The sequence below is a fragment of the Larus michahellis genome, chromosome 1 (genome assembly GCF_964199755.1).
Source record: "Larus michahellis chromosome 1, bLarMic1.1, whole genome shotgun sequence".
NCBI classification, from domain to species: Eukaryota; Metazoa; Chordata; class Aves; order Charadriiformes; family Laridae; genus Larus; species Larus michahellis.
The window spans coordinates 46,055,144-46,127,232 of record NC_133896.1 but is presented as its reverse complement, the minus strand read 5'-3'; positions in this window follow the sequence as shown (position 1 = coordinate 46,127,232).

Here is a 72,089-nt window from a genome sequence, read left to right as displayed (position 1 = left end):
AGTGTTTCAGTATGCGTTCACTTTTTGGGGTCTGTTTGACTTGTAAAGAGTTACTACTCTGTAAAGCTTTGAGCACCTTTAAAAGTAATCTGGACAATGTATGTAGAATACGTATGTTAATTTATTTACTCCTCTCCTCTCTGCAAGAATATCAACTTTATGTTGACTGCTTTGTCGCTTTGTCAAAATACAGTTCTGCAAGGTGACCCCTTTCTGTGTGATATTATGTTTCTAAGATTCTAAATAGACCTTTCGGTCTATTTAGGATCTGCAAGCTTCTCAGTGCTTCTATCAGTCTGATCACCACTGTCACTATACTCTGAAGTAGATTTCCTTAGGGCATGAAATAGCACTCTATAGGCTTTATGTCTTTGGAAATGTTTTCAATGTCTGATTGAAATAAAAATAAAGAAAACATGAGCATTTCCCTTTCCTCATAGCCTTTTGGTCTTTGGGAGGAAGCTGCAAGGATGATTTAGCCAGGCTGAAGTTCATTTATAGACTGAATCTGCAGAAAATCATTAAAAATGGAACTGAGTCATATGTATCTGGGCAGTTACTGCATTATTTGTTCTGTGTACTCTCTCTTCCGTGATGTTTACCTGTCTGCTTTCAACAATCCTGATTTCAACATGTTCTTTATGTTCTGTATTTCCTTCCATCTTTTCTCCTGTTCCTTATCTTTCCATTTAGCACACTTTTCCTTGACATACTTTTACTGATAATTTTTAAACATCCAAATATGTCTTTTCCAAATTACAGAAATAAACAACCCTATATAAACCACCAATTCCATTGTCACTCTGACTGTTTTCCAACCCAGTCTCCCTTGTGTCTGATTTTCTGTTAAACTATAAAGGGTTAGGACTCTATAGTTTTGTATTCACAGGATCCTTGTGCAACTTGTTAGATCATTAATCACTGCCATAACAACAAACAAGGAAGCTGTCAGACACAAATGACTATGAAAATGGACTTTTTATTTTGTTTTGTTTATTTCCAAGACTTATATGTGGGCTTTGTAAAGTTAGTGTGATTTTCTAGTGAAAATGAAATGGATTAACTTGCTTACATCAGTTTCATTTCAAGCATATGCATGCCAACATTCATTTGTTACATAGAGACGCTATATCCATTAGAGTTCTCTGTGACTTCTATGTTGAAAAGACATAGAAAATGGTCAGGAAAAATCTCTCTAAATCAGTGACTGAAAGTAACGGTGCAGCAATTATGTGCAGCATTTTTTTTATATTTGCAAGATGCTTAAAACTCAAGTTCAATTCCTTACAACATACTTGCTATTCATAGAGTAGTATGAAGTCATAATTTTCAGGGTGCAAAATGCATGCAAACTGCTTATTAAATGCTTGCTTTAGTTCTCCACTTGCTGTTAGCAGGCTCTGTGGTAGGGCAGGTTTCCTAAGTCACATGGTAGTCATTTTGTTGCCTGCCTGCCTGAACTACATCACCAATAACTCGAAATAATGCACAAATAGAAAGATGATGGCATGCATTTACGACAGCATAAGTCTTGATGAACATTTGAAAGTTCATGAACACATTCACAAATACCTGACTGTTGCCTGAACATAAATAATGGAAAACACCATGAAGAACTGCATCAGAATTATGGTCTGCAGTTCCTCAATTTGATTTTTCATTTGTTTATCAACTCTACTGTATTATATTGACTTAAGAATGTATGAGCATAGGAACTTTTTCATGGCTCTATTTTCAACCCTGTGGAAATCAAGTAGTGATGCAGTAACCTCTAAAACTAATAGTGCAAGTCATGCTTCTTCTGTGGTCTCTATAAAATTCTAGTAAACCAGCAAGTAGCAGAAATGTCTGCATTGTACGTAAAAGTTTTTATGGTCTTTGATTTGCAAAATATTACAATGTAGGTTTATAAATGCAATTTAATTGACTTTCTAAGCAAAAGTATGGAGACATTCCAATCTGTTCACCAATGATAGTTCAAAGGGTTCTGTAATCAGAATGATACTCTATTAGCATGCCATGAACTCCCAAGCAACTAAACCACAGGGACAGTACGGAGAAGTAGTATAAGCTGCCAAACAAATAGGAGAGTGCTTGACATATATTTAAAAGTTCATTTGGTCTTTAAGGTTAATTTGAAAAACTTCCGCTCCTCAGTGTACAAGTATGATACAGAAATCAGCAACGAGGTCCAGTCTAAAAGACAGTACATCAGAAGCAGAATACTGCTGATTTGATCTGTTTAATGGAGAAATGCCTTAGAGAAATATTAGGTGAACTTAGGGGGATCTATATGATGAATGTGATTTTCTTTTTTCTTTCCTCTGGGGAGCAACAAATTCTGAAAAACAATTGTGTGCAGAAGAATCTTCCTACAAATTAAGAATACTGCGAGTTGAATTTTCTTACCAAAAAAATACCTCTAACTCAAATTAGGGGCTGTCAGTGTCAAGTTCAAGACTGAGAAGAGAAATCCATCCAGGCAGACTTTGTGTGAGGCAAAGTGAGTTAGTGGAAAGCGTGTGAGTTAGTACCTTAAGCCATGTCTTGAGGCATCCCATGATGTCTTTTCTCAGTTATGCTAGGTTTCAATCTATTTGTATCCAAAAATATATTTTTCCGTCTGATGTTATAACACCAAAAAAGACACAAAATAATCAATTATGGTTGAATTTATCCAGATTCTTACAATGCACTCTGAAGTAATTTACGGTCAGCTTTGAGAATTAGCTCTTTTAAAGAGTGTGTTTCTATTTCAGTCAGAAAAGATTCTGCTATCAGTTTCAATGGGATTATGGCACTGCATACAGAGTAATTCTAGTGACAAATGGATATAAACTGCAATATGATCATTTAATGTTTGGAATATTTTCACTGAGGTACTTTCTAATAATCTTTAGTTGCTGCAAGAATTCAGGCAAGAGAAGACCCCATCCCCAAATGCTGGGTCGAATTGCACTTTATATCTTGCTATCTACTGTCACAAGAACAAATAGCAAAAAGTCAGAAAAAAGTAGTAAGTTAAAGGCAGCATCAATGGCAATTTAGATAGTAGGAAACTATTTAGTTGTAAGCCAAAAGAGGCTTTTCTCAGTAACCCGAATCTTATTGACCTTTTGGATCTAGGTAACGTGCGCTGAAGTAACTTCGAATTTTATTATTCTGGAAACACACAGGTTGGCTTTTGCCAATAACAACTGGAAAAGAATTTACTTGCTTTTGGAAGCAATCTTGGCTGTCTTCTTATTCATTACAAAAACGGGCCTCTGATCCTTGACTGGACCTCTGGGCTCTACTACAGCGCAAATAATAAAATAATGGTCTACACGGCACTGAACTTTCTTCATCTAAAAGGATCAGTGCATTAGTGTGCATTGTACCCCACTCCCCTTCTCTCTCCCCTCACTCAAGAAGAAGCTATTCAAGCTAAGCAAAGCAGTTTTTAAATGCAAGGAAAAAAATTCAATACCTTCATAAAATATATATCACACCAGGGAATTCCCTCAGCTCCTCTTCTCACCTCATTTACTTTGGATGTACTGGGAAAGGCAGACATCCAACTTCACGCAATTTTGCTGAAGTGAGGCATATCAGATATTTGCACAAGGCGGGTAAAGAAAAAGAAGAGAAATAGTTAAAAATTTATCCGCAACTTATTGGGATGGATTTAACTACCTAGTTTCAAATGTCAGTCAAGTCAGTCTTTTTCTGCTTTTCACTAATGTTATAAGGGTTCCAGATAAATTTAGTTTAAGTTGAGAGGATAAAAAAGATTCTCCTGTTCTCTTTTGGATACATGACTGAAAGGAAAGAAGACAATGAAAGAGAAGGAGAGAGGATTTTATGCATCACACCAAACATTTCAAATCTTAAAAACAAAACTACAAAAAACCCTCCTCCCACACCAACCTTTCACCAGGTAAAGCAAGATAAATGTGTTCCACTATAGGGTACTATTGTCTGTGGAGAGAACTTCATGTTACCTCACCTAAGAACCAGGAATGAGATTCCTGAAGTTACATGTACCAAATAATTTTGTGTAAACTAAATATTGCTTACCAAACCAACCATTTATGCAGATAGCTGGTCAATTAACTAAATGCAAACATTTTTGCCCCTTTCTTAGATACCAAACTATTATTGAAAGAAGAGGTTTCTACAGTCATTCAGTTCCTTCCTTGGTAGGCTGTAATTTTTCATTGATTAAGAATGAAACATATTGGAAAATGAGGGGGAACCAATAATGAAATAGCTGATACAGAAGACTTCATTTTATCGTAATTAAATCAAAACTAAGACTTTTTGAAACATTCAGATTACATAGAATTATTATCTCTTCTTCATTCCCTCATGTAAGAAAATCAAATCTGTGGCATCTATTTCACTATGATCTCTTTTGCCTCTTCTGTATTTTGTATATATATATATATAAAAAATGGATTTGAGAAGTCCCACAGCATGCATGATTTAATTATAACAGGCAGCCTTGAAAAGCTATTGCAGACCTGAGGCTCCATTATATAGCTATTACTAGAAAACATTCTGAACTGAAATTTCAATGATCTAAACAAAAAATAAATTGGTAGATTTTCTTTACAATTTTAAATTTTATTCCCTTACTTTCAGCTAAAGAAAACATAATGAAAGTAGTTGTTTTCCGTTCCTTACTCTGCCATAAACATTTCTTCTTGGCATCAGCTGATCAGCAGCATAACCCTCTTTAGGCCTTTTCAGTGACTTCACAAACTTTTGTTTCTACTGTTCATTTTACTGCCCTATTTATTAGGCTTCAAGTAGCATTCTCAGAAAAGCCTTTTCAAATAACCCTGTTTTGTCCGAAGTCCAAATGAGAGCACAAGATTCTTCTAATTCCAGAAGCAGGTGTGACAAAACTAGTCAAAATATTCTTGAAAATCCTTAGTATTTTTAGTCAGGTTTATTAAGTTATTTTAACTTAAACCTAACAAAATTGTATGTTATTTGTCTCCATAAAGTTAAGTACCATAAAAATGATAATAACTATTTCTGGGAGAAATTCTGCATTATGTGGAATATGATTATAGCAGATAATTGTAGGTTTTCTCACTCTTAAAAAGCTGCTAACAGAATATTTTAAATGCTTGAAGCATTCTTTCTGAAAAGGACAAGAAACATTGACTTACCATTTTCTCGTGTCGTTTCATTACATGTGTAACGTGACAGAATTGACAGATTATTCAGACTGTACTTAAAATTTGGTAAAAAAAATAAGAAAAATATATCATAAAAGTGAAATATTTAGTCATCATGTATTGTTTAAAATGTTCTAGGAATATCCATGGTAGTTCATATTCAGTGGAGCATGTTTTTCTAACCCAGCCATCGTTAGTTTATGCACTTTCATAGGGTTTACATATGGACGACACTGCATCAACCTCTGCTGAGCTGACTTCTTGTGTTATAGAAAACAAACCTAAGTGTAACTGAAATATCAAACAAGAAAATACAAATTTGGGGAAAAAAAAAGTAAAAAAAGAAAAAAAACAACAACAATAAAACCCAATCAACTTACCAACCACAAAGCCTTGCAATTTTTTCAGCTTGGCTGTGACACGAATCTGATTTTGATCTTACAGTCTCACCTACGTTCAATGAGTAGGATGGTTAGGGAGTCTTGATATCTTCCTGAGGCTTATTAACTTTTACTGCTCTGTGTTAAGATATGTATTTATTAATGTGATAGGGGTGGTTCTGTCCCCAGAGTTGTTAATCTTGAGAACACCACAAAGTTGCTTCTAGATGATTAAATCATCTTCTTTCTCTATTCTCAAGGGTTTATTCCCATTTCTTTGGCCAGTGCTGGTACTAGCATTGTTTAGGAGCCAAGATTCTTCTCAAGTCTGTGTTAGATACTTTTATAATACATACATTATAGCCTGAACTACAGTGAAGAAGACATTCACTGGGAAATAAAATGGCGCCATGAAATTAACTTCTATTTCGTCACGTCAGAGTTGATCCTCCTTTCTCTGCTTGCTACGTTATGAGAGAGAAGCATTTGGTATGGATTAGGCTTTTCAGGTGGCCTGGAAGAAACAATCTCCTGAATAGATTCTAATTTTTCTTTCCTAGTGCTTAGTCTGTATGCTAAGTGGTTTTAAAAATTATAATGTTACATGTCTTTAATAGGTAAAACTATTGAAGATTTTCTGTGTTAGAATTAGAAAGATTGTTTAAATTGAGGTTTAATGCTCTGGTGGCGATGTGTCTGAAGCCTCAGAAAAAAGTTTAGACCCTTGTAGTAGCCTAAGAGAATTTTCTAAACATTTCACGACCATGAAAGCTGAAAAAAAAGATGTCTGAACAAGAAAAAAAATGTAATCCTACTGGGTAAATGTGTAACATCTTGATTTTGTTTCAGGCATTGAAGGAATATATGTTCTTGCAAGGTTTTTTTCAATACAAAAGGTTCTGCTTTGTACAGAAAAAAAAAATTTTCCTGTCACAGTGTGTCAAATCTCTCATTGGCTTATCTTAATCAATTTAACAAAAATGCTTCAAAGAGAACTAAGAAACATTTTCATTAAAGAAAATTAGCATTTGTCAATAACATACTATTTATCTGGCCAGTTAAGTTTGGAAAACTCCAAACACTGCAGCCATCGCACCAAGAAATAACACTTAGCACATCTTTGGTACAAATGACCTCAGGGAAAGTAGGTGAGGAGGCTGGGGAAAGAAATCTTTATGCTTCTAAAGTATCTCTTCTGTTTAGGGATGGGCAAAGTCTTTGTGGGCTGAGTTAAAATTTGAAACTAGAGGAATAAGACCGAATTATCTCTGACACAGGTTCCCTAACAACTGTCATTCTCTCTGTCATGTAACCTCTCCCTCTTGAGATTCTTCTTTGTAGGATGAATTTTTTTAAAAATCCTTAATTATCTTACAAAATTGTTCATAATGCTTGTTGAAAGTGTATGAATGATGAACAGGAAAATTATCTATGCTTCAACTGTTATTATAGTTCTTTTATTTTAGTATCCCTATTTCCCCAATGTATTTTGTTAAGTGTATCACATTCCTGCAGTTTTTGGTTTATCAGAGAGAAACACTTTTTTGTCTTTAGTGGAAGAAGTCTGTACACCTTTCTGCAGAGCTGGGGCTGCCCCTATGCATTTCAGACACCAATGTCAAGTGCTCAGTCTAGGCAAGAGTTTTGTGAAGCCTCTCCATGCTTGTGATTGATATCGTTAAAGCCCAGTTGTGTACCACAGGGTTTGTAGGAAATACTATTGCCACAGTGTAGGAAATATCCCTGCTAGATGTCATAGGAGAGGAAGGTGACTTTATTTAAAATAAAATCTGAAACAAACCTGTTACGGTCACTCTCTCCCTGTCTGATACGCACAAGCACCAGGCTGTGCACAGTCCGAGAGGCCTGTCCAGCAATCAGGCTTATCCAGATGTGAAGTCCAGGAATCATTGTGATGACACGTTGGAAAAGGGACATGAACTGTCAAGTCCTCCTCATGTCTCCTGGGTTTCTCCTAGGTTGGTGACTGCATGCAGGTGACACATATGCCTTTTTCTGCTGGGATCCTGATGATGGATGGTGGGTGGCTGATCTGGGAGCCATTAACAGAGGCCATTCAGAGAGCCCTGTCCCATCCCTTCTGATGCCTCTGCATGCAGACATCCCCACTCACTCTTCATTCATGCCAATCTTAGCCTTTCTGTTACAATTCTCTACAGGTTCACAGAATCAGTGAAATATCAATAAGCAACGTGACTTAAACCATTTTTCAGAAAATGTATTCCAGTTTTCCTTATTATACTATAACACGCTTTTTGGCAAATATGCTTCTATGGTTCTGTTTTAAATTACTTAAGGAAAATTATTGGTGAATATACATAAGTCATACTTCTAGAATGTAGAACTACAGATGTGGAACAGAGTATCTGAATAAGAAGCAGCAAACCTGCGAGACTTATTTTCCCCTTGAGACAAACCTGTTATTTCTAAACAGAATCACTCACATACAGCTGAGTGCAGGCCAATTTAAATTATTTTTGCAAGGAGATTTTATTTTGCCTGTATCTGAACAATTTCAGTCCCTGTGTGGCTGTTTCCTTGAAAGTTTTGCTGCTTCTTAGGAAATGGAATACAATATATCAGATCTCAGCATCATGGAAATTAATGTCTTTAAAAAGGTGGAAAGGCTATGGAATAATATTAGCTATCACCTCTGGTTAGCAACATTTTGATCTGCAGGATTTCGTTTGTGCAAAACCCCAAACTTCTCTGGAGTAAACCCATGCAGAAAAAAAATCCCTCCCCTCCGCCCAACATCTGAAGGAATAGCTTCTATTAGAAAGAAACACCTCTGGGGAAATATTCTTTAGAGGATTTAGCTCTTACTTTCAAATCTGTAGCTCCTCAGATGAGATTTGTGTAATTGTAGGAAATATTCAAAGAGCTTGCAGGGCTCAGTAGCAGCTGGGTCAACATCTACTTGATTTCCTCTGGCCTATTGATGAAATAGTCTCCCACTGAATAAAACGTTTCCTTAACTCAGGTTTTCCTACATTCTGAGTAATGATTCATTCTTTCTGAGAAAGAAAAAGAGTAGCAGGTTAAAATAAAATTCTCACACACTTTCTCTCTCTTTTATTTCTGGTGTGTGTGTGTGTGTGTTTGTTACTGTCTTGACATAATCTGTCTACCTTAGAATCATATAATTGTCAGGGTTGGAAGGGACCTTAAAGATCATCTAGTTCCAACCCCCCTGCCATGGCCAGGGACACCTCCCACAAGATCAGGTTGCTCAGAGCCCCATCCAGCCTGGCCTTAAAAACTTCCAGGGATGGGGCTTCCACCACCTCTCTGGGCAACCTGTTCCAGTGTCTCACCATCCTCATGGTGAAGAACTTCTTCCTAATATCCAATCTGAATAGACCCATCCCTAGTTTCTGCCATTCCATAACCACAATTCAAGTTCTGAAAATTGTCACCAGAGCCAAAGCAAATAGAAAGAAAATCACACTTTTAAAATTATTTTTTTTAATCAATCCCCCTCCCCAGGTGTAGCTGGAAAAGGAAACTCAGTTGTTCTCTTTAATGTAGCTTTTTCAAATATGGGATTGAATACTTTCTCACTATCTAACACACCTGAAGGAAGTTCTGCCTTTTCTGCCTGAGAGGACTCCAACTCCTACCCCCTGGGATAGTCTTATGGCCACAATACCATGGATAAAGGGGGACTGCTTCTCTTTTTATTGAATCTCTTCCACTATGCATCAAAAATCTGTACTTCACTAGAACAGAGAGAAGGGACAAAAATAAGCAAGAGTGCATATACGAGTGGTTGGGGATTGGCCTCTCAGCTCGAGGGGAACTTTCCAGCATGATTCAGGGACTGTGCATTTTCCATTAAATGGTGATTGGAAAAAGCCACAGAAATATTGCTTCAAACAGGATCCGGGGTTTGTAGGGGAGTAGGTGAATGTCCCAAAGAAAGACCTATCAGATCTCCAGTTATTCTAAGCAGAAAGGAATAATTCCAGCAGAGAACTCACACTTGCTCTGCTTCCTGTCCTGTACAGCCTCTAGTACAGAGCTGAGGGAAACCTGGGAAACAGATATGAGCTCACGCTCCCTTAGTCTGGGGCAAACGCTTGCTATGCACTCTACCACTGGGTAAAACAAAGCACCAGTGGGACCAGTAGCTTCTCCTTCAGAGGTCTTGTGAAAACTAGTTATTGCTTCGAGTATGCCAGCCATCCCGGGCAGGCTGGCTTTCAGGCACTGAGAGGGGCTAAATAGAAGGAAAAAACCTGAAGTACCTGGAGTGTCTCTAGGATTAGGTGGTAACTGAGTGAGAACTTTGGATCTTACCATTTGTACATAAGCACAAGGGGAGTCAAGTGGGAATTCTCCAACTCCTCCTGCATATGTATCCTGGCTGTTTTAAATGTTAACTCTGACTCACACGACTACACCTGTAACATTTTACGAGGCACTTTTTTTTTTTTTTTCCCCTGCTGCTGGGAGTTAATGGATTTTCAGGATCAGAAATTGGTAATGAGCAAAGAGCTCTCTCTGCAGAAACATGTGACAAAAGTGCAGCCTTCTCAGATTCAGCCTTTAAGCTGAAATTGCCAATAAATTTCAGCTGAAAGTGCAGACTGCTGGCTGTGGGGATGGTAGTTTATATAATACGGATTTGTCATCAAGAGCACTAATCCTACTTCCCAAATACAATGCATAGTTGCCAGCTGGTAAACAAACTGTGCTATTTTAAGTGCAATTTGAAAGATTACCATTCATTGTAAGGCTATGTCTGAGATGGTGTTAAGTCAATTTCCCTCTTAAAATATTGTCATCATATTACACAGACTTTGGACTGAATAGTTAACACCTTTGTTCTGTTTTACTTATTTATCAATGTCACCTGCCAAGCAATGCTAAAGTGAATTGGGTAATGATCCCATCTTGCATATTTCATGTATTGACTGATCAATACTTGGATGGATTTTAAACTTGGTGCATTAAAACAAAACTGACAACAGCAAAATCTGGCTTCGCTCATTTTAAAAGGGCAGTTAAAACATCCTTTAAGAAGGAAGAAGCTTGGGAACAATAGGACATGCTTCTCCATTACATACTGATTTCTAGCAAAAAAGTGAAAGGCAATAAGAGGAAAATGATATTGCTGAGACACATAAAAATTCATAGCAATCTTTACAGAAAGAATTTATATTAGTAATTTTCGGTGTCTCTGAAATGTCTTTCTTTCGGGAACTGGGGGTGGACAGGGTTGAAAATATAGGTGTGTATCATATTGATGTGTCAATCATAGTTAACAAGCACTGTTGGGAGGTAATCTTTTTCAATCAGTCTCTTGCAGGCTGCGAGACAGCATTTATTACTGTGCAAATGAACCCACCAGCTGGTTTTTGCAGGAGGTGACATGGGTTAAAAAGCTTGTTAAATGGGTCACCGAGGGAGTGTAAGCATCTCTAAAGGTTAAGATGGGTAGTCGGACACTAAAAATATCCTGTGTGGGATCTTTTCTTGAAGAACAACATTGGAAGGATAGAGGAGAAAACCTTTTTTTTTCTCAAAAATTAGTTTTGAGTATGTTGGGTTCTCTGAGGAATATGAAAAAGTATGTTTTAACATATTTTTGTATGCTCTGCTAAATCTGCCTAATGTATGTTCTGCCTAAATCCATGGGAAGACACACATTGCACCTTAGCTATTTCCACAAGGTTATAACTAACAAGCTATGTCAAGGGAAATAAAGGGCTCAGTGATGGTAGTATGATAAATTTAAAAAGCGGACAGGCGTATGTGCTTGCTACATGTGAAGAAAGGTTTGTGATAAGCTCTCCCTCTCTTCCTCCATTTCTCCTTCCCTCCCTTTCTTGTTTCTTTCCTTACATGGTTGAATATTGTTAATTTCTCAACAGTTCCCGAGTGTGTTTCTAAGCAAATATCCTACCTGTTCTCTGGCTGCCTCATGCAGATGCATGCTCTATTGCACTATTGACCCTAAAATCTAACTCTCAGGAAGGAATAGTGCCTGCTTTGAAACTGCCTTTTTCCTTTGAAGACAAGCTTTCTCTCCTCAGTGTGCCTGCTCGATGTGCTAACCTCGAAGCTTTTTATGATATATCAACTTAAGAAAGAGCAGGTATCTTTATTGGCCTTCTTTTCCTGGGAAAGCCACGAAACAGAGATAATTATCACATCGTTTTATGCTTTGGCCAGTATAGCTTCTTGTGCTTGCCAAACCATTGCAATCAATATGGTTGAATATAATCCCAGCATAATTCTACTGGCAAAATATTTAAGTGTTGTCTGGTAAAAGCTAAGCACTAGTTCCCCATTACATGGCTATTACACTTTGGGAAGACAGGAAAAAGAGAAGAAATAATGAGTTTCCCTGTACCTTACACAAGATAAATAAAGAGAAGGCAGACTGCTCTGCCTAAATCCATGGGAAGACACACATTGCACCTTAACTATTTCCACAAGGTTATAACTAACCAGCTATGTCAAGGGATATAAAGGGCTCAGTGACGGTAGTATGACAAATTTAAAAAGCGGACCAGCTTATGTGCTTGCTACATGTGAAGAAAGGTTGATTTTTTCAAATTACAACTGAAAAGTTTGCTCACTTACGTTTATGTTTGGCATTAGCACTAGGCTCCTGCCTCCTTCAGGCTGGTTATCAAAAGCCAGTAGTGTGTATTAGTTCCCTATGTTCTATCCTCCAGGAAAACTCTGTTTCAGAAACTCAGTGGGATTTTGTATTCCCATCCACAAGGCTGGGCTGGACCATTGTCAGAGCTGAAAGCAATGCTATGTTGCATAGCCAAGTCTGAAAATATGAAAGTTTCAATCAATGTATTGGTTGTTAATGCTAGTTGTTTCTTTATTGTATTTCCATAAGGACAGACCTGTTCTCTCCGTAGACTAGCTGCTTGTTAGCTTTCCTATTGAATTATATAAATAGAGTGAGGTGTAAACGGACATATTCCAGAGCTACTTTGGGTAAGTGGGATTTTGTTTTTCTCTAAGACATTCATGTTTCTGTTCAAAACATGCAAAACCACGCAATTTTCCATGAGTTAATTTCAATGTAAAAATCACCTTTTCTCCAAAGGTTGTGGATTCCTACAAGAATTTTCTGATCTTTCCCGTGGGAGCATCCTCACTGTATTCAAGTGATAATGCTGTGAGGTTTAGAAACTGAAATAAAAAGCAGTAAAATTATTAGAATACTTAATTTTCTAGGCATTCACATAAGTAGGAGGAATAGAGCCTAGGGCTCTAACTTGCTTAACTCTCCTGTGGTTTTGTGTAGTACTCTTTCCACCAAATTAAAACATTAAAGTTTTGACTAGAGTAGGCTGGGAAGTGGTTTTCCCTTCTTACAAAACTCGCTGAAATTTTAAAAAAGCATGAGCTGTACATCAGAATAGTCTTCTAGTCGATCACTGACATTGCAATTGATAGAGAGATTTTTTTTTTAGTTTGCAAATCAGTACTTTAATAGCTCAGTTATAAGTTTCAGCCCCGTAACTACTCTAGGTTCATCCTAGTTGTCTACAATAAATTCATAGTGGATCCTGAAATGCCTACTGTGAATGCCTTAACCATTTGGTAATAAGATCGCTTTCACCGGTCTAATCAATAATCAGGAGTGAATTTTCAATGGGGAACATAAAATAACAGCATAAGCAAGCAGATAAATGGTTTGACTGTTCATGTATATGGTAGGCAAGGCAGAGTTAAATTCTATATATTTCCTAGGTTACAAAACAAACATGAGGCTGTCATTCAGAATACAAATTACACTATATATGTTAACAGTGAATCTCTTAATTTCCATGAACATTCACTGAAAAACAGATGTTCCAATCAAAAAAATAATAATCATACTTGGAATAAATATTTTCTGATTAAAGTTATCAGCCAGCTCAAACTGAAATAATTTTAAAAATACTTCACCTGTTTTTTTGGGTTAGCCATCAGTACAAGCGAAAAAAACCCCTGTGTCTCATAAATGATCTGCCAATGCTTTCAACTTTCTAATGACTCTCACTGGAATAAAGTGCCTTTAAAATGTCTTAGTTAATACTACGCTCTAGCTTCCTTTAAATGAAATTTGTTTCTATTGTTGAAAGTTGCTAAACTAGTACCTAAATATTTCCATCAATGTAATTTGGTAGAAAAGTATTTATCAAATGAACTCACCTTCTTTTGATTAGAGTCCTAAGAAAATATTTTTGTTTCAACCAGGAAAAAATATAATTATTTTCCAATCTTTCACTCTTCTTCTTTGCAGCACATGCAAACTTATCTCAGCAAAGGATTTTAGTGAATGCAAATTGACGGGTAGGAATGCTTATTAGTTAAAGAAAAAATAGACAAAATGAAATTCTCATGTAATTTGAAAAGAAATTGGGATTTATCTCACCTAGTTTTAGATTTCTACATTTTATTTTGAAGTTAAGTTTGATTAAATGTGGGCATCTACTTCAGGATGAGATTCATTGCACTGTAGATTCAGTTGGGTACACTGACAGCATCTCCATAGACTGTACAAAATATCTAAAAGGACAATTTCAGATGTAGAAATATTCATGTGAGAAACCCACAATAAGTCAGATAAATCCTAGTGCTTGTCTGTGATGTAAATGATCTATTTCAAGGCTGAATACCCAAGTCTTGCACTACAGTCAATGACGTGATAAAGGTACTGTGAGTCATCTTGTTTTCTCCAAAACTTGACATCCAAAGCTCATCACATGAATGGTGTTCTAAAGGTTTTACACTGCAGATCCCTACATTTGATCGAATTATTCTTATGTCTGAGCAACTATAATAAGAAATTAATTTATATATAATAAACTTAATAATGTTTAAATTTAATGATGTAAATTAAATAATGAATTGATATAAATTATATCGATGAGGTGAATCACAGGCAAAAAGGTGTGAGAGGTGGTATTTTGGTGAAATCCCAAGACAACCCTCAATTGTCATCCTATTGCACTTGCTTAGGTGGCTCCCCCCTAATCCAAATGTAGTAAGTACAGGTAATCCAAATGGTGGCTGTTTATGCTGCTTCCCTCTCTTTGTCAGCTGAGGTCCTGTTAGATTTTTCTTGTAAATAAAATTACCAATAAATTATATTCACTTGAAAGCGTTGTCTGACTGCCTAATGCCTAATTTCAAAATCACTGTTGCAGAACCGTGGATCAAGGTGCATGGTACTTAACATATAAACTTAAAATCAGTGTTAATTGGTACAATTAATGTGTCTATGCCTAAGACTACAAAAAGATTCTCTAGGGATTATCTAAACTGCAGAAACTGCTGTTATAGTGGAGTCTACTACCAACATAGACAAAGCATCAGATGACAAAAGGATTTTTCTTTCATCTTCTCATCATTGTCACCATCAACAACATAAATTATTCTAGTAAAACTTCTTTTCTGTTGACGTAACTGAGTCCACTTCATGGATATTATTGGCATAGTGATGTACCACATATTTTTGCCTGCAGTACTTTCTACCTTGCACATCTGCAAATATAACACAAAAGGTTGCTAGCCATTACCCAGTCTTGTGAGGGCCAAGTTATGGCTCATGCATCACTAGAACCTTTTTGTTTTTATGAGGGGCACGTAAAGATGAAAGTGAGAGAACAGATACTTCTGTAGTTCCTAATAAACCTTATGTTCAAATCGCCCAATCATTCTTCTCACAGTCCTCATTCTTTCACATTTACTGGACAACAGAAATGAAGAAACATTAAAAAGTGCTGGATAATGGCCCTTTTAACTTCTTATATTATAAAACCCTCTGATGAAAGTTCAAGGGAAGACTATTTCATCACTAACCACACATTTTAATGTCAAACCTCTGAAATACTCTGCAAAGGACATATGGAAAATTAGACCACACAAAATAAGCTTTTCCAGTGAAAAATCTCAGTGTTCAGACACATGTTCAAAATTCTAAATAGGCATAGGCCCTGCCATGACAAGAACCATGCATCCTATTAATTGTGCATTTTGTGCAGATGTTAAAGACTTATGTTCCAAAATAAAACAAAAGAAAGAAAAGACTAGAAAATATAAAGGAAATTAAACAGCATTAATCTTTATTTTTTCTAGTAAATGGACTGTGGAATATTGCTATTTTTAAAGTAATTTCTAATATCCATCATGCATTGATTCCATTGTGGCCCTTTTATGAGATGAAAGAGCAAGAAAATATTTTAAAGAAGAATTATTGCATCTAGTAAAATAATTATAGAGTCAGAGCAAAAAACCAAAGTGATTAATTGATTATAGAAAAATCCTAAGTGAAAAAGAATAGAACTTTAATATGTAACAAGTTAACAAAATACCAAAATCCTTAAAGATTTCATGCAGAGAAAAAAATAAAAACAAACATTTTATAAGTTTGCCTCTGCCTGAAAGGTTGGCTAGAGCAAAAAGAGAAAAGTAGAGGCTTAAAATAGTAAGCAGGTGAAAAAGGCAAGCACTTTTACATCTAAACAGAGATTTGGTGAAACAGTAAAAATTGCAGGGAATCAGCTCCTTTTTCTATTGGTGATTCTAAATCTCAGCCTATTGGAATGTCTCTTTTTAACTAAGAGACTAAAATTCAACTCATTCCTATGATCTCTTACTGTAGCTGTTGCTGGCAGAACAATGGAACTGTGGTCAAAGTTATATGACTGATGTCATTCTGGTGTAAAAAATGAAAACCGCTTTTCATTTCCAAGAGAAACTTCCAAGAGGAAAGATTACAGAATCGAATTAAGTTTTCTTTCTTTCTCTTAGCTTCTTTTCATCTCATTCTTTTGTTTGTACAGATTAGGCAGCTGTTGCTGTTTTTCTCACCGCCATAAAGATGTAAGGTATTCTTGTTTTATATTTTGACACCAATAATAACAATTTTCATATACATACGTGTGTGTGTGTGTATGTATAGCGTGCTGCTGATATATTACTGTATTAAAATGAGCATAAGCAAGAGAACAAAGATACTAAAGAAGCAAAATTATCATTCAGTATTCATTAACGCTTAAGACAGTTAACTCCATAGTTACCTGTGCAACCTTACCTGTACAACCATAACTTGAATCTCTTAATTTAAGTCATATTTCTTTGCATTATAGTAAAATCTTTACTTACATTCATAGCTCACGTTTTCTGTTGCTGAAGCCATAATGACCTCCTGAAATTAAGAGGAAGAATTTTATATTTATTCCTATTTGGTACCTTCTGTCCTGGAATGGACCTTTAGAAAAACATAAATGCTGTCTTTGGGAATTCAGCTGTCAAATTCTACCCATTTATATTGAAAATGTGAGAAAAATGCAATTTTCAGAGATATGCAATTGATCCAAATTTTAGTTTATTTTCACTAGGAGAGCATTTATTATGACTGGAGTTCAAATTCATGCTTTGAAACAGAGACATGGTACAGTATCTTCACAAAATAATTGTATTGACTTTTTCAGTAAGGGCAAAACAATAAATTCTTCTTCTCTAATCTTATTCTCAGAAACATCTGAAATGTTTTAAGTGATGTTTTCAAAGATGTTTCAGCCTGAGGCACAATCATTCTGCATGGAATTATCAACTTGAGTGGTTCAAGTTCAGCAAAGCAGATTAAAACAGTGTTTTAGGGGAAGGGTTGGTTAATATTAAACATAGACGATGTTAGTCATGACTCTGACCTCATGTGAAAAAAAGATACATAATTCTAATATTTTAATTCCTTTAGCATTTATCTCCTCTTCCAAAGGATAGTTTAGCGTTAGCTTGAAGCTGAATCCAGCTTACATAACAGTGTATGTGCACTGCCAAGGTAATGTTTTCTTCCTATTGTACTTAACCCTGAATTTTGACAATAACTAGGCAATTAATGTTAATGTCAGATAGACCTAAAGAAATCAGAAATTAAGCTGTATATTGCCTACAGCACTTAGTCATTATCTTGATGAGTCTTGTCAGTCTCATTCAGCAACGTGACAGCTTGATTTGTTCCTCTTCGTTATCTGAATTCTGAAAATATTCAACATAAAATTAAGGTAACTAAAAAGAGAAGATGGAAACACAAGGAGCTTTAACTGCTAAGAAATTAACCCCTGTATGAAAGACTAAATCAAAGTTAAATCTAGGATTTAGCTGTTCTATAATGACAAGCCCAGTTACAATATAATTCTGTAAAGTACAGAGATGAAAATGCTTAATAATTCAGAGGCTCGGTTTCACCCAGCATATGATCTGAGTCTGACTGCATTTATATACCCATACAAGCTACACTGGAGGATGAAGCACAGCTATAATATTTTTCTCTCTCTTCTGTGCTTCACAAACTGCTGCTTGATCCATTCTTCTTTCCATTCTTAATTTTCTCAAGCAGGCAGTACTGTTGCAAGGGCAAAGCTTGCCCTCAAATATTTACCAGGCTGGCTGTGGAGGCTGTATATCTTCATGGTATGCCCGTCTACTGTGATGTTCTTCTCTGACATAGGAATAGCCAGAGAGCTGCCCAGCCCCATGTATACCGATGCTAACCCTGTTCTGTTACATTCTGAACAGAGGCAAAAATTTTGGCTACAATAATAGGCAGAAATTAAATAAGTTTTTATTTATTTTAAGAATCATCTGATAAATTGGCTCATAAAATGTCTTTTGATGGAAGGTGACCTTTCAACTAGGCAAAAAGTGTATGTCATGTTTGTGTAACTGAGGGAGAAGAAAGAAGTCTTATGCGGGAAATTAAGACCTGTTTAGAAAAAAATCCGTGTAATAAAAATGCCTCTTATTCATTCAAAACTATAATAACAAAAGCCTACTTCTTGGACAACAGCTTGATTAGGAAGTTTTACTCTTGTTTCTCATGACAGCTATAGTTGTCCATACATACTCTCCTTCCTTGGTATGCTGGCTTTTACCGATAATTAACATTTGTACTAAACATCACGTCTGGAGATGTCTGTGGCAGTCTGCAGCAGTTCAGCAAACACAGCAACTGTGTGGTGGGAGGTACAGTCCAGTCAGGAAACATAATCTACAGAAAGAAATCGTAGAAAATGACAAAAGTATACTTCGCACACAGCACAACACTAGCATATCATGGAAACTGCCCACAGGGAATATCTAGCTAGAAATCTTCAGGGCTTTTTTCCCCAGAAGTCCAATGCTGCAATTCAAAATATCGTGGACTCAAAGAGAAGTCACACAGTCATTTTAATAAATATCTTTTATCTGAACAAGTTACATACAGTCTCCAGTTTGGACTGTTGCTAGGATATCTCAGTGAAACCTGAAACAGTTTTCTTGCTGTTTCGCTTTAGGCCATTCTCTTTCTCAGGGCCCTGAGTGCAGCAGGATCTAACTGCCCTGAACTATTTTACTTTGTACTCATCCTCTGCAACCTCATAACAGTCCTCTTGAGGATTTAGCTGACCCTGTTCAAAGTTTGGTCTGATGTGGCGCAGCCATATAACCTTGGATCGGACTGCTGGGAAAACAAAGAAGTAGTGACAAGAGATGAGATGAGCTTCCCCTTGCTTGGATGATGATTTGCGCCCTTAGTTCGTGCCCAGGGACAGCTGTGCCTGTGCCTTGCCCTTCCCTGGACCTGACTTGTCCTTGCTGAGCTGGCTCCCTGGCTTGACCTGGGACCTGCATCTTCACTACAGACCTGCCTGGCCAGCTGGGCTGTGGCCAGCCCTGGTCTTCGTCACCAGACCTACTCTGCTCTGCTTGTTCGGGTATGGTGGGATTGTGTCCCTTGTCAGGGAGGCCTTGCTGTCACCCTCGGCTCCTCTTCCTTCTGGAGGCTCCCCTTCCTTATTTGATGGATGTAAAATATATTATTTGCATAAAAAGTTATTTCATACAGCATGTACTATATGAAAATTAATATACCACTTCTACTTGCTGTTTTCTGTTTCATTGCTAAAAAAAATCCCCAAATCTTTTTGATTTAGTATATTGAGCTCTGCCCAGAATTATAATTTTAATTTTTAGTTTAATTTCAGAAAAAATAATATTAATTTTTGAGTATAAAAGAAATTAGGAGTGAATGATGACATAAACATTTACTGGGTGTAGGTACATCTTCAAGTTTTCTTGTCCAAATATTCATGAATTTAGCAAGACTTTTGGAGGTTGTGATGATTTGAGGCTTTTGGATCTAAGTGTGGATGCTTTCCACCAGCAAATGTATAAGCACATTAACTTGGTGTGCTTAGTTTAGCTGAGAAAAAATTTGTATTCTTTACGTGTACACAACAATGTATAGACATATGAAAACTGATACCTCTATAACATCTTTATTATTTAATTGTGCCAGTCACATATTGTTTTTTACCTATGTCATTCAGCCAGGATTAAATTGTCTGTAAGAATTCCTGCCATTTATATATACTATGGCATGAACTAAAGGTCAATGAGGGGTTCACACGCCCTGAAACAGTGTGCTATTTTGTTATCTTAGGTTAAAAATATGTAACACAATTGCTTTGAATAATTATTTTCCCTACAATTGGCATAGCAAACAGCTTATTATCCTCTTTTGTAAGTGAAGATTTCCCCAGATATCTTAAAAGAAAGGTAAATTAAATGAGCTTAGACACATCTTTATATTATTTTATAAAATATCCTGAAGTGTTTTTATAGTAAAGGCGTATATTCTAAGGTACGATAGAAAGACATCTAAACTACAATTTTCATAATAAATTAACAACACGTTCTGAATGTTTGCCATTTTTTTTTATTGATTGTTCACACATTTAAACATCACAAATGAGAGTAATTTGACATGCATTTTTTGACATATATTTTTTGAACAAAATCTTGCTCTTCCTAAAGTCTCTTGCTGATGTCAGTAGGCAGGTTTTGGTTCTGTATAGACTTGTCAAAGTTACCATTCTGCATTACATTGAACAGAAAGAGCTTACGTCTCATTTTTACAAAGTGGTTGTGCACAAACAAGTATTTATGACTTCAGATTGAACAAATTCCATCCACACAAACAAGTAGGTATGTATGTCCATTTATTTGACTTGCTTACATGAGTACACAGATATGTTTTTGGCACAGAGGTGACTAAGCTGCAAATCTGTAACTGGAAATCCTTAATTTCCATGTCTTTAGTCTTCTCCCTATTTCTGTTCTGGGCTGTTCCATGTGATCAGGCAGAAACCACCAAAATAGGGAGCTTTTTTATCACCCCATCTTTATTTACGTGAAAGCTAAAGGATATTGCAAAGTAGATTTTCTTTGCGTATTGTCTTTGCATCCTTTTTGCTACTTGAAGTGTTTGGCAGCTGGAGTCTGACATAGTATCTTCAAAGAAAAAGAAGACAAAAATAGTAAAACTGATTATTCCCCTGTGAATTTTCTATTGTGTCTTATGATGTATCTGATAATTTCTAAAGGGAGTTTGCTGCACAGCCTTTTGCAAGAAACTTATTAGTGTTATCATAGCTGTTATGCTTCATGCTTGTGTTCATTTGACACATCTGTACATTTCATAAAAATCTCCATTGATTTGTGTATCCATATTCTGTAAGTGATGATAAATAGCTACTAGAGCCAATTAAAAAGCAGTGTTGATCAATCATTCCTGTGAAATCCAATATGCTCTCTCATCACCTGCGGTCACTTTATGATCTTCTATCATCAAGACTCGTAGGTGGTTATTCTGTTTGCATTAAGTGGAGGAAAAGGATGCAATAAAATTGTAGGCACTAAAAAGCCAAAAGACAATCAGGTACCCAAGTCCAAAGAAGAAACCAGATGTTGCTCAGCAAGGTAAATATTTTAACTATGGAATACAAAATGTAATGGGTGGGGTAGGGAAAAGAACTTCCATATTTTTCAGTCATTCTATTTTTATAGCTCATTATATTCTCAGTGGCCAAATGTGACTATATATGGATATCCTTATTATCCTAAATGATCACTAGTGCCTTCTTGGCAGCCTCTAGTTCGGTGGTTGCACATCAGTAGGAAAACCTCCTGAAATGTGCTACCAAAGAACAGATCAAGGCAGACTGCTCCTGAAGAAGCTGACATAGACACCCAAAAAATGGAAAAAGAAAAAGGCAATTTTTTTTTTTTTATTTTCAGTGTGTACAGTACTAATAGTGATTGACTTTTGGCAAATTTACCCTCTAAGTAAATGCAGATGAGACACACTGTCTACACTGGGCACGGCAGGTTAGTTGTGGGGAGGACTACTCTCCTAGCTGCGGTTATTTACTATGCCATTAAATTCTACCCATATTTGTACTCCATTAGAAGTTGGCATACAGGAGAACCAGATGGTGATTAGCTTAAATCAGAATAATTTTAATAGTGTTGTGATGGTTTTTACAACACTGAAAATATTTGTCGAATGTGGAAACTGTGTTTCATGATATTGGAATCAATGGGAGGTAGGTATGTAAAATATCTCCTATTGGGATACATTTCTTTTGTGATTCAAAACTCTGGCAGCTGTTCAAATGCATCTCTCTGCAGATACACAGGCCCTAAATGGGGATTTTCTCTTAGAGAGTAATAATGTTTGGCACTTATTCCTCACCATCTACAGGGATGAACATCTCTCTTGAAAAACGTCTCAATTTTTCAGCGAACCATCTTTTATTCTTTATTTCTTGAGGATTTCCAGTTTCTCATGCCTCCTTAGCAGGGAACTGACCTCTTCTAACCATAAAGGTATTTTTCAGTCATTTCCCTTAATTATTCAGGAGTTTTGATACTTTTACTATTGGGAATCCACAGGGTGTGTGCTCATTTTCCCCTGAAAATTGTATTTGTCTGGAATAAGTGTAGTGACTAAGACTGTGACCACATTTAAACTAGAAACACTTGCCAGTGTGGCAATACTGGTTAGGGACCTGACTCTTACAAAATGTTTTCCTGGAAGAAACTGCATATTCATTAGGATATTTATATCACAAAAATGGCTTCTGCTACTATAGCTTTCTTCATCTAAGGAGCTAGAATAAATAATATCAGCAAATCTGATCTTCTCACAGTATAAATTACACCTACACCAGAAAGACGTGCTCGAGTACCCTCAAATTTTGTTATAGTTTTTGGAATTCTGTGGGTTTTCATTATTGATATCTTCGTATATAATCAGCAAAGCAGAGGAATAAATCAGTTACACAATGAGTAACAAATTATCTGTGCTTCAGTAGCACACAAAGGAAAACTTGGTTTGAGTCTACTAGGATGATTGTATAACTCTGTAGTTCTTTATAGCAGTAGTTCTAATTATATAAAAGCCAGATTTTCTTCAATACTCCCCACTGGTGTATTATTACATGCATGTATCAACAGCTTGCACTGAAGATGAATCAGGATAATCAGAACAGGCATCCCACCAGATTGACTTATTGGAACATTACCGCATCTGACTGAGGCCTCACAAGGATTTATATCTCAAAGGTAACAAGGAGGCAGCCAAATAGAGATTGTATTTAGCTAAGGAACAAATGCCATGTTTGTGCCTGATTGCCCCCAGAGTGTATTTCTGTTTCTGAGCCTCTGACATACTGGAAATAATGAAAAAAGGCTGAAAGTCATTGTAAGGAATCTACTTTGTTTAAAATACGTAATATTGCAATGTTTAGTTTTGCAATAACAGTACTAATTCCTCAGTATAAATCTTTTGTAAACCATATTGCTTACACTAAAAAAGGACAACAGAAAAATGTACTACAGTTTTAGTTATTTAAACTGCTATGCTAATAGCGAGTATCTGCTATTAGTCATCCTGTGAATTCAGCCTGGCTGAACAAGTACAATTTAATTATTCTTTAAAACTTATACTGGGGGCCTATTGAAATATTTCATTCCAAGTCTTCAGATATGCTTTTTAATAGATTCCTTTCCTTATGTTTCATTATTACAAGCATTTTTGCGTATGCTAATATTCATTTTTAGAATTGAGTCTTGTAGAACTGAAGTAAAAGGCCTGGAGCAGTTCCTGGTTGCTGCTCCTGCTCATGACCTAAGAGGACAAATTACATTCTGCTACAGCCTGCTTTGCTCCTGCAGGGGAGACATTCCTTTTTCGTGGTATGCCAAAGCAATATAACAGAAAAAAAGGCTTAATCAGAGGGTTCAACCATTCCAGTGCAAGCTTCCAACTGCTTCACGCAACTCCATGGATTGCGAGGGACTTGGCAACATTTTTCTAAGGTTGTGCCTACCCCAGCAGGTGCAGGGTGATCTGAGATCATTCTGCCTGGATTACTGAAGGAAATGCAGAAATGAGTATGTGTGTACCTCCCTGGTAACTGGAAAGAGTCAGCTGTGGCTGAATGACTCTAGGTAGATGAGTAGTATAGCTGCCTTGCAAAGGCAGGATGGTTTAACTCAGATGCCTTTTCTTCAAATGAAACCGTATTGTTTCTAGATCTGAATTTAGTTCCAGAAGGAGCTGCTCTGTGCCATATAGGCTTGTCAGTCACATCTCTTCTAGCTCAGGAGTTGCTGATCTTTATTATTTTTTTTCAGCATAGATACACTCGGCAAGGAATCATGAGTATTTTCCACTTTTCTCCCTCTCAAGCCTAGCTTAAACTTCTGTCAAATACCCTTGTTTCTTTAGAAATGCTGAGCTTTTCAACGCACAGGCATGCACACAGGCATTTACACATCTGCCTACTTGGAGTAAACACATGCTTCATTCAATTTTGAACACCAGCAGACACTTCCTTTCATATTTTGTCACCCTAGTTTAAGTTTCCTCCATGTGTTGTACAGGAGAGGTACTGAGATCATGACAGGCACAGAAGGGAGAGAGTGGTATAGAATGACCCTTGTAACAATATCTCTCTTGCTCTCATAGTAATATAGGCTATTTACTATTATGTAATTACTTTGCAACCGCTGTGTCACAGAATAACATCTGAAGAATTCATAGCTACCTTTTTTTATCAGTTCATCAAGACATTAACAGGGAGTATGAATAAACTTTTATTCGTGTAATCTCTTTACAAGGGATTATTAAAATGGATTATAATTTTATAGTATCTCTGAAGAAATCCCTTCCGATGAGCTGGTAAGAAATTAGAAGTGAAAGAGTATGATTAAGATAGGAAGGAAAGAGTTAAGTTATTACTTGCAAAAATAGCTGTTTGTAAAATTTTGTATACATGAAAGCACATTCCTTTCATAGACAGAGGATTTGGTTTTATTCTCTATCCAGTCATTTTCAATAGCTTCTTCTTTTAAAAATAATTTGGTAAAATCTTCATATGGATTCCTTTTTTTTTTTTACAATGAAGCCTTCAACAGCATAACAAATTGGCAAGTAGGGTTTAAATGTAATCCTTGACAGAAGTATTGGAAATTTACAGAAGCTCAGCAGAATGGTGAAAACAAAATAAACAGAAAATGTACTTCAAAACAGCCAGGAGCTGACGAGGAGAATTAAGGGCTGTAAAAAAAAAAAAAAAAAAAACGATATCATTAAAGTTGTTTGGACTTTATTCATCAAAAGAAAAAAAAAAAAAAAGAAAATGGAAGGAACCAAAACTATTGTTTTTCATTACGTTTTTAATTCTTCTTGACTCTTTTCCAGGCAGCAGAAAATTCTTACCCTTTGCAAATTAAATTCATTGGTGAGTAGATGTCAGTAATGAGGCTGGACCAGCCAAGGAGGTCTGTTTCAGGCTGTTGTGTCCTGAAACATACATGTTTCCTCCTTCAGACTACGTTACCTGCTCCCTGCTTTGCCACATTTGATGAAATGGCATAGATCCAAAATGAGGAAGAATATCCCTCTGTGTGAAGCAAATTATATGCCAGGGTAGTGAGAGGCAGTTTCTTTCAAAATTATCCCTTTCGCTTTTGAGTGTTCTAGAATCATCTTTTTAATGAAGGATCATCTTGATGAGCTTTCTTCACAATGAAAGTGAAGGCTCAAAAAAGAGAGTATGCTGCATTAACCCCCTTGGAAGTTTACTGCTTAAATGCGTGCTCTGTCCTTCAACAGAAGTTCATGAACAGATGCTCCCAATTGGAGTTTTAACTTTCTCTCTTGAAGAAATCTGGAACTTCGTAAAATATCCGTTGCAACCATCAGTTTGCTTTCTGTATCAAAATAAGTTTAAAAAATAGGCAGTTGCTGATGATAGTTTTTGATCTCGTTATGACTTCTCTCATCTGGCAAGTCTTATGTTGATACAAATCTTTGGCAGGAATACCAACAATTTAAAGAGCGTCAACGACTACTTCTATTTCCCCTCTTCCTACCTTGGTATCTAACTTCTGAGTTTTGCCGGATCCATGGTGGACAACACAAAAATATTCCAAGTCATGAGGAGAATTAGAAATGTATTGATTTAAACATTTTAGCAGAGAGTTTAAATGTGATTTCCTTTAGTCACATGACAAAGAAAGGCATAAGACGTCTAATACATTGTGAAATCTTTTGTCTGTTCTTACTTGGTGAGGCAGGAAGAAAGGTTTTTTACAGATTAGCATAGTGTGTGCAACAAGTATATAAGCATTACTGGCCCAATATGAATGCATATCAATAGGCATTTGACTTCTTTCTTTTGTTTTCAGTTCCATCTTCTCTTTTTCTTTTTCTTTTTCTTTTTCTTTTTCTTTTTCTTTTTCTTTTTCTTTTTCTTTTTCTTTTTCTTTTTCTTTTTCTTTTTCTTTTTCTTTTTCTTTTTCTTTTTCTTTTTCTTTTTCTTTTTCTTTTTCTTTTTTCTTTTTCTTTTCTTTTTCTTTTTTTTTTCTTTTCTCCTCAGTTCAGTCTTTTTTCTGGTTTTAAATCAGTTTTAATTAGGAAATTTTACAGTCCATGATGATACCAACTTTCTACAGAAAGTAAAATTTCAATGATTGCGGTTTGCTTTAGTAACTTCCACAATAATGTCTTTGGAAATAGTAGATAATTGTTAATGTTTTATGCATTACCTGTCCTCAACTTTGTTATTTATGTTAATTGACTTCATGTCAGGATGATTAGCTATTTAGGTATTCCTTTTCTCCCAGTGAGAGTTCGTATGTAATTTATATGAAAATACATTCAGCTTTATTATATTCTTAAATATTTGTATCATGTTTTTTTAATTTAAAAGAAGGCTAGACTGCGTATAGTTAGCCCTTTCCTGACTACCTTTACATCAAGTGATGATTATGCAGTCTCTGCCCCATTTTAGATCATCTACTTGACAGACTATTTCTTTTTATGGGTGTAGGAATGACAGCAAGGGCAAGTGGAGTGATTTGTCCAAGGTGACTAAGCAATCTACAGCAGCAGAGTCACGAAGGTAACAAAGGTCTTCTGAGACACATGCTACTTTATCTGTTGATGTGCTCAGCCTCTTTGCTAGAGCAAATTGCTGTTACTTGTGCTTTTGTTGCACTGCAGAACCAACGCAGCTCTCAGGGAATGAAGGGGGCTTCGTTCCAGCTGGCACATCATCAACCAAATTCCTAACAAGAGTCAGATTGCAGGGTCTTTGTAGGAGACGTGCGAGCCAGAGAAAACCCTGCTTCACTTTCAGAGTCTAGGATGAGTTTGAGAACGGAACAGTTAGAGGGAAATACCACAGCTTTTTTACATTTAAACTGAGAACTGAGCAGATGTAATATGGAAATCATTGAGAGACAATAAACAAGAAAGCCCCAATCCTTTTTTATTTATTTATTTTTTATTTTTTGTTTAATGAAACCAGTTAAGAGGGCAAAACCCTGCTTTAAGGATTGTAACTGTCTTGGTCTGACTGTATGTACTTATCTTTCCTTTCCAGACTGCTAACTCCACAAACGATAAATGGAATACTCAAGATGTCAAGGGATACTAGCCAAAAAAGCTCTAAAACTCTTTAACTGTATTCTAATAATAAAAAAAGCAAAACTACAGTCTACTTTTCATTTTATCTGTTGTTTGCTTAGAGCCAAGATAAATATTTTTAGGAACAGTTTATCTGACAAATTTAGCTCTTGTTGTATCATTCATGTAAAGAATATGTATTTTTTAATCATTTGTTCACTATTCATAATTCACTGAACTTTTTATAAAAGTAAATGCAAAACTGTTGATTATGACAGCTGCCAAGACCAAATGTTCAATGATCTTCTAAATCATGAAGCTCTAAGGTGATGAGAGGGAAGAACAAAACATTTTTGGCCCGGTTTTCCTTCGAGTTTTGAGTTTTCAGAGTTGACCAAAATGATGTTTGTAAACTTTCTGCAGAACTGTAAAGATTAGATCAAAAAAGATATTGCTTTTTTTATATATATACACTTAGTCACGTATGGATACAAGATATATGCCATTTTATATAAATATATGTAAATGTATTGGGGTAAAAGATGTAATGAAACATGAGATTGTTTCATCTTTACTTGTTTTCAAGATAGGGAATTTAAAACATTAAATACTAAGTTTTGGGGAAAACCCCAGATGTTGGCAATTTAGAGGCTGTCATAAACACTTATGTTTATTATTCTCTTATCAGTCATGCTAGCCATTGATCAGTGTAGTGCAATCACAGTTTCTCTTTCCAGATATGTGTAATAGCAATAGAGGACAGTTGTAAGCAATCCATTGGATTCCAAGTAAGGAAGGAAGTCTTGTGCAGATCTCTGTGATTTTGGTTTTTTGTTGTTGTTTTCATTAAGTCTGTATTACACATTAAACATCTGTTCAGACATCTTTAGGTCATATGTCCCCCATCAGACCTGTGTGCTACTAGACGAAATGAAGAACCAATTTGATCTAGATGGGCTTGGGCAAACACTTTTATTTTGTCAAATTAGCCAGAATACATGAATCAAATTTATGCCAACTTTTATGTTTTTTACGTTCCTTGAAAGAGAACAGACAAAGCCTGATCTGGCATGAAGCTGCTGATAAAAACTTAATTCATCGGGGTGCTTGAAGATATCTGAAACGGCAGAATAGAAGCATTCTGGACTGGCACTTTGCATCATTTAACCACACTATTTTTGATCTGTCACCAGAAGCCAGGCAGACAGTTTAACATATTGTCACACCACGGCCAGATATGGCTTTGAATGAGATAGTTGGAGGGCTGGAGGCAACTTTGCCAGCCCTGTGCAGCTGTACCAGCATTGTGCTGATAGCAATATCTCTCTTCTGGGCATTTAACTTAGCATTTCAGCTTGACACCTGGCTGTCCTGCATGGACTTGCAGCATTCTGGGACCCGACTGGACAACTTGATTTTGGCTGCATACTAACAAAAGAGCATGAGATTTCACTTTGGTCTCTCAGACCCTCTTTCCCTCATAGCTGGAACACAGAGATTTTTGTCATTCTCAGTTTGGGTTCTGTCTTCAGACAGAACATTTTGAGCATACAAAATAAGATTAGGGCCAAACCTGCTTTAATTTTTTTTATTCTCTTTAACTAAAGGGGGGACCAGACTTTTACAGTGTTAGAGAAAAAAAAAAACAAAACCCAAACACAACACCAAACCAACACACTATTCTTTATACAATCCAAAAAAAGTACTTGTTTTTTTGAAATGATTATTGAAATGCTGACAATTACCTGTCATGAGCATTAGTTGCATTGCTAACAGCTGTTTGATATAACTGATTTTATACTTCAAATGATTCTCAGAAACTGCACTGTCTCTAGGCAGATAGAATAACTAAACAAAGATAAATAGTGATTATACTTAAAAGCTACAGTGCCTCTGTGAGGGAAAGGAAACAATACATGGTGTTACTATGATTTATCAGAAACCTTAAATATTTAGTACTTATTGGCTGAAATAAACAGTCAATACCTAATTGAAATCACTTTACGGAATTTGTTCCAGGCATCTGTACAGAGCACAATGAACATTTTTAATGAGAATTGTCTTGAAAATTCCTTATGAAGAGAAAATTCAGTTTTTATTAGATAATATATTCACTAAAAGATTTTTCATCTGCTTCTTGCTGTGGCTGGAAATTTTATTGTGTCTGTGGAAAGGGTGGGGGGAATCACAACCTCTACCTTATACTTTCAGTGTTCATAGTCTCACGCACACTTAATATTTGGTTGCTCATAAAGATATCTGTAAATCTTCATGAGTATTTTGTAAGACACTAGAAGTAGCGCTCTTGTTTAGAGCTAAAACCTGAAAGTTAGAGCCATAAACAAAAAAAGGGCCAGCAATACGATCATCATTTTTAAGATATTGTCAGGAAACCAGAGCTCTGGTTTTAACACGCAGCTCATGTATGAATAAAATTACCAACAATCTCTGCCTCATCCTCTTCTCCAATGACTTACTTTCTGATCATTTTAATCAGATTAGAAAACCTACTACAGTGGTCAATACCATCCCCTTTTTACAGTCAGTCGCACCTTCTGGTTTTCAAACTTTTTCCCTTTTAACAGTGAGGGAGAATTTATGAAACACTGAAACTCTCACATCCTGTTGAAACATTTCTGCTTACGCTAAATTGTGAAATGACCATTTATTTGTGTTAAAACACCTTAACATTTTGACTGTATAGGAGAATAACAAAAGTGAGTCTGAAATATATGCTGCATGTGTCATACAGAAGTTACCGATTATGACAGGATCAATATTTTTTCCCTTCCTGTTCTGACTGCTGTGGAAAAGGTTAATTGACCATTATCCAAAAGCCTAGCCATCTATTTTTTATTCAATGGCACAGTATGTGTTCTTTCCTTGGCATAGGATTTGATGAATCTCCAGCACCTGGCTTATATCCCTTCTCTGTGAGATAAAGTATACGTCCAAAACGTTGAACCAGTGCTTTCAGTGACACAGCTATTCAGTAGCCAGCAGGCAGCTCTTGTAACATAACTTGGCAGTTTCTAGAACTTTTTCTTCTTTTTGCCTTGCTTAGGGAAAGAATTTGGTCAATGTCTGACTGTCTCTCAACAATACAAATAGTAATTTGATCCAGTTGAGTGCTTCTGCGTTCATTGTAATGAAACGCTTCAAAATATGAAACAGAGATCACTGTGATGGGTTTTGTTTGGATGCTGACATTCTGCCAACATACTGAAGATGGAAACCTACTTTGTGAGAATAATTGATCTTGAAAGGGGTCAAACTGCTTATTACATTTTGGTATTAGGCTGATTTAGTTTGCTAATGCATTTATACTGCTTAAACAAATCTTTCAAATAAGATGTTTTGATTTGTAGATGGATTTTTTAATGGAGCTCCCCAACAGGGGTTGCACGGCACAAATTCTTTAATTTACACTCTTAGCTTAAATACCACATGGCACTGTTTTCTCTGCTGCTTACAGAGTATTATACACGTTTTGTATAATAGTGTAATTTAGAATCCCGGGCTTTTTATGCTGGCTTTTTGCAACTGAACCTCAAAGCTTCCCATCTGAATGTCACTGAATCTACTTCAAGCAAATCTTCAAGGTTTGTGTACATTTATTGGGAGCACTACCACCTGTTAAACAGGTCTCTAACAGTGACCTGTACAGCATATTAATAGCTCACTGTACAGACCAGGACAGAGGTGACACATCTGTTTATGTACTGTTATGGCCAAACCACAAGCAGGAAAGCAAATATTTAATGGTGAATTTCATGTTGGTGCTTAACAGGAGAGGCAAAAATGGTTTCTCTGTTGGAGAAGGAAGGCTAACAGCCAAGTTGGTTCAGCTGTATAAACCTGTGCAAGCTTCAACATCCGGCCTGTTGTGCGACCCTTACATGAGTTTAGGCAATGGCCATCGGTGCTTGTGGGGAGGGTCTCTGTTCTGCAATCACAGGGTGATGTGGCAGACCACAGCCCAGACATATGGTAAGGTACAAGAAGATTTGTTATCAATTTTATAAAAAAAAGCAGCATGAAGCCAGAATTAACACATTCCTGCTGGAATGTGTTTCTTTGGTAATGAGCTACTTCTGTCTCCATAAGGAGGTTCTGATATGGTTCTAGAAATCTCATTAAAAACTTATTAGTCTTTAGTAGGATGTGTCCACCAAGACTTACTTGCCTCATTAGAGTAGCTTATATACTCATTAGAGTAGCAGAGCAGGGGATACAGATTTTGACAGGTTATATTCTTTGTTACCCTAAATTGGTTCAAAGGAGCACTTAATTTGGTGCTTCTTATCTCATATAGACCTCTTTGCCCTGGAGCTAGGGGCAAAGGGGGCAAACTTCATAACTTTGTGTAGAGAAACAGTCTCAAGGATAAACAGAGCAAGACAACAAAGTGTTTTCTTTGTCTACAATCACCTACAGTCACTACACAGATTGCATACAGTTTATGCACCATAAATGCTGCACATAGTGCATGCAGTTGGATACAAGTGTGATGGCATCATTTCAGTATTAATTTGCAATAAAATTATTAACTGCTTTACTGAAATTCTAAAGGCCGCTAGAAACGTTTTTGAGTGTTGACTAGGTAGCTCTGGGACATGGAAAGAAAAGATAGTTACATACATCCTTTTTAATGTACAGAAGCTTGAACATGGCTACTAGTATTTTAGCCCCACTATAGAATTGAAAATGTAGTCTTGTTGACTTTTTTGTTATTTTTTTTAATAACTGTGTTAGCATTTCTCCTGGTAGTGTGGAGAAGGATGAGATAATGGTATTCAAATTTCAGATTAATTGGAATGTTTTCATTTGGTGGTATTTGTCAAGTTACTAGGATAGTGCAGAGGTGGTTCTGCAGATCCTCCTGAACTCACATTAGCATGTGCTTCGTAAATTATACTTTCTGTACTGCATAACTATTGTAAAGCATTTGGGAAATGAAGTAAATGCACTTTTTATAATTTTTGTATAAAATAGGTATATAAAATGGCCATTCACTATACTCTGTTGGTTTGCTGTAGCACTCAAAGGAGGCAAGGAATATTTTTGCCATGCAAAAAAAAAAGTAATCTTTTTTTCCCAACTGTTCCATAGAGAAGATATGTTTGCTTTATCAGCCCTGTGGGGTAGATACATTATTTCTTTCAGTCCGCTATCTTCAATCAGTTAAATGTTTAAGTGTAGTTTAATTACATTTGCTTAGGTGACTGCTTTCCTTTTTTCATGCACTAAATATTATTTTCTTATATGAGGAAATAAGGTAAATGCAACCCTTAAATCTTAATTCTGAGTGCGTTTAAAAATTCCTACTTTTATCAAGTAGATAAGCTATACTTGTGATAACTTAATTTTTATTCAGAAGTGATGGGGTGATGTAGCTAAAATACAGAAAAGATCTATTTGATTCATTGGAACCAAACCTCAGTTTAGGTCCTTGATGAAACCTCTGGCAGTATAAACCTGTGATTAACCTGAACTATGTCATGAAACTTTGGTTTAGAAAACTCTCTACAGATGAGCATTTTGTAAACCAAGGATTTACATATATGCCTTGATATTTCTTAAAGGAATTGATATTATCTTGGCAAAAAAACAATCCAACCCAACCCAAACAAAAAAGAAACAAAAGACCCTCTTTGTATAAATTGTTCTGGAATCCTGCATGTCTAATAAAAATGAAGAAACAGACATGCAAATAATAATATTTTCCAAAAGGGAAAGAGATAAAAGAAAATACCTCCTACATTCAAATCTGAAATATTTTTAGTGAATTGATAGCTACAGTTGATACCATTGCAGCTAGTTTTTTCCTAACATATCCTTACTTTTAAAATGGTTTGTTATTATTTTGCACTAATACTTTTGATTTTAGTGCGTTTCTTCAACAATATGATCTGTATTAAATTCACACACACGCACAAAAAAAGTCTATTTAATCCATTAACTCCCCATGACAAATGGTTTAATACAGATGAAGTAGTCATTGGAATCTTTCCTGCAGCCACAAGAAGCTGCTAGCTTATCAACTGGAAACAAAGCAGCATCATAAAACATTTCTCAGCAAAGCCAAGGAGAATGATTTGATACCTAAACCCTCCAGTAATTGAAAACATATAACCCATATACTTCTGAATTATAGCTGTGACTAATCTCTTACGAAATAAGTTTTTTCCTCCCAAGTACTTGCTATACTGCAGCAAAGGTGCCTCTGAGTTAGCAAGATGCTCTAAGATAGAGCTATCATTCAGGATAACCCTGTTATAAGTTACATCCCTGTATGCCAGCTCCCTCCCCTCCCATCAGCACCCTGCAAAAGCTAAAAGGCAAATCGGAAACAGACATAAAAAATTCATTTTTTGATCTTTTGTGAAGTCACGTTGTAATTTTATTTATATTTTTGTCCTTCGGGTGATTACATTTATGAATATGATAATATGAAAGACATGAATATGATAATATGAAACAACCAGTACAGTTACAAATGTTTTGTCATTAAGCATTTACTAATTCACATGAGATGGGGAATCAGGTGATTCAGATTTAATATTCTATTAAAACTGTTTTTTAGGTAAATCAGTTAAATTTGATGTCATTAGCAGCAGAAAATTAGTCTGAAACCTGTTCTTTGGCCTGTACAGGATAAGGGGGTGGTCTTACCATGGGTCTACCAAGATCAAGGAAAGTACTGTAACAGCTGACAGCAGACAGGATGAATGAACTTCCAAACACCCACTGTATAGTAGTATCCAGATAATTAGAAACTTCTCAGAGTTTTCTGAACATCTTAGTACAGGAACTGGGAAGCAAATCTAAAAGGCAACTTTCAGCCATCGATTTTTGTCAAATGTTACTTTTTATGTGGGAAACTCTACTTGGAATGATTTTAGGAACATGGGACTAGCAAGGATATCATGGATCATACTTTTCTGTCCTTGCTACAACAGGCAACAAGCTTTTATTCGTATTCCCTTCGTAGCACAAAAGCTCTGTCTCAGATTGTCTGTCTCTGTTACGAGTCTTCCAAGGCAATTTCACTGCTTCACTCTCTCAGTAGGACACCACCCTGTAATTTCCAGCACAATTTCCACTGTGTTATATATTACTGCGAAACAAGGCCTTACAATTTTGTACCAAGTATTGTTACTGATTAAGGATAGTTTTAAAACAGCTAAAAAAGTATACAAGATGTTATGTCATTGTTCATAATAGGATTCTTTTAGTGTTTTTTATTAGCACATTATCATCAGGAGAGATATAGCGTGGGAATTTCTGTTTTCAAATTCTTTTTGAATTCTTTTTAAAAAAGACATATGGCAGACACATTTTTAAAACTCTAAAGCTCAAATATCAAAAAAACCAATATAAATATTAACCTAATTAACAGATTTTTAAAAGCCTCACTTATGCTTGGCTTAATTAATTTTTATTGTGTTCAGGATTTTTTTATGTTTCATACTGATAGTTTTCAACTTACAAAAAGAGTTTTGTTCACTAATTTGAAAACAGTGATTTAATTTTGTTGAAAAATAAGCTTTATAAATGTATTTAATTTATTAATATATTAATCTTTGAAATAAAGAAACGTAACTATATTGAATTCTGCTTAGGGGATTTCTGAAATGCAGGTCCAGCCGAGGGCCACGAAGATGATCCGAGGGCTGGAGCACCTCTCCAATGAAGACAGGCTGAGAGACTTGGGGTTGTTCAGGCTGGAGAAGAGAAGGCTCCAGCGAGACCTTATAGCAGCCTTCCAGGACCTAAAGGGGGCCTACAGGAGAGATGGGGAGGGACTCTTTATCAGGGAGTGTAATGATAGGACAAGGGGTAACAGTTTTAAACTGAAAGAGGGGAGATTTCGATTAGATATTCGGAAGAAATTATTTACTGTGAAGGGTGGTGAGACACTGAAACAGCTTGCCCAGAGAAGTTGTGTATCCCCAGAAATGTTCGAGGCCCGGTTGGACGTCCTTTGAGCAGCCTGGTCTAGTGGGAGGTGTCCCTGCCCTTGTCAGGGGGGCTGGAACTACATGATCTTTAAGGTCCCTTCCAACTCTGACCATTCTATGAGTCTATGAAATAACCTGTGCAAAATGACTGGAAATGAAACAAGTTTCAAGACAAGCTCTTTTAACACAACCCAAGAGAAGAATGACAGACCAACTTTACTTGCAAAGAAGAGATGGAGCAAAATCTCCAAAGGCACTAAATTCTAAGGGGGAAACACAATAATGATTTTTTTTCTCCGCAGAATCTACTATCCAGACATCAGTGAGTTTCCTCAAGGCAAATACCGTAGAAAGGAACAGATTTCTAGGAAAGACATTTTGCAACCAGTTAATTGAGAAGTCTGAAAAAAATGGCAGCAGACCTTCCTTTCAGACTATGCTAACTGAAGATATGCAAGTTCTTAGAGGAATAGAAATCAGGTTATGAATGGAAGCTACTTTTTTCCACATTTCTTTCTGTTTTATATATTTTCTGATTCCTGGTACTTCTCTATATTTTTGAATGAATAAATCCCATTCCTATTAAATCCCTTCTCACAGTGGTGCTGGGATAACTGTAATTTTAATGGTGTTGACAAAATGAGGGAGTATTTGTTCCACAATCTTCTGCTTCTTGTTCAGTTATTGAAGTTGCATTGTAGTTCAACTAAAAAAAATTAATAAATTAAAGTAACATTGCAAAAAGTCAGACACCTATTCCTCACTACATTTTGAACAGTATTTTCCTGTTTGTGTCTCTTTGTCCCTGCACTCAGACTTCCAGATGCTCTGGCCTAGGGTTTTATAGAAATATAGATCTATATAGACCTATAGAGTGTTAATTTTGTGTCCATGCTCCAGTTGAGGATTCACATTGCCCAAAGAAGGTGAAAGATTGAACTTTACTAATGACCCCCTAAATCACTCATCATTAGACAAATACCGAAGTAAATGTTTAAAAAGAAAACCTAATTTTATCACAAAGTATGACAAAACTGCTGCTATATTTAAGAAACGGTATGGGAAAATAGCCACTACATGCTCATATATCTAGTAATGTGTTGCTTGGCTTTCCATTTTTCCTGTGCTCTCTTCAGTTTAGAAAACTGACAAATTAAGCTAACTCTCAAGATGTTTCACATACCTCCTCAGGGGATGGAATATATTCTTTTGACAAACCCTATCCTTGGGATCATTTTCCCTGAAACAGATGTAGGTTTGGGACATATATCTTCCTTCCTGAACAGAATTTCTATTGAGTATAAATTCACCCCTGGGGCTTCAGGCACCTTCTTCCTTGCTTCTGCCCTGCATGACCAAATTCAATAATACGGTGACTTGTCTCCTAACCCTTGAATACTCTGTTGTGGGGATACAGACCCACAAATGTTAGGTAATGGTGACTTTTGAAGACCTCTGCTGTCTAGCTGGGTTTCAGGAAAGCCTAATAGTTATGTAAACAAATTTATTTACCCATTGCATTTTTTTTCTCCTGTTCATATTTGTGTGATGATTCTTTTTTCAATTCTGTAGACTTAGAATATCAGGATAGATCAGAAAGCATATCTTTAGTACAGATAAAAGACTTTTAAAAAAAATACGGGTAAGCTGTTCAAAATTGACTCTTAAAGACTTCTACAAGTCTATTTTTATTGAATATCATATTTTTCAATCATTCAACATTTTCATATTAAGAGGTAACAGAATTTCTGTGAGCTTCTTTGACCTGGTTTAATTTAGGATAAATGTTTAATTCAGGATAAATGTTAGTGTCAATAAAAAGGAACAGGATTTTACCAGCATGGAGTTTTGAAATGTGAGACTACATGGATGATGTTGGGAGTTCTTCTGGGTTGAAACACCAACATATGGGATAACATTTAAGCTTTACAGAGTGCAAATGGAGAAGTGGATTTTATTTAGAGAATTTTGGCCAACTTTGAGTTTAAAAAATCCATTTCACTGTGCTGAGAAAAGGGGTTTGAGTTAAAAAGATCCCTTTCACTGTGTTGAACAAACAGAAGGAATCTATCAGATACAACTTTCCCTACAGAGGATTTGTTTTAGTAGGTGTGTATGTGTTTGTGTGGGTTTTTAAGTATACACGTACATATATATATATATGCATGTATGTGTATATATGTATGTCTGTATGCATGTAAAATGAAAACACAAACACAAACCAGAACAGTTCCCGGATTTTCTAAATTAAATAAGATTCTAAATCAGTGACATGCTTTCTGATTCTTATTCATACTTAAACGGTGATAGCACCACAATTGTAAGCATGCTGTACACAGGTGACAGGTTTTCCTGGTACTCTAAATTAGAACAAGGCGAAAAAGCTGAATGTGATATAAGAAAAAAGAAAAGAACTCTGGATAAATACAATGCAATGATTTCAGATCACATAGAGAAACCATCTCTGTCCTTCCCAAATGCCAAATCATCAGTCTTTTGGGAACTGGGTTACTTCTAGAGTTGTGTGAGGGATACACTTGACCCCTTAACCCAACTAGCAGTAGTTTGGTACAGGCTGCAAAGGAAGTAAAGGCCTGAGCCTTAGCTGGGCCCTGAACTCCTCGAGTTTCAATCTGTTCTGTGAAAACCCACAAAGGAGCTGAGTGACACAGTGAGCATTGATGCATATGAGCTTGGAACACCAATCATGTGATTAACGCATGAATAGTGGGTGGCTTTTCCAGGACTCATTTATCAAGGAGCAAGGAAAGTTGTGGGTACAAGGAGTCTCATGCATACGTGTCCCATCACATGTAATTTGACTACCAGCCAAACACATTACTTCATAAATATGACAGCCTAAGTGAGCCTTCTTTGAGCTCACACTGCCAGGCAGCGTGGCTGCGTGGTGGTGATCTCCCCTTGAGATGGGACACCTCTCAAGGTTGCTCCTCAAGGCAGAGAGACATTTTACCAATGGCAGATCTTTGGTAAATAACTGACAGCATGCTGAATTAATACCAATGAAACATTATTAATCCATGTAGTTATTCAATATTAAATCTTACAAGCTTTGTATAGATAATTCCATTAGACACAAACCATTGTCCAAGCCTGAGACTAAGACTGGATTTAGCCCCACCTAAGCTCCATCACTAGTTTATAAAACAAGGGCGTCCACTCTGAACCTCATGACTCAATGGGAGGGTCTCCCTTACCTTTTGTATATCCAGTCTCTGTGTGAATCATTCTTAATCAATTCTAACTCAATTTTCCTTTGTATATTTCTTCCATGCAGTAATTAATAAAACGAACCTTTCCATCAAACTTATTGAACCTTGGTAAACAACTGTTAAACTTTGTTAAATCCCATCAAATTTACTGAACTCTGGTAAATTACTATTTTAGTCAGTAAAACATATTGCTGCTTCACTCTTTTCAGTGAGATCTGTTTTTTTTAATGGAGATTTTAAATACTGGAATTTAATTCCTCATGTTTTAAATATTAAGGATATCATTGCTTTCTGATTGGATTAGACCTGGAAATACTCAACAGCTGAGTCTCTCAGAGGACTTGGAAATCTATCTTTCTTTGTCAAACAATCTTCTAAGTGGGGTTTACATGTACTGGGGTTTGGCATTTTTTTAAGTTTTATTATTATTTGTTTGCTTATTTATTGATCTGAGTCTCTGACTTAAATCTTTGTGTCATAAGTTTCTCTGATTTAAGTCTCTGTAATTATCTCTGCTGAACTATTCAGTTATTCTGTTTCTATTTTCCTGTAAATTTTCATCTGTTTTAACAAGTATTTTTTCACCATTTTCCCTTGCCTCCTCTTTGTTTTTATATAATTTATGCTGAATGTATTCTATGATTTACAATAACCATTAGAATGTCCATAAGTAATTCTTATTGACATATGTTCTATTTCAATATTAAATGCAAAGAAAATGGAACCTCTTAATTTATAAAAATAGAAATTGGACTATTAATGGAATGGATACATTTTAAGGACTTTGATTCTTAGTTGAATTATTGAACCAGCAAGTGGAAATATCAGACCAACAGGTGAGTCTTTGGACCTCTGCAATATGATTAGAGAGACTTGTGTGAAATTACTATTAATAGATCTGCTGCCTCATTAACAGATGTCAAAGTGATTTGATTCACTTGTTACTACATGCTTTCAAGGGTATCTGCTAGTCTCATGTTCTCACAAGGAATTAGTCGAATAGAATATTTTTGGAAATTTTGTCTATGAAGTGTGCAAGAAACCTTGCACAATTTAATTCAAGGGATGATTTACCTCCCTTACCAGAAATAGCCTGCTGTTCTTCTGGAGGTTTTGTTTTACATGACATTTCTCGTAAGAGGATTCTTCAGCTCCCAGGCTTTAAATATTAAATCCAGACTGGATTCTTGACTTAATATTGGTATTGTGGGGGAAGAGGTATTGGAGATATTGGGAACTCTAAGTTTTACACAGCTGTAGTATGAGAAAACACAACAGAAAAGCTGTGAATAGTGGAAATTGAGTTTAATGTTAGTCTGTGCAAATAATATTACTCATTTAGGAAATTGGATTTCCAGTTTCTTACCTTTTCAGATGTGTTATCTGTATATAATTTCAGTGTAAGTTAATATTTTAAAAACTTATTCTTTTAAACATTCCATTAGAGGTTATGTAGGTCATCTCTCACTGTGTTTGTGGCTAACTAGAAACTTCAAGACTTTTCTGTGCAACTACAGAAGAAAATGGAACTTCTTATTCAGAAACAATAGCTGATTAAGAAACAATAGATGGTTAACTTATATCCCCACTAAGTACCATTGTGTAGCATTGTAAAAACAAAACATATAGCCAAATATCATTCTATTTACATAGTTTGAATGATACAAAGAATGAAATAAAAATAATATTTTTGAAAACTTAAGTCAGGACGATGGTAGAAATAGCTGAACTGAAAATAAAAGTTTGTTTGATTTGGCAGTTTCTAGCCCAGAAAAATTTAGGAAACAACTATCTTTTCTTCAAATTTTTTTTTCTTACTTAAGTGTGACATAGACCTGCTTGCCACAAGATTACAGAGGCAAAAGCATGGAGAAATACATTATACTCAAATTATGTTGTAAGCAGTGTTTGTCTTCAGAATCTCAGATCACTGTTGTATTTAATTTCATCAGAAAACAATGTTCCTTTGTTCCTTTCAGACTCAGAGGACTGCTCTACCCTCTGGGATGATGTGAATAGTTTGAAGGAATGCAGAACCACTATACCCAAGGGAAATGTCTGTGTTGTATTGCCTTGCAAATCGGAGTGTGTATTGCAAGATTGCTCATACACCCAACCAGCCCCATTCTGCCTTCAGCCTTTCTCAGAACTTAGGGAACAGGGATGGAGCTAACATGGTTTTGCATGGTTTACAACGAGAACCTTGTATTCAAGTATTGATAGCAGTCATCAGAGAGATCACTTATGTATTATTGTGGCTTTGTGCTCACATGCATACATTCCTGTGAAAATTCACACATCTGACTCCAAATTATGCATTTCATGAGCTCCCTCAGTCAATGATTTACCAAATATTTGCAGAAATTAAGCCTAGAAAAATGCTTACTATTGAAAATCAAAAATTGAACAAACATGGAGGTGGCATACACCCTGTCTGGAAAAGCTTTTGACCTCAGATTTCTTTTTCAATTAGGATGGAGAAAACATTTAAGGATTGGAAAAAGGGTCAACAAAGTGATTTAATGTCCATGGTTTTAATCTTTACTGTTCATACTAACTAGTATGTTCCAGTTGCTTTGCACTGCTATGGGGAATGCAGAACAGCCATTAACAATATTTACTGGTCCATTAGTCTGAATAGGTGGAAAATTTTCTTCATGGGATGCAAAATGCACCACAGCACGAAGTACCAATGAATCTGCACAGTGCAATGGAAGGAGCATATGTAAAGCTGGAAACTCATAACTGTAGATGAATTGGTTTCTCTGTATCCAGGTCAGCAAGGTACTTATCCACAGTAAGGTGGTAAGTAAGGTATCCACAGTAAGGTATCTTAGCCACACTGAATTGGTATAAATGCCTGACTGCTACTTCTATTTGTTCTCATTTTCTCTGTTGCAGAGTATGAGACAAAGTACTGAAAAAGGGCTGTATTTATTTGCTTGTCAAAAAATACTCTGCACAAAATTATAAAATTAATAGAAAAAATAAAACATAAAGCTTAAATATATCCAGATCTATCTCACATGGGTTTTACATACTGACTTTTGTGGAGTTACTCCAAAAGTACATTGTTGGACATCACTAAACCCACAGCATTCAGTGCAGAGCTAGTGGTTCTCTCCCACAGAGCTTTGACTCACAAATTTAAAAATTAGAAGGATCATTTAAGTCCATTACCCTTCCAGCCTGTGTAAGACAGAAATCTGGAAGAAGATTCTGAACAACTGTGCTGCTCAGCAGGACTCTATACATATTTTCAAAGTAAAAAGAGTTTCTTTAAAAAGCTGGTTCTGTGCTATGGGTAATCTCTCCATGTACATAAAGGTACTGCAAGAAAAAGAAGTAGCACAATTTTGTGACTAATCTGAACGAACTCTGATTTAATTTACATTTGAGGTAGATATATGGGACATCTTTACCTAGAATGAAGTGTGTAATATAATACCTGCAGTACTGTCATTACATATATTTCAAAAAGTCACAAATTTCTGGAGTTCTCGTAGTAGCGGGGATTTTTGTTTGGTTTTTTGTTTGTTTGTTTTCTTTTTTTCTTCTTCCTTTTTTTTTTTTTTAACAATATAAGATTTTTTATATTTGTCAGCCTCTTGGGGAATCTCTTGTGCCCAATAATACACATTTTCCAATGGAAAATTTCCTTTATGATAGCAGATATTGTGAAAGTTTTCTTACAAGCTTCATGATCTCTTTCAAAGTAATGTACCCACCTAATTGCACAAGACCACAAAGTTGTTTATAAAGTTATAATAAACTCAAATTTCTGTATAAATCAGAGTTGTAGGGAAACAAATATTTAAAAAAGTTCATCTGTGTGTTTCTGTCTTTTCCTAGTGGTAGTGGCAAATTCAAGCAACGGCTGTTGCATTTGTAATCTTATTTGTTTATTTTTACAACCCATTTTAGAACACTTATTCTAGACCACATGAAAATCTCTCTTGCTGGTGCATCTGGCCAGGACCAGAATAGTATGTCACAGTACCATAAGAAAATATATCTTTATTTCCAGCTAATTCTCAAAGCTAGAAATGCTGTGTATAATGCTTTGTGAAAAGCTACAGAAATAGTCAGGATATGTCACCAGTACCAGAATATATTTTCCAAAAATTACTATCTAGAATGACTTCCCTTGCCTCACTTGTCATGTTCCTTTCAATGCAGTGGTTCTCAAAGTAATGGTTGCAGTAACTCCAAATTTCTGTATATTGTTCTGAATGTTCTGAAATTTGCAGTAACTCCAAAACTGAATTGCCATCACAAATCCAACTCATTGTCTCTTTCTAGTTTTCCACTGCAAGGAAGGGAGAGTAAAGAAAATAAAAAAAGAAAAGAAAAAGGTCCTTAGCTGGTCTATGGTCCGAGGATAACATTACCCCACTGTACCGATTCCTTCAAGACTTCCCGAGAAGTGTCCGAAGCATTTAGAGCAAAACAAGAGTCAGATTCCCTTTGTGGAGCACTTGTAAACAGCCATATGGGAAGGCAAAAAGTACAGAGTTGCAGATCCATGCTCATAAAGCCTTTTATATATTGAATAATAAAGTACTTGATTTAAGACATGCTTTTAAACTATAGGGTAAAACTCTTCTGGCATTATATGCACCTTCCAATTTCTGTACACATTAGGGGATCCAGTATTTTGCTACTTTAGCAGTACGTATACGCAACACTGTTTAAGCAAATTACTGTGTGCTATTACTATTGTTGCCACATGGAGACCGTGTTGTTGCTTTAGTACATGGTACGGTATTTCCTGGTAATACCACAAATGGTTCCTGTCACCACTGGGTTATTAAGAGCTTTTGTGATATTTAGATATTTTGTTGTTGGGTTTTTTGTTCTCTCTTTTTTTTTTTAAATTTTATTTAATTTTTATTACACTTTCTATTTACACTTTGATAGCTTTTCTAAAGTAAATAATAAACAGAGATGTCTTTTGCACTATATACATAAAAGGAAAGGGCTTGCCTGCTGTATGTTCTAGCCTCCCAGGATTCAGATCAGAGAGTTGGCCTAATTCACTGTCATTTAAAACCAGATGTTTTTTCTGGCACACTGTCTTGCAAAAGCAACAATGATATCCATCAGATGGTACTCAAGGAAGCTTTAGTGAGTTAAGTTAGATACCACAAATAAGTAGGAACAATGAAGAACTGAAAATAAATCTTTAAAAGGAACCCAAATAAACAAGAGAGATTTTCCTCAACCATCTACTAGATGTTCTGAGTTCAAAGGAGGTCTTTAATACAACTTTGGCAACAAAACGGAGGCTGTTGCCTGCTTTAAAAATAGGTGCTGATGCTATGTACGCTAGTTTACACAGATCTAGTTATTGTTCACAAAACAGTTATATTCCTTGCTTCCAGGAAGAGGACAGTGTAAAACTACATGCACTGGTTTGGAAATGCAGGTTTTCTACAGGCAGTTTATGTAAAAAATGAACTGTGCATTGGTTCTGTATGACTTCTCAGCTAGTGAGCTTAAAGCTATTTGCCCCAGATCAGTCCCTGGCCCCTCGTATTCTCTGCAGATAAAACAGGATAAAGTGAAGTAGACTGGCATAAATGAAAGGAGGGGGGTTGATGCTGGTTTGTTGTTTTGTTTTTTTTTTCTCCTCCCCCCACCCCCATTCTCAAATAACATTTGCATACCCAGCTCCATGTCAAGCTGAAGAATTCAAGTATAGCATCACAGAAATATACAGGACGCAAAATACATCTCATATTAGGTAGATGTCCTCCCCAGTTACTTGATAAGCACCAACTTGAAAGAACTTCAAACTAAAAAGCTTTTGTTTGCTAAATGTAAAGATCAAGCTATCTACCTAAACCAAGCAACTCTACTAATTCCTGAAAACCTAGAATTTGCATCCAGAAGTTTCAGACCTTTGAATTCATCAAAAATACCATTGCTGAAAAGGTGAACGTAAAACTTTTATACTTGGGCTGGTGAGCAAAAGAAAATTTAACCTCCAGGCTGAGAGAAATATAATTTTATTCTCTAAATTGTATACACATCACCAGAAAGTCTCCATTTATAAAGAAAGTCTAACTAAACAAAAGAACTCAGGGAATCAATTGAGTAGCTGTGAATAATTTTAGGAAAATTAGTAGCAGAGTTTGGGAAAAATTTCTAGGAGGAAAATTCTAACAAGAATATCCTCAAATAAATCAAAATTAAGAAAGACAATTAGAAAAAGAAAAAAATCCTTCAAAACTCCTTTTACAAGCAAAATTTTTTAAATCCAAATGGAGAAATGTTAGAATCACCACAATGCAAAAACACTGCACTAACCGATGAAAATCCAAAGAAAGGAATATATGTAGTCTTCAACGCACCACAGTTTGACAAAATTTACAAAGACAATGTGTAACAAGAGGAATTTGCAACAGTAACTCAATGCAAAAATGGAAAATACAATTAATGGGCCTTTCTTTTTTCTTTTCCCTTTGCTGCATACAATTGTTAATGCTCAGGAGGCAGATAATAGAATTAGGAGCTGCAGCGAGGATGGGGATTGGGAAGGAAAAGTCTGAAGGAAATGCCTGTGAGCATCTCCCATACATTTTGATTGATTATAGCCATGACATCTTTGTCTATCCCAATATTTTAACTCTCTTCTTTTTAAAGGCATTTCATTTTTCTGTTTTTCCCTCTTTCTTTCATAGTGAGTCTGTTTTCTTCCCATATTGTTCTGATCTGTAGTAGTCCGTCTTTGCTTCCCCTCAGTCTCTGATCCTAGCCCAAAAAATTCTGAAATACTTATTGGTCTCATCCTTCAGACATCATGTGAACAGCATGAAAGAAAGCTGCAACAATTCAAAGCAGTGTTTGTGGTACTGAGAATGGTGCAATATTTTCCCTCCCAGATACTGGGGTGCCGACAAATATATGCCAGATCATTTGCTCAGGTTTCTCAGATACCTCTCACAGAGACTACCACTCTCTAGACATTGCATATAGTCGTGTAAGATTAAATGTGCCAGGGCCTCCATCATCCAAAAATCATATGTGGGAAAGTGCCTCTTAAATTCGTAAGCATTCATGTGGTTTTGAATAACTATGACACATGATTACTACTGTACCTCCTGTCCTCGCTGGACATTGTTCAGATCCCTGGGTATTAATTCAGTTTGTTTATCTTGTACATATTTGGAACTAGTGAATTCAGGGGAAAAAAAAATAAAAGAAAAATGTTAGAACTCTAGCACACTAGAGGGCACTAAAACCTCCGAGATAATCTTGGGCAAAATTTTGCTATATAAGAAACTTATAATTTATAGAACCTTCCACTAATTTTGCTGCATTTAAACAGTCTAGAGAAAAGGTCCAAGAGTGACTATCACTGATTTATAAAAAACAAAAGTATTTGTCTCATATATTCATATATGACTAACCTAATCCATGGTAGTGGACATCTGAAAAATACCTGAGACTTTTCAGATGCCAAGATACAAGAAGTGGAAAATGAACAAGGGAAAAAAAAGGCAGAAGAAAGGTAGCTGGGGAGAAATTAGTAGACAAATTTGTTTTAATGTGATATTTGATGTAAAATACCTAGTAAAATCTCCCTCTCCTGATAAATTTTCTTTGTACTACATACAAATACCATCATCTGGACTGAAAATCCATTGGAAAACAATACGACAAGATTTGTAACAAAAAATAAAATAATTAGCTTGTAAGAGAATATACTATGACATTTCAGACTACGACACCTGTCAAGACACATTATGACTGGTATGGATATTTTAAAGAGAGAGCATCAAGATTCTAATGACATTTACAAATTGTCATCTGGAAATAGGTATAAAAATGGTAAATACAAATAATACAAAGGAAAGATATGGAAATCTGAGCCATAATAACAAACAGTAAATGATTCTTTTTTTCTAGGAAATATACAGGAAATAACTCTGAATAGGGGGAAAGTAGTCATGCAGAAAAAAAACCACGGTTATGACCAGAATCCCATAGCACCCAAATAAGAACTTACTTAAAAAAAAATAATAAAAAAATCAATCGTTAATACAGAATTGTTGACATTTCACTGAATAGAAAAGAAACATTTCCTCTGTGTAATTCCAAAGCACTGTATGAAGTCTACACACATGTAGATTTGGATCCTTTCAGTGACATTAATAATATTTATCATATGCCTAAGACGATTTACATGCTTAAATACTTTTTGAGTTATGGACTGCATTTCTTTCATATAATGTTCTCCAGAATATAGCATTCAGTCCCGGGTATACGATTACTGGAGAAAGACTGAATAATCGAAGGGTCAGAGATGAGACATGAGGAATAAAAATTATCATAGCGCTGAAGTGAGTAACACTTAAAGGAAGATTTAAAGAGCTAAATGTGTGCAGTCTGTATAAAAGACAGTTAAAAGGAAGTATGATAAGCATACATAAATACTGGAAAGACCCAAAAGCACTTGATTGTCTTATTATGGAATATTTAATAAATCTTGTTTTAATTAAATTTTGTTTTCCATGTTACAGTATGAAAAATAAGAAAAATTATAATAGTGCTAATATTTTTCTATGGGTATCGTACAATATGAGAGCTTGGTGAGATATAGGACTATTAATTTGAGGAAGTATTAGTCATGGGAATAGGACTTTGTATTTTTGACTGAAGAAAAATAGAGCAGAGTTGAGGAAGGAGAGATTAGTGATCATGGACCACGAAAAAAAGGCATTTTGCATCATTCTGTACTACTTTTGTAAAGGAGTGATGAAGTCCTTCAGTGGACACTAGTGGTGCGTTTCCTTCCATTCTGGCAACCTGATATTTTTTTGTAGCCAAGATGTCTTTCAAGAACCATTTACACTCAACGTGGGCAATCAGAAGTGTGAGGAGTTGTTAGAAAGGATCTAAATAATAATATTCAGGGTTATAGGAATCAGATGAAATTGTAACAGTTCTTTCCAGTGTCCCAGCCTAAAAAATGGTAGATTTATTAGGTCTTTCTTGTCAGTGCTTCTGTGTTTGATATCTAAGACCCTGAGGCACTCCTGGCAAGTATTTTTGACCAAGACTGTCTAGGATCAGAGGCATGATTCTGCTTGGTTTCTAGCACACCTGTACATGGCCCCTTCCCATATCAGTTCTTGTGTTATGGTAACAAAGTTGGTCCTGAAATGATTTACTAGCATAGAATCTGAACTAAAGGAAAGATGTAATCAGACAAACCATCTTGTGAGGAAGCAGAAGATACTGGAAGAAGCATAAGAGCTAGCCTGGAGACAAAAAGGAAAACAGAAGAAACAAACCAAATCTCCAAATTGAATTTCAAGATGCGATGGTGGAAGAAACAGTGGAACAAACAGTCTTGTAGCAAATTGGTTAATAACAGACTGATAGAAGTATCTTATTCTCCAGGGTATTCATCCCACTCAGTTTCCACTGTAAAGTGAAAAGGATCACCCTGAGAGATTTGAACGGCACCTGATTTGGATGCTCCTACTCACCCTCTGGAGCAGCCTTTCTTCAGTGATTACAGACAGAGCCTGAGGAAGGTACCAAAGCACTCAATGACAGCCATTAGTTAGAAAATAGCTGAAAGAAATATAACCTATCTTCTGAGATGAAAATGAGGCAAAGAAGGAATAAGAAGCTGCTGCATAGTGAAAAATTTAGCTACCCACTGACTGTGACTGAATAGGCCAACAGGTGGGATTGGAGGGAACTACTCCTTTCCCTGTTAGCAGGAGATGCCAAAGCATGCGCAGAGATTTCATTAGTTGGAGCAATATCAGACCTAAATGGTGAGGATTATAGAGTTTCACTCTATAATTTCTGGTTAACAGAACCAGCAGCATCAGAAGCCAGTGTGCTCTGCGGAAATGTTAGTCTTCCACAGAAATCAGATACTATGAAATCAATTTTAAAAATGTCTAAAACTCACTAAAAATTTTTCACGAATTTGAAATTGTTACTAAAAACTAAACAGTTCCAACTCCTGACACACATCTAGACAAAAAAGGCAAACTTCCCAACTTTTGTCCTTTTACAGTGCTATTTCTCCACTGAAGGAGAGGTAGATTCTTAATTCTTGCCCTTTTCCTGCATCAGAAGTAAATTTCTCAGCATGTTTAATTATTTAAAAAAAAAAACCAAAACTGTATTTTTTTTGTCAGTAATAGTTCTAGTTAAAATTCTGAATAGTGGATGCATTTTAAGAGTCTTTGGCAGTTCTTTACCACGGGAAAAATAATCCAGCCAGAGTTCTGAGAGCAAAGGAAACGGGGAAAAGACCCACGGCTTTCACAAACTTTGGACAGCAATTATTTTTTTTAGCTAGAATATTTCAATTTTCAGCTCATCGATGAAAACTTTTTTCCTCTAAAACAAATGCTTTCCCCCTGACTTTCCAAAACCCCATGATCTTTCTTTAATATCTGCAATGAAAAGCTTTCAACCCACATAACGATGTTATTTTCTGCTCACATTTTTATTAGGGCCATTTTTTTCTGTTACTACTGCTCCAGTGTAACCAATATAATCTATGCAAAAATCCCAGGGACAGATTGCATCTGGTTTGATAACCACTTTAATATACATGATATTAGGAATGGGATCAGCATGAAAGATGGCCAGATGCTTGGCGTGTCCTGGCACCTTCAACCACCAAGGGCAGGACTCTGGAAGGAGTCTCTGGAAGGACTCTGGAGAGATTGCCACTTCCTTGAGCAAATTTAGTCCCTGTGCAGCTGGGCAGGCATGAAGAGAAAGACATAAAATCTAGGAGGAATGTTGTAACCATGGTGGAAATAGTTTCCTGCAAAGGTAGCAAAGTTAACTCTTAAAGTAAATTTTGTTACAAAATTACCTTGAGATGGATCATCTTTTGTCTCTAAACTGAAGGTCTGTTATGTTGCAAGTCATTTTGACTTCAGTGGTAAATCTGTGGAAACCAGAAGGCTGACTGCCCAATATGCTTTATGAAAGCATCGTACATAGAACACTCGTAAGAAACATGTTAATATGGAGCAAATGGAAATTCTTTATAAAAATGTGACTGTGCTTGATCTTTCTGATCTCTCTTGACAAAATAATTTAATTATTTATTTATTAATCTTGCATCTTTTCTCTGCAATGAAATCTAAAAGATAGTGGATTCCTTTTCTTATTCCAAATCCCTGTACATATATGAAAATTGCTTTATTTAAGTGTATTTTAAGTAAGGATAGTTTTCACATTTCCTCTCCTGCAAGTTTAAGCAATAGTTGTGCAGCACCAAATTTCCTTTTCTGCAAGATTATGCAGTATTCAGAAGTTTAGTGCCAAGAAATCAAATGTCAATAATATTTAAACTTTCTTCTCACTGTCCTACAGTCATTCCTGCTATTTATCATTGTATTATGATGCTGCTGTTTTAAAAAATCACAATTGTTACCAAATATTACATTCATAAATGTGACCACAATATGTAATATAAAAGCATGATAAATGCTGATGCTAAAATAATTGGTTTCCCTGGCCATATATATATATATTCACCTTTCTCACCAGCTCACTCTCTCATCAGTCTTAGAGTCTTAATGATGTTTTCCTGTGCTTCTGCAAGGTTATGTGTGTTTCTCTCACACTTGCTTATCTTATTCCTCATCAGTTCTATTCATCTGTTTCTCTAGACAGGGTCTTACTCAATGCTTTTTCAGATCAGATCTTAAGTAATTCAAATTTTTCCTTTGTCTAGAATGACATGATCTTACAGTGTTTTTCTTTCTCCCTGTAGCGTGTCCTTCAGTCTCAACTCTGGCTCCCCCACCTCACTACCTGCCATTCTCTGGACTGAACTCCACAGTATTTCCAGTCGGAAAGTAGTAATTTCATAATTTCTTTTTCTTCTTTCTTCTCTACCACCATATTGAAGTTTGGGTTGGTTTTTTTTGTTTGATTGATTCGGGTTTTTTTGTTTGTTTTGGTTTTATTTCCTTCTTAGTAAGGGACCTGGGGACACCTTAACTGTAATCTATCCCATGCTTTGGAAGCTTCTGATAAAGCTTCTGAAGAAGTTTGTATTTATAATTGACAACAAATGATGGCAAATAGAGAATTGACAACCTTTCTCGTTGTGATGTGTTAAACTTGGCTGGCTGCCAGGTGCCTACCAACCTGCATTTTCACCCCTCCTCAGTAGGACACGGGTAGAGAATACATTGAAAACCTTGTGGGTTGAGATAAGGACGGTGAGATCGTTTACCTGTTACTGTCATGGGTGAAATGAACTTGACTTGCAGAAATTAATTTTATGTTTTACCTATTAATTGTAACAGAGTAGGGTAATGAGAAATAAATCTCAAAGCACCTTCCCCCCACCCCTCCCTTCTTCCCATGCTCAACTTCACTCCTGACTCTTCTACCTCCTCCCCTTGAGCAGTGCAGGGGGATGGGGAAGGGGGGTTGTAGTCAGTTCAGAGAGCTTCACCTCTGACCCTCCTTACTCCTCAAGCTTTTCCCCTGCCCCAGTGCGGGGTCCCTGCCACAGGACACAGTCCTTCAGTAACTTCTCCAATGTGGCTCTTTCCCACAGACTATAGTTCTTCAAGAATTGCTCCAGTGTGGGTCCTTCCCACAGGGTGCTGTATTTCAGGAACAGACTACTGACCCCATGAGGACCCATGGGGGTCACAGGTCCTTCCAGAAAACCTGATCGAGCATGGGGTTCTCCTCGGGCTGCAGTGTGGGTATCTGCTCCACTGTGGACCTCCATGAGCTGCAAGGGGACAGCCTGCCTCCCTGGGCTTCAGGGTAATCTACGCTCTGGTGCCTGGAGCACCTCCTCCTTCTCCTCTGACCGTGGTGTCTGCAGGGTTGATTGCCTTACATTTTCTCACTCATTTTTCCCAGATGCTGTTGTGCAGCACTTTTTACCCTTTTAATATATGTTACCAGAGAGGCACTACCAGCATTGCTGGTTGGCTCAGGTTTGCCAGTGATGAGTCCATCTTGGAGCTGGCTGGAACTGGCTCTGTCTGACGGCTGCAGCTGCTGGTGTCTTCGCACAGAAACCGTCTCTGCAGCACCCTTTCCTACCAAAACCTTGCTGTATTAACCCAGTACTCCAGTACATAAAAAATTATGCACAAAACTGTACATTTTACACTTAATCTTCAACTTTTCATCTATATTCTAAATTTTCTTAGCCAGAAATTATAGACTTTGGACTACACAGGGCCCAGTTGTGCTAAGCTCTAAATCTACGTAAATAAAAGTCAGGCACTTGTTCCAAAGAAAAATTGGAAATCCCAATCCATCAAATACAGACTATTACATTCCTTACAAGCTTCAGTGTTTATCACATTTGACAGCTGCGTTGATGATGCATGTATTATGAATTTGTTGACCTAATGGAGGTTTTTCAGTTGGGTTTTTTTTTTGTACTTTTGTAGTTTTCTACAAAACGAAAGAAAATCAGAAAAAAAAGAATTATCTCTGAGCTAAAAGGTACACCATTTTTCAACCCAGCTATACAGCCCAAGCTATAAATAACTTCTCAGGAACAAAGAATTTCTAATATAAGTTCAGCTACAACATTTCTTTAAGACATATAAGAACAATGAAAAATGGAGGGAGTAAATTGCCTCATTTGGCAGTTTCAGTCTGGTAAACAAATATATAGCATCAGAGGCCATAAGATCCATGACGGGTTTAATAAAAGCAAACATTTAGCATCATTTAGCATGCTTTCAGCTGTCTACTGAGAAATGGTACTATGTCTCTTAGAAAATATAAGCCTGCAAGTATGAGAGGCAACTTTGTAAGTAATAACAGCTTTTCTGGACTTTAAGGGGAGAACTAATTTTCTTTTTTCTTTTATATACTCATAATGCATTTAACTTTGACTAGCTCTAATTCAGGCCAATGGACTGAACAGCCACTAGGCACAGGAGCACAGATCAGAGAGATATAGAGTACAAATATGGCTCAGTTACACCTGAGAGGAATCCATGTTTCAAGGCTATTCAATGGTAAGAACCAAAGGATACTATGTGGGTGCATTTGAGAGTGCACTTCTGACCCAAATGGAAATGCCGTTTTAGACCATGTGAACTCTCTCTTCTTCAGCCCAAGGGTAAAAGCTACTCAGCTTTAAAATACTTTCAAAGTACTTTCTTGAAAGTAGTATCATATAAATTGCCATCAATTCTAGTAACTATTCTTTTGGTCTTTTAGTCATGTTTGTCTGCTTTTTCTCTTTTCTTTTTTTTTTTTTTTCTGCTGTGTATGACCTCTTCTTAAAAGCCTTACATGATGGGGATTGATTTCTTAGTTTACCTAAACAATATCTTCAGTCATTCTGACAAAGAATAATACTACTAGATTACATATTAACTGCTACAGAAAACAAAGCTCTGTCAAAAAAGCAGAAGTAGCAATCTGAAAAAATACTTAAATGAGAAACTGTTTTCTCCTGTCTTAGTTCTCTTTGAGCTATAGAAATTACAGCTGTTACTGGTATGATTAGGCTGTAGCTGACTTCAGAGAAAAGTGTAATATTTAAATTGGCTTTTTTGTATCATAAAGCTACACTTTAAGAAGCTTCTGAAAGACAGTCTTAATCTGTTTTCACTGTTATAACAGTTAGAAAATAAGGTTAAAAGAAACCTCAAGGGGTCATTTAACTTCAAAGGCAAGATCAAGTTTACCTACATATGCAAGTACTTTCCTGGTTAACATTTACAAATCTCCAGCAATGGAGTAATGATGACAAAATTGATGTTACCGGCTGAAATGAGTGATATAGCTTAAAGTAAAAGGCAAAATCAATTTAATTCCCATGGAGCTTCACAACTAATTTGAAATTAGAGAAGGAGTTTAATTATAGTAGACTTCCCAAAATCAAAATAAGTTGAAATAGTTAATCACCATGAAGGACTTACTTAAATTCTAACCACACATTCATTCATTTCAAATAGAAATATTTCCTTTGACATTGGTGAACCAATGTTAGCCATCTGTGTCATGCTTATTTGATATCAGGCAACGGATTTGAAAGTACAAAAAATCAAAGTGGATGTTTTAATTCTAATCTTGTCAGTATCCTTTCATTAGATAGGAAAACTCATTTAGGTTTAATATGAACAGTGAAATTTGCTGAAATTTTAAATACTTAGAATTTTGTTTTTATTTCAGTGCTTCTCATGTTTCTTATGAAACTCTCTTTCTATACTTCCAGTTCATTTTGATTTAATGAGAAATTAAAGATCATCCTTTCAGATATTTAAGAAGAGTGACTACACACACACACACACACACACACAAATAACATACAAAGCCGAAGATTCTTACTAGTTAATTTTTTCCTATGCTCTTTCGATGCTGTATTCATCTTTGTTTTTGAAAGAACAAGAAGAAACCAGAACTCCTGAAAAGGGGCATTAGGGAATTAGGACTTGGTTTATCCTGAACTTAGACTGTAACAGAGTACATTGCAACAGAATGGAGCATAAGGTCCATAGGGAATTAGCTTTGGCAGCTGTGTAAACAAGATAACTGTATTTCTCAGTTTAAAAAGGGGTAATAACGAGTTTCTTTTTGTAGACTGAATGAACTAAACAATATATTTGTGCAAATTGTTAAAGACATGTAGCCACCCAAGTAGACAAGACTATAAGGTGGTTTTCAAGAATTTCAACAGAACTCTGAGCCTTTTAGCTATGGTGCACTGGTAAATGCACTGCACTGCATCAGTGTGCTATCCCACTATTGTTAACATTGAGGAACACCTTCTAGGGCATCCTGAAGACCAGCATTGTCCTTAGTGCTAGACTTGTAAAATGGATCGACCCAACTATCTCCACAAAAAAGTTTGCATACTCCTTGTGCTACACGCAAGTCAGGAGATGGTCTGTGTGTAAGATGGAGAAATAATAAAAATTCATAGATGTTAGGGTGGTGGAAGCTCCTTGAAAAAGAAACAGAGGATGTAAATTCTTATACCTTCACCCCATAAAACCCAACCATCTCACTCTCTTTCTCCCGCACAGAGAAGGAAGATTTGCAGTTGTGGTAAAAGAGTTAAAAAATACTTGAAAGTTTTATTGCGAGAAGTTTTTGAGCCAACCTACTAATCTTGAGCTAACCTATTGCTGCTTTTGGGGAAAGATTTCTACACTATGATGCTCTTCCACTGAAGCCAGAACACCGTATTCTAATACACAGTTAGGAAGTGGCCAGCTGAATACTTAGAAAAATCAGAAAGAGTGGAAGAATGATGTAGTGATTTAGTAAAACTATGCACAAATTGTAAACCCTTAAATTACAAGCTATCTGGATGCTATAGCATTTCCACTATAAACTAACTATCCCTTAGGACTGCTTTTAATCCAGATCATTTCAGCAATCTACTTTACACAGCTATGCAAACAGTCTTGATGGGATGTAAAGCAGATGTGGTAATCAGTGGCCAGAATGAAGGGAAGGGTCCAGAATTTCTCTACTTTTCTCCATTGCTGAAGCCAGCACATTAGGAAACTATGGTATAATTGGTTTCTTTATGTGGGACTAGGTATATCATTCATATTCATTCTGTGAATGAGAAAAAAAAGGAATGGCATCTTCATATTGTGGCTAAGGGAATGCAATGTGAAGAATCATTGCTACACAAATGGATCTGACTTTGGTGACAAAGTATTAAAGGAAGAGTTTTCACTATTATTCCTTAGACTCTTCAAAATTGTCTCTTTCCACATAGAGAAATTGTTAGCTAACAGTGGCCTTACCAGGAATTTATTCCAGTTACTAGCAGAGTCAGTAGTTTAAGTAGTTTAATAATATCATTTCTGTGATCCTGTAGTATTTTTTGTGCAAAATAAGATAAATATATAGAAAAAAGTGTGCATAATAAAATTCTGTATCTTTTCAGTTTCTTACCTGCAATAATTAATTGCTATTATTTCTGTTTAATGTGATGAATATTCTGTTGACTACAAACAACAGATACGATTGTCTTATGGACAAAACCTCTGTTATAAATCACAGTTGTTGCTCTTTTCCTGCTAATTTGCCAGACACCTTGTCAGTGCTTGGCAATATTATTAATTTGAAATTTTCAGTGTCGTCAGAATTTCCTTAGAGTTATAATTCTCACCATTTACCAGTAAAAATTCTGACACAGATTGTGTTCCAAAAATATTTTAGATCTCGGTTAAAAGTTAACGTTTTCCAATCGTTTTGTTTTTTAATAGCACCCATTTGAAGATTTAGAGTGCCTCCCTTTTTATCTCCTTTCATTCTCTCCTCTCCTCATCCCTTTCCGACCCAGAAACAGTAAGAGCACCCATGGCTGGTATTCACACAGGGAATCTTGTGTTTTGTTGTATTTGCTCCTACTGGATCCCAAATGCTGCAGTAAAAACTCAGATTGTTTTTACATCTATGAATAGCACCACTAAGGAACTAATGCATGAAGATGTACTTAAAGCAGTTCAAGAAGTCCCTCTCAGTCTCAGAAGGCTGGCTGAATAATACAGGGAGACATCAATTTCCATGCACGTTCCATTTTCTGCTAGCATTAATAGGGAGGTTTGGCACATTCTTATATGGGTTCTTATTTGGATGAAAACTCCATACAGAGCAGAAGGCTGTCATAGAAAGAAATAGTTAACAAATATGCCAGAATAACAAGTTATATAAAGTTATGAAATATGCCAAAGCACCAAGCTAGTTCCACTCTCTCAGCGCTGAGGCGCCGAGCACGGCTGCTGTTGCTTAGATACACTCAAACTCACTTGAGCCAGTTTTTCTTGCTACTGATTTGGCCACCTTATTTAGCATATCTATTTCATTGCAGAGACAAACTCACTGAAGTGTAGCCTTTGGAATATATAATTTTTGGACAATATTGTCCAGAACAATCAGAGGATCTTTGGTATATAAAGTCCAGATTCAAGACTACAAATGTCAGTCCCAGCTAGGACATCTGTTTACAGTAATTTTCATATCTGACATCTTAGAGCAATTTTTGATGCTTTATATCTATATGTATGATATCTTTCCATCCACAAAGACAATTTTAAGAAAAACGATTTGGATTAAGATGATTTTTTTTAATGGTTTTCAAACACATCTAATGTAGTTTCTGTCAGTTATTGTTGCCATTGAACAAAAGAACAAACTGTGTGATTCTTAATCTATGGTGCGAATGTCTGTTATTGGGTAGCCATAATTCCCAGGCTTAATACTGTGATAAGACTTTGTGGTTAACTAAGAAATATGTCATACACATATCATCTCAGATACAAGGTTACTATATTTGTGCAATGTTCTTCCCAAAGAAATGGGAATGAAGAAAAAAATTATCTTTACTATATCCTGTAGTATGGACCTTCCCTGACATATGAGCACTAAGTGAAGCAAAATGCCTTTGTTCAAGATTTAGTGTTTTGTTAAATATAAAAAAGGTGAAAAAGCATGGATTCATATAGTTTATTTTATTTTGAGAAAATGTTTACTGATGACTTTTATACTGGAAGGAGAAAAACAGTTGAAAGTGAACTTTTAAGCCTGCCACTATGAAAGCAACAGAATGGACAAAGCCAAAGAAAGAGAAAATGTGGCCCAAAATCAAGAAGTTCTCTTCCCATTAATTATAGTTAAGGAATGTAAAAGGCAATGGTCCAGAAGCAGGGGAAAAAAGATTTCTGGTGATCAAATTTCTAACAACGCAAATCTTAGTGACTGAGAGAAACAGGTAAAAAATAGGAGAAATAGAAGGTCATAGGAGGGCTCAAATAGATCAAGGGTCTGTTAAAAGATATATGATGGTAAGGGAAAAGAGTGAGCATGAATCATGTTTATCCTAGGACTATAAAAATGAAGAAAGACATTGCATCTGGCAGTTTCTCAAGCAAATGGAAAAGCACAAGGGCAGGGTGACTAAAAAAGGAAAGAACGAAGAAATCACTAAATCCTTTAATTCGAGGTGGAGATTCACCAATGCTTTGCAGGTTCAACCATCTCCTAGATCCCAGCCTACATAAGACTTTGACCCAGAAGCGGCATTCATAATTGTAACTGCTGTTCTAGTGCTTAAAGCCAGAAAACTGTATTTCCATTTAAAGATTACATAGCACAGAGGCAACAATCTTCGGCAGCTCACCACTGCCAGAAGAAGTCTTGCCTGACCAGATCCCTCTTTGCTGACTCCACTTCTTGCCTCCAGATATATATTCCTGCCACCTTCCTTGTGCTGGACAGAGTGTTTGTTGGACTTTCAGTGAGATGATTTACCTCCCTGAACAGACAATCAATCCAGCCATCATCGCTATTTTTATGGCATGCTGAGTTGCTGATTTCAGTAACGGATCACACAAAAGCCAGAGAAAGGAGGGAGAGGAGCAGTCTGCTGTAAGTGCACAGTCCCTCTCAGCTGCCTTGTGTATAGTAACATCTGGGTAAATGCATTCTGCCATTTTCTCAGATAATTACTGAGATTGATATTCAAATTTTTTATGTTCTTGGTTGTAAGAAATAAAGAATTTCTACTGAATATTATACCTGTGATAAGTATTTAACAACAGGAAGCATGATAAGAAACAACCATGCAAAGACTCCCCTCTCGTTTCTGAACAAGCTTCATAAAACAGATGGACAATATGCTCTGCTGATTTGATGGCCTACTTCTTATGTAGAAATAGTGCCAGCTACTGCTGTGAAAAAAAAGTCCAAGTAAAATTCCACTATATAGGTTACATTTGCATGGATATGAACATGAACATCAGATCTGTTTCTGTCAGCCATTTGAAGACGTAGAATAGGTGTGGATCATAAAAGAAGGGAATAAAGACAAATGAGTCTGGGGAAAATTTTCAGTTCATGAAACATAGGCCCATTCCTTAAATAATTCAGTGTAAGTCCCTAGCAAAAGGAAGCGATGCCAGGGCTGATTTGCGTGTGGTATAAAATGGATATTCTAGGAAGAAGTCTGACATTGCTTTGCTCTTTTAAGGAACTAAGAGAAAACAGAGTCTGGTTTAAAAATTTTAAGTATATACCTTCTTATATTATACTTCTCTCACAATTCAAAGATAATTTTGTTGTCAGGAGCCCTTTTCAATCAAAAAAAAAGATTTGTATTAATTTTTTCTTCTTGTCCAAATATCCATAATGTTATCAGTTCTTTAAATAAAACCAGAGTTGTTGGTTTTGAGTGGGGGTATTTTGCCACTCATTTAGAACTTTCTGATTTTGACAGGACTTTCAGAGTGGTATGAAAGGATTTGCTCTCACTGTATGTACAGTCCACCCAAAACAGACCTGATGTCCCACTTTCTCTGAATCAAAGGATGATCAAGAATCTAGATTTCCACTATGAATGAGCTGAACCTTCAACTTTTTTTAAACTCCCACTCCACTCTCATCTAGTTATTTTTAGGAATTATTAGCTGATGTAGTCAATGTATTTATTAATGAGTGTGTCAAATGAGAAATCAACTCCTTTTATTTTAAACCATCATTGATTTTAGTACGCTTTGAGTCAAGAAATTATAGACTATTTGTTTCTGTTAAAAAATGAAATATACCAGATATGTTAACTCATGAAAGAATATCAAGATTGTGATCTGAAACAAAATAGAACCCTAGTATCTATAGTTCTCCCGCATAGTCACAAGGCTGTTGGGATTTTTTTATCTGCACCTATTTCCCATCCAGACTGAAAAAAAGGGTTTGTATATAAGGATTGTGATTGTAGATCAAATTTGAGCTCAAACCTTGTTTTCTTACTTCAAAAGCTCAGAAGCTCATGACTGACTAACGGAAACTTTACCTCTTTGCCTTTTGAAAATGTAGACCTTTCAAGGGGTCCAACTCAGTAATAGTTCAAAGCAGTTTATAATTCTGTAATAGCTACAACCTGGACTACCGACACTATAGTGAGAGTAAAAGAATGCAGTTTTATTAGGGTTGGCAGAAACTGAGTTTCTTAGTGCTACCAGAAGAGACTCTGGTGGTTTTTTGCAACAGTATTGCTCTCCCTTCACACACTCTGACTTTGATTTCTGACTTTTTAGAAGACTGAATGATACCAAGATATTTGCTACTACTGTATAACAGGTTCATCTGGCCATCTCGTCTGGATTAAACCACTTTACTGGAGAAATTTTTAGAAATCTGTATAAAAATAGAAAGGTCTGATCTTAAAGACATTGCAGTGCAAGATACGGACACAGACTCTGTAATTGAGGTAATAGGAAGGAGGAATCAGAAGGCTGTGGAAACTAGTGTCAAGGAAGTTAGTGTTATCAGCCACCAGGAGGGACAAGGGGAATTAAGTAGGAAAAAGACTTCAGTCCCAGAACACAGGTTTCATCTCTTGAGTTTATAAAGGCTGTCTGAACATTCTGCATTAATCACTCTGAATCGATGAGTTTCTCTTAATAGTTCTGGAAAAGGATTTACTGATTTCAAAACTAGTCAAAAAAGATCCATTTTGCAGAGACCATTTCAGCCTGACATTAAATCTTGGCAATTGAATTTTTTGCATTTTTATCGTAAATCGTTTAAATCCAAACTTTAAATGAAACACTGGAACTAGGAATATAACAAGCAAAGAAATTGGGTCCAATTGCATAGTATAACTTTTAAGCGAAGATTTTACAATTTCTAGTCATGTGTCCCTTTTATGTGAGCAGACAACCATTAAGCAGAGAGGGTTCAATTAAAAGTATGTTACTGTCAAAGTGGTGGTGCAAATACTAACCTGAAAACTTGAGTTACTCTTTCATTAGCATGCCCAGTGTGATATGTATTTCTATAAATTGGGATAGGGTTAAACTGGTGAAAGTTCTTAATCAGCGAACAGGAAAACCTTGCATTTTACCTCCACCATAGAATCATAGAATCATTTAGGTTGGAAAAGACCCTTGGGATCATCAAGTCCAACCATCAACTCCACTCTACAAAGTTCTCCCTTACACCATATCCCTTAACACCACATCTAAACGACTCTTAAAGACATTCAGCGATGGTGACTCCACCACCTCCCTGGGCAGCCTATTCCAGTGTCTAACCACTCTTTCTGTGAAGAATTTTTTCCTAATGTCCAGCCTAAACCTACCGTGCTGCAGCTTGAACCCATTCCCTCTTGTTCTATCACTAATTACCTGTGAGAAGAGACCAGCACCAACCTCTCTCTACAGTGTCCTTTCAAGTAGTTGTAGAGAGTGATGAGGTCTCCCCTCAGCCTCCTCTTCCTCAAACTAAACAGTCCCAGCTCCTTCAATCGCTCCTCATAAGATTTATTCTCCAGGCCCTTCACCAGCTCCGTTGCCCTCCTCTGCACTCGCTCCAGCACCTCGATATCTCTGTCATATTGAGGTGCCCAAAACTGGACACAATACTCAAGGCATGGCCTCACCAGTGCTGAGTACAGAGGGACAATCACCTCCCTCCTTCTGCTGGTCACACTATTTCTAATACAAGCCAGGATGCCATTGGCTTTCTTGGCCACCTGGGCACACTGCTGGCTCATGTTCAGCCGCTTGTCAATTAGAACCCCCAGGTCCTTTTCTGCCAGGCAGCTCTCCAGCCACACTTCCCCAAGCCTGTAGCAATGCATGGGGTTGTTGTGGCCCAAATGCAGGACCCAGCACTTGGTCTTGTTGAAGCTCATACTGTTAGCATTGGCCCATCAGTCCAATCTATCCAAGTCTCTCTGTAGAGCCTCCCTATCCTCATGTAGATCAACACTCCCGCTTAGCTTCGTGTCGTCTGCGAACTTGCTGATGATACACTCTATGTCCTTATCAAGGTCATCAATAAAGACGTTAAACAGAAATGGTCCCAACACTGAGCCCTGAGGGACACCACTTGTGACCAGCTGCCAGCTGGATTTAACTCCATTGACCACCACTCTTTGGGACTGCCCATCCAGCCAGTGCTTGATCCAGCAGATCGTATGCTCATCCAGGCCATGAGCCACCAGTTTTTCCATGAGAATTCTATGGGGAGCAGTGTCAAATGCTTTTCAAAAGTCTAGGTAGACAATGTCACAGCCTTTCCGTTCTCCAATAATCAGGTCATCTTGTCATAGAAGGAGATCAGGTTCATCAGGCAGGACCTCCCTTTCATAGACCCATGCTGACTAGGCCTGATCCCCTGCTTGTACATTATATGACTTGTAATGGCACTCAAGATGATCTGCTCCATGACCTTCCCTGCTACCGAGGTCAGACTGACAGGCCTATAGTTTCCTGGATCCTCCTTTCTGCCTTTATTGTAGATGGGTGCTACATTTGCTACCCTCCAGTCCATTGGGACCTTCACAGTTAGCCATGACTTCAGGTAAATAATGGAAAGTGGCTTGGCGAGCATGTCTGCCAACTCTTTCAGCACTCTTGGTTGTAACCCACCCGGTCCCATAGACTTGTGCGCTTCCAAGCGGCGTAGCAGGTCACTGATCACTTCCTCTTTAATTGTGATGACCTCGTTCAGCTTCCCCTCCCTGTCTCCTAGCTCACGAGGCTGGGTGCCCAGGGAACGGCTAGTTCCACTGCTAAAGACTGAGGCTTGAATGGTTTTCAAAACAGTCTATTTTTTATTTCAACTATTTCTTGTTTATGAATTTCCAGAGGTCTGGTCACCAGATTATCTTGCTTGGGACCAATTTCTGCAAGGAGTGAACAACCTCTGCCAATTAGTGGCTCTCCAGTTAGATTATTATTTCAGTTATCTGCTGAAGATATTATGACTGACATTTGGATAGTGTCCTTATATTGAATGTCAAAACTGTTTTGAAAAACTAACCTCACACAAGTCAACGACAACAAAAAATCTTCTAAAATATAAGAAAACCCAGCACAAAACAGTAGACCTATGCACTGGCAGACATGTCTTTGTATGATCTGGGATACCAGCCTGGTTGCTTACTCTCACTGGTAGATATAGCTTTGAATTAGGGAGAATGTTTTACAGCTGACTAGTATTCAAATTGCCTGATATCTTTATTAAAAGAAGGCTGTAAATATGGTGTGGTTTAGGATGATGGAAAATCTGGAAGCTGTTTGTTCCCATCCTTGGGGGAAAAAAAAACTGTAAAGAACAGTCGTCAATTTTATAAATGCATACAAACAAAATCTTTTTGCTGCATTCTGTGTAACCACATAGCTGATGGGGTGTAATGTTCAGATTATTCTGGTCAATATCCAATGTTAAACAGTGAGTGACATGATCTGCTGTCCTTCCTCTTTCCTGGTGTGATGCTCATCTATCCTTATAGCCTGCTGCTCTCACTTAAGTCAACTATAAATACTGTTGGCATCTTGCCTTACTAATAGTTCTCAAATCTTTTTTTTTTTTGTCCTCAGGATCACTGGACCTCATAAAATTTGTTCCTTCAAAAATTTCTGTGTAGCTCCAAAGTTATCTAAATTACAGCTGTTTTAAATATTTTATCAAGTTATGCTCTAAAAAGTCCAGTCATATTAGATATCTTTGTCTTTGGATCTGTTGTTCCCCTGGTCAAAAGACATACTTTTATCATTTCTGTTGAATACTCCATAATTTGCTTTACTCCTAGCCAATATCAGTTAAAAATAATGTCTCTTACAAGATTCAGCCTACCCACTATCAATTAGAAAAGCACATTTGCAAGGCTTAGTTAATTGAAAGTTGCCCAGCAGGATTACTCTGAGAACAATGATGTATTTTCACTCTCAGTTCTTGTTAATTAGTAGGCCATAAAACAGTTCTTAGTCACCATAAGCTGTTTGAAGTTCAAATCACTAAGATAAATTTCATTCATCTCATTGTTCTTTCAAGTTTTAATCAGCTAAAAATGTTGCTTATTATTTTTCTTACCACAATATGTACTTATTTCTAATTCATATTGTTATTCATTTGCATATCAGAAATATCTGTTTGACCGATGCTTTATCATCCTTTTACAAATATTCCACTTCTGTTAGCAGGTAATAAATTGCATTAAAAGATATACCTTTTCTGATACAAGTATTTTGCAGCAAAAAAAATAAAAGTATGAAGTGTCCTGCCAGTGGTGAACAAAACCCTCTTAGTTTGCATTTCACATAAGTTTGAAACTATTTTTCTTTTTTTATTGCATCAAAAAGAAAAAAAATCCTTTATCCAAATCAGTGTGTTCAACTCAGCACTGCTATGACCTTCAAGGATAACACAGACTAGTCCTGTCTAATACATCAGCCCACATTCTGCAGTGGCAAGGTTTCTGTGTCTGAGAGGGCTTTAGTAGAATTTCCACAGAACTTTAAAATACAACAAAATCTGAATGATTTGCTGGACTTAAAATGATGAATTGTATTGCACAGAGTGATATGGTATCACAGTATTATTTGTTTTAATAATAAATGCATTTGATTTGGTTTCCACCTTGAATGTTTCGTTTGGAGAGAGCAATGGATTTTTGAAAAGATGACACAATTGCATGGCTGATGTTTTCAGAAAAGTAGCTGAAGTTTTGGTACGTGGATAAAACTGAAGTGTATAAAGAAGCTGTGGCCAAGAAAGGAGTGGAGATAGTATACAATTAACACATCAGCTGTATGATTAATAATTTGACCGGTTACCACAGGAAGCGCAAAGGGAGTCAGTAGTACCATACCACTAGCACTTACCATGAAGATTCAAATACTCTACAGTTCTGTCCACTAGTAGATTTTTTTTTTCCAAAATAGCTAATACCCTGGTTGATCTTACCGTAAATCTCACAAAAGGTCTTGCCTATGCTTCATGTGCTTACTTACCTATGTCCTTGAAGGTGAACAGACTCTAGAACAATTAGTTGAATAAATTAACTACTCTTCCTCTGGGGCAGGGGTTCAACAACTTAGGGTTGTTGAACCTTTATAATTCAGTAAAATCACTTTAGCAGAGCATTTAGCACAGACTTTAATTCATTCTCAGGAAGAGTGACAGTATAAACACCTGCTCAGCCAGGACAAAAATAGGTTTGTAACATAGTGGAATCCCCACCGATACTCTGATAGCCTGCTTCTCTTCTCCAGTACTAGATTTTTAGTTAGGGTTTTCATTGACTTGTTGAAATTAGGATTAACAATTTTCCGAGGGAAAGGTGGTATGTAAGTGTGTTGAGAAAAGAGCAAGAATGGCTATAAGGACTCCCAGGTTTCTTTGCCTAAGACTTCATTTTAGCACCTTCACAGAGCTCCATTTTTCTTTCCCAGCCTTCCTACCTTCTTCTCCTCATTTACCCACCACTGAAGCAGAACATAGAGACATTGCGTTTCATGAAACATATGCTGGGAATATTCCACGTGCCCTTTTAGCTGGAACATCTCTGTGTTTCCAGGACTCTCACATCTGTCACAAGCTGAATCATCATCCTTTGGCTGCACTTGCCACACAGGCACCTTGTAAATTATGTCAATAAAACTTTGCAATGGGATTCTCATAGCCCTCCCAAAAAGTGGCCTCACTTTGGCTGAGCTGGTAAGAAATCCACGCATTTCTTAGCTGTCAGATACATTTTGCCAAGGTCCACAAACTGCAGCTGAGGAAGGGATGTGTAAGATGGCCTTTGTGCCCTTCTGATCTCAATCCACCTGGCTCCAGGCTGTTTCCTCATGTGACCTTGAGGTTGTTACCAGTTGAGCCAGCTGGCAACAGCCTCAAAGAGCTGATATTTTTTCACTTTGAATTAGATCTGCATAAATCTCTTGCCAAGTAGGCCCCTATCCAAAGTCATGGACAGTCTTTGAAATGTATTTGAACACCCAGTTTACCAGCTAGATGAGACAGAGCAGTGACAGGATAGGCTTCCATCAACAGAGGTTTCCGTCAGGAGCTACGTGCCTGTAACAACATATCCTTCGGCACAGCAAAGGAGAGACGCCGTAGCAGCTCAGTGCCTCCATGGGATTTTCTTATCATAGTGGCATAAAGACAGTGAACTGTGTTTTGTACCAAAGGTTTTGGGCAGTACTTTAATTCCTTATGACATGAACAGGGTTCTGAAAGAATATAGCTCCTGTTTCACCTGATGTTTCAGCTGGTTTTTGACTCTCACATACAGATATTTCTGTATTCTCCATGAATGACTACCATGCACGCGGCTATAGATAGAAATGACCTGCTATCCAGAGGGATCTATGAAACTGGGAAAGGTGGTGGAGCAGAGACACATGAGATGCGTGTTGAATGATGATGATTTATCTATCTATTACATCCACAGAAGAGAAGAGGTTATTATATCACCAGTAGTACTAATCCTGATAGTCTTAATCAGTCTTGATACATAGGGAATAATTTTCTCCTATCAACTATTAGTGTAAATAGAAAACAGATGAAGTAGTATCAGGTTGTAGTCTCACAGTTGCATGGTATCTTACATACACCCACACAGAGACTGGAAGCACTTTCCTGTCTGTAGATCAGAGCAGACACCTCCGCTGTGTTCTGACTTTGTGCCAGTGGACTTTCACTGGTTCCAGCCCATTCCCCATTCTCTGGGGTGCCAGCAGCAGAAGTTGCTCAGTAAGCTCCAATGTGCATTTTTTTGTTGCCTAGACTTCATTCAGTAATAAGGTTTATGTGTCTTGTTTGTGTGTCTGTACCTCTAGCTGTATGTTTTGGTCTAATAGGATCTATCATCCCTCCCTACAGTTATTCTGCACTTCTATTCTCAATGATTGCAGCTGAACAGTTATACTGCTGGTGTCGTGACAGATTTGATGCAAGAATGTGTGACTTTTCTGTGAAATACAGTGAAGCCTTTGTTTTTCAGTATGGCACTTTCTTGAATTCTGTGTGGAATAGAAAGTTTAACTTTATTTAGATCTTACTGGTTCAGAAAACGTAGAGATGAACATCCAGATGGTATATAGGTACATTATACATTAAGTCTTTAACACTGAAACTTAATAGCCCCGCCAGCTTTTCTTCAACCAACAGATTCTTTCTATCACCCCAGGTGCTTTTTGAGCAGGGCTCATGCCATGTCTCTAGTTTTCTCATGAGCCCCGTCACATATTCACATTTAATTATTTTCATGCTGGTTGGCTTTGGCTGTGGGATGCCCTAAGCAGTGGGAAGTCGGTAGGAAGCAGCAGCTGAGCACATTTCTGCTGTATGGCCTGTTCCAGTGATGTGCTGTTGATTGCCTGTTGTTTGGCAGGGATGGTGTAAACATGCTCACTCCAGCTGGAATCGTTAGGGCATCTTGTACCCCATGGAAATGAGTCTTTACAAAAAACGGTGCTGCTCTTTGACAAGATTGCAACTCCAGCTGATACAGATAAGATCATTTTAGCAATGTTCTTCACCTTCTCTAAGGTATTTAATTTATTACAGGATGATAATTGGATTTAAAAGAAAAACAAGGGCTAACGAAAAGAAAACTGGGACACATGAAAGTGGATTAGAGGCTGAAATAGTGATAGACTGTGAACCATAACAACTCTCTGTTCTTTTCTGTGTTTTTCTCACCTCAGTATTATTCAGGATTTTAATTAATAAACTGGAAGAAGATCTGAAATCAAAATAAAGACTGCAGATGACAGATGGTGGGACTGTAAATTATAGTGGTAAAATGTGATAGAAGATAAATACGAAGTCTTTCTTCTTACAGTCTTGCATTAGGTCAGATATGGGCTGGACAGAGCTGGATCATAGCTCATAGGAATGAAATAAATATATATCTTGTTTTGTTTCTTACTATCTGCTCAGTGTATATTTTCAAAATTCAAAAGCTAATGTAAAATACTTTTAAGTGAATGAATATTATCTGTTTAAAAAATTTAACCAAAGAAAATATTTAAATATTTACTTGTTGTAGAAATCTTTGGCATGTCTGCTACATACAGAGCTTTGTCATTTTCTGAGAGTTTCAAGGAGATACAAGACTTCTATTTAAAAAGAAAACGCTATTCACATTGCTAGCAATCCTACTCTTTCTTAGACTGCTGGAAACTTCATGATAACATTATATTGGCATCACTGTTTAAGTTATCAAGTCAAATGGTCCAACTTACAAGCCTGTTAACATTTAGTTACATAGATGTTAGAGGCAAATCACCTGTTCAGTAGGGCACATCAGATCGGAGTAGGTAGAGCTGTGAGGGACCTGAAGGGGTCACCTAGACCTTTCTCCTGCTGCCGTGAGCAGGATCAGCTTATGTAATTCTTAGCAGATGTATATGGCCACTATATTCTTAAACACTCCATAATTGCTGTAGGCAATCTATTATGGTGTTCACTTTCTTTACTAATAGATTCGTTTTCCTACAGCCTAAAATCTTCCTTGCTGCAATTGTATGACCATTGCTCGTTGGTTTACGCAACTTACACACGCAGAACAGACAATTCCTTTATTTTCTGCAACAGCCTACTATACATTTTAAGAGAACTGTCTCCTTTCTGGGGGTGGATGCATTTTTGAACTGACATCTACGCTACTACTTATAGCGCTTTTCAATACTAGTCTCGTTTTCCCCACTTAAATAGACTTAAGTTATAAAACTGATGGTTGACTAAACAGTCATATGTTTATGTCCTCAAATATTATTCATTACTCCGCACACACACATAGCCATTGACATATAAAATTAAATACATAAACTGTACTACTATCAGAACAATTTGAGTAAATGTTGCAAAATAATGCCTCCATTTAAAGTGTCCCTTATTAACAATATATCAAGTTATTAATTATGCCTTTGTAATAGTTTACCTTTCTGCAATGTCATTTATTACATTAGCCAACATACCCTCAAACTTGGACAGCTGACATATACCTATAGCGTAAATTTCTGCAAGTTGTAATGAACAGGTTTCTGTGACCTTATATCTTACTGCAGTTATGTAATATTATAAATGTAAAAAAAAAAAGGAATACTTAACATTAACACATAATGCTATGCTGCATTACAAGAAAAGTTTTTATTTATATAAAGGTCCCACATAGGTTAATTTCCCATAATTGTTTCACTCTCATTATTATCTGACACGTCTTTATCACTCTCTTTAAAAAACTGCAAGCTTGTGTATTATTTCTAGTAGATTAAAGAAATACTGAACCTTGAAACAGAAGCTAAGCAATGGAAAAGGATGACGATGCACAACCAAATCTGAGACAAATTTGGAAATTACGATTAGTCCAAACTTTTAAACTACAAAACTGGAATGTAAGTCTTGGGAGAGTAAGTTTCCTTGTAAGATTCAAGTTACTCTGCCTCAGAAAGAGCAAAGCAACTAAATATGGGCTATGTCTATACCTCATTAAAATCAACCGGAATCGTTCTATTGACATCAATGGACTTTATCTAAGACAAACTTAAAAATCTCTCTCTCCTGGATGATAGTAAGGAGATCAAACTGATGAAGGGGAAAAAAAAAAGCTTACTGACTTTCTTTTTTATTTATAATAGCACCTGGCATACATAAAGGAACAAAGGTTCTTAGAAAAGATAGGAAGATTTAAACAAAAAATATTCACTCAGGAGAAAACTCTACCATGTCCTGAATTGTCAAAGCACTGTCAACAATAACTCAAGAGGGGTCTGAGAGATATGAAGCAACTTTAGGACAGCTCCTAGATCTGCCAGGGAAATCCTTTGTCCTGGAAATGAAAACATGCAAAAATTGTTCCATTAGCTTAACTTGCATGGTTTTCTATGTAGACACAAGTACTTGTCTTTGTTATAATCTTTCTTTTTGTCTGTCTATAGAGAATATAATTCCTGAAGGATAAGTCAAATATATATGTAAAAGTATGTATGATATCAATACACCAAATAGGGACTTTGTATTCATATTTATAAGTATACTTAGACATATATTATTTTTCTTTATTTTAGCCTTCAATAAAAGACAGAAACATAGGCTTGCTGCAAGACACAGAGACATTTATACTGAAATGTGCATGGTCCCTGTAATCTAGAATTTAGAATGTTTTTCGTATGTATAAGGACATCTATATCAATGAAACTATCTTCAAGGGCTTTTGACACATATTTGTGATCTGTGAAACAAGCAGTCTGTCCAGCAAAAATACTCTGGTTTAAGGCAGTACTCATGAGTAGATGTGCTCCCCTTCCTTTTTTCTTTCTCCCACCCCACTAGATATGATGTCTGTTGAAGAACCAGATATGACAGGGGATAATGTTATGGGTACTGTAGAAATTACTTATTAATATAATAATTTAATTATGTAACTTAGTTACTGAGAGATGATTTACTGTAGGAACAATACGACTCTATTGGTTATTAAGACATTAAGAAGCACACAAAAGTATGCAAAACGATGCCTTTCCAGATAAAAATATCAAAGTATAAATTACTAAATAAATAAAATCTGATTGTTAACTTCAATTATCTGGTATCTTGTCTTTATCTTGCTACACATCTTCCTTTCTAAAGGTAGAACCTATTAGATTTAAAGGTTAAAATAGATCTCCAAACTGCTTTTACAAAAATTTTGCGACTTCTTAAGGAATTTCCTTCCTTCCTTTGCAAGGAGTCTAAGCACTATCCTGGGAAGTGAAGGATGAAAGTGTAAAGCATCTTGTGATTTTTCAGAGCAACCAGGGTTGCAAGTGATAAATTTAAGTGTCTTCAGAGTAAGAGCAGTCGCAATCTGAGGTTCCCGAGTTATGACTGTGTGCAAGTTAATGAGAGCTTTAGGATGATCAGATGCTTGCCTGCAAGTCCATTCACTCTAGTAGTCATAACAATAATATTTGATTCATTCAATTAAATATAACCCACTATAAATATGCAAAGCACTATTGTACCTGAAGTAATCTAAAAAGCCCATACGTTATCTAAAATCCTTGAAAACTCTATGAACAAAACCTACTGTATTCACTTTTAGCTTCAGGACAAACAAGATGTATTTGAGTTACTTTTCTTATCCCTGTTGAACGTGGATTAAGAAGACAGAAAACACTAACTGAAAAATACCCTTGCGATCAGTTTTCAAAATACGGCAGTTCCCTTCTGTTGTAAACAAAACATGCTTTTACTAGCATTTGAATGGGCAAATTAAGAAACTTCATGTGTAGATAGATATAGTCATGAGCAGAAACTAGCTTCCATCTGTTAGGGGAATACATCTGAGTCGAGCAGCCTGAGAGAGGTGATGCTGGTGCGGCTCCATTCCCCAAGTACAACCAGCAGCGAGACTGAGCACTGATTCCCAGTATGCACTAACACACATGTGTGCACACACAGATATATTTTCCTATATACATATATACACACTTACATGCATGACCAGACATGCAAATAAGATAGAGATACATGAAGCATTCACATGAACACCAACAGCATCAGTGGTGTCATCCTGTTCCCCTCTCCGGCTGAGCAGGGGAAGAGCATGTGTGTGTACATATGTGCAACACGCACATGCAGTAAAGGGTCCCTTACTGGAAAATAAGGAGATGGGACAGACTGTGGTTATCAGGTACAGGGCATCGCCAGACAAACCTGTTGCTAGCCCCTGCTTCCACACAAATGGACCCTTTTATTCCCTTGCCCCTCTGTTTCCAACACTTGCTCTTCACAAAATCACCTAAAGCCCTCCCTTTTCTTGCCTTTGGTTCCTCCCTTAAATATCCTATAACAAATCCCGAGCAATTCCAAGCTGCTTTTCTCCTGCATCCCATGTGTCCCCCATATCTTGCACTCCTGGGCAGCAACCTCCCTTTAGTCCAAAAGATTAACCAAAGAACTGCTCCCAGTTACTCAGAGTGATGAGCCCCACGCCTGGACGCTGGGACTGAAGCTCTCCTGGGACAGTTCTAGGAGGGGTCTGGACAGGGTGTCCATTCCTCAGGAGTCTGTAATTTGCGTTTCCCTCCTGTCACTGTGCCACTGTGCTCCTCTGGGCTTGTGGAGATGGGCTTTTGAAGGACCAGTGGCTTTTGGGATGGGCTTAGGAGCTGCTAATATGGGTTATTGAGTTAATTCTGCCATCATTATTTCTGTGCCTTCTTTGTGTGTGCAGATGACATACCACCATTAGGGGCTGTATCATATTTTCACCTTAAAATGTGGGTGAACATGTACGTGCTTAGTTTTTCGTGTGTAACTCAGGTATCAGAAGAGTTTTGCTAATTTTCTCATGAAGTCTGCCCTAATTTATCCACCTGTAAACTTTCATTTAAAAAAAAAAAAAATCTTGTCCAGGGTACTGAGAAATATTTCAGCACATATCTCCAATAAAATCTTTTCTCAAGAGTCCTCTGGATATTTGTTTGTGTTTCAGTAACATAGGAAAGCCTTAACCAAGGTTCTGTTAAGTAAAAAATGCAAAGTAAAGATGAATCAACACAAGAGACAAGTGAGTGTAAAAAGCATTCAGATGGAAGAGTGGAGCGAGGACAAAGGAAGTCTAAGAAATCTATATAGAGAGGCTGATTACCATTTTTTAAGCATCCCTAATATGTAAAATATTCCCTAGCCAGTTATTTCTCCCCACCCCTACTCCCAATGTTATCATCTATGAAATTACTATCATTTGCCAAATTCAGGTTTCTAATACACATGAAGAATTTGTTATCAATAACCATTCAGAA